This window comes from Heterocephalus glaber, unplaced genomic scaffold (genome assembly GCF_053883595.1).
Source record: "Heterocephalus glaber isolate CG9 unplaced genomic scaffold, H.glaber_assembly_v1.0 deba00001428, whole genome shotgun sequence".
Classification (NCBI taxonomy): Eukaryota; Metazoa; Chordata; class Mammalia; order Rodentia; family Bathyergidae; genus Heterocephalus; species Heterocephalus glaber.
In genome coordinates this window covers 3,132,164-3,204,252 of record NW_028258293.1, presented here as the reverse complement: position 1 = coordinate 3,204,252, position 72,089 = coordinate 3,132,164, and the positions used below count along the sequence as shown (strand labels likewise).

General features: G+C 43.8%; 1 protein-coding gene across 3 annotated transcripts; it reads right to left on the bottom strand.

Moving 5' to 3' along the window:
* Positions 1 to 15,119: 15,119 nt before the first annotated feature.
* Kcna4 (potassium voltage-gated channel subfamily A member 4) lies at positions 15,120 to 50,886 on the bottom strand. Of its 3 annotated transcripts, XM_087211506.1 has the most exons (3): positions 50,658 to 50,886; positions 47,911 to 48,190; positions 15,120 to 47,451 (listed from the first exon to the last, which is right to left on the bottom strand). In XM_087211506.1, exon 3 carries the CDS (start codon positions 47,418 to 47,420, stop codon positions 45,423 to 45,425), a length of 1,998 nt encoding a protein of 665 aa, XP_087067632.1. In that variant the 5' UTR covers positions 47,421 to 47,451; positions 47,911 to 48,190; positions 50,658 to 50,886; the 3' UTR covers positions 15,120 to 45,422. The 3 variants fall into 3 exon arrangements, with proteins under 3 accessions (XP_087067632.1, XP_004851644.2, XP_021119619.2); XM_004851587.4 differs by having other exon boundaries at positions 15,120 to 48,190; XM_021263960.2 differs by lacking the exon at positions 50,658 to 50,886 and adding an exon at positions 48,428 to 49,559 and having other exon boundaries at positions 15,120 to 48,190.
* Positions 50,887 to 72,089: the final 21,203 nt, after the last annotated feature.

Here is a 72,089-nt window from a genome sequence, read left to right as displayed (position 1 = left end):
GGGCTACTAGATGACAGCAATGTTATTTTCCTATTTTTACTTCAAAATTTCTGACTTCTCTTGTACATATGTGTATAGTGAGAGTGACGTTTACTGAACAAACTGTTGACGCAATGAAGATTACAACAAGATGGACGTGCCCACTGGGTACACTCCTGCCTTGACCAGCAGCCAAGGATATGCGTAAGACATGCCAAACAAACCAGCCATATCTTCAGGGTCTTCGGGACCACCTCTGGGCACCAAGCAGGTTAGGATGCTGCTTCTAACCGGCAAGCAGCATTGCAATTACTGCCTCTAGACACAGGGTTCTTGAGTGCGAAGCCTTTATGTTCTGTAACTTCTAATACTCCTGGGTATGAAGAAGGTACTCAGAAATATTTGCTTAATGCATGTTAAATAAAAGAACAAATAGTCACTTACATGGTGGTAAAGGTGGACAGTTTTGCAGACCTTTCTTTGTGCCAAGCATGCTCCTGAGGGCTTCATCAACCAGCTACAAATCTCATGCAGCTCTGGCCCACCACACACCCAGGAAATGTGCCTGTGTCACTCTGTTGGCTTTCGTAGGAAAGCAAGTGAAAGATGTTGACTGCAAGGGCTGGAACAACAAGCAAAGTGAATGCCCCAAAAGTGTTGCTGGCCTTGAACAAATCGCCGTTTCACAGCCTTCCCAGACTGAGTTCTCAGTGCCTAGCACAGTAAAGGCCACTGCTGTCCAGAGGCTGAAGAGCGAGGGAGGTGAGACCACCGAAAACCACCACAGCAGCTTTTCCATCTGTTCACACCATGTTTATTGGCCTTCCTGGCCTCCTATCTTTAGCCATGCAAACATTGTATACAGGAGAATGCGATCCTGGAGAATTAACTAGACTCTTCCCCACACCCAAACTGTAAATCAAGCAACTGGATGGCCTACAGCTAACAAAGCTGTCCAAATGTCCAGCCTTAGCTACAGGCTATAAAGCAAAGAACACTGGTTTCTGCACATACAATAACAGCCAGACCAAAAAAAATAGATTTTTAGGACCACAAGGAGGTGTCTAATTATCCAAGGCCTGTGATGTTCAAGCTGGTTTAGTCATGGAGTCCTTGCTTCAAATAAAAATTGTTCAGACTTTTAAATTAACTAAACAAAACTACTCCTAGAGAAAGACTATGGGAGACAGCGGAAGCAGAGTCTATATGCCTTCAGAATGCAATCATTTTAATACACTGAACATATGCCAAGGGTCTATGAGAAGAAGGTGACTTTACTTCCACTTTGTAGATTAAGATATTAAAGCACAATTTATTTATTTATCTTTTTTTGCCAAGATTATACAGCTAGAACATCAATCAGAGTCCCTTTAGAAAACAGATGGCACTTTCAAATTTGGACAATTTGGATAATTCAGGGAGTACTTAATCAAGAAGGCTATTTACAAAGGCATGGGCAGTTTCCAAACCAAGAAAGGATCATACAGTACCCAGGGATTGATTCTTTAGGAATGAAAAGTAGAGAAGAGGATGCAGTTACATGGACTTGCAAGGAGAGAATCAGGCAGGAGAGAGCACCAAGGATGAGAGCTTGTCCGTAGGTGGAAGACACAACCAAGCCTACAGGACCACACAAAGAGGGAGCTAGAGGAATACTCATGCTATCTTCATTCTTCTCTTTTTCTCTGATGGACCCAGGATTCCACTGCTGAAACAAATGGAAGTCAGACAACAGGTGGGTCTCTCGATGTATTCCACTCAGATCAGCCTGCTGGAGCACAGACTGACGTAGAAATGAGTAGACAGCCAGTCTGAAGTGGAAAATTAAAGTTATCTGCTAGAGTTAGCTCATGCCCGCTCCAGAATCAGCCAGATAACTAATGGCTGTGACTACGTTTTTGATCCCAGTGGTGTTTCGTGCCTCAGGATTATTTTTATTCATCTAACAATGGTAACAAAACTGGTATTAAATATGATTTCCTGTCCATGACTTCACAAAGACATGTCTGACTTGTGACTGTTCCACGAGCTGGAGAATGGTGCCTCAAACTACTTGGTGACATTTCCAGCTTCTCGGATAATTTGTCACACTTTTCTTACTATAAGTGTAAGGCACCATACTTGTCCTAAAGTTATTTGTACAATCAAAATGAGAGTTGTTTTTATAATTGCTCAAGCCTAACACTTTCATTCACATATCTGCTGTGTCAGTTAATTTCCAACGTATGAAATGTTTACTACATTGGGCAAATACGTGCGACTCCACTTGGTCATCCTACACCCCCAGTAGGCACTGAAATGTCTGATCCTAGTTCTCTTTCTTACTGACAACAGACACCAACTTTGAACCCTTCTCATCACAGTCAAAGGTTTCCAAATGATGAGCTAGCGCATGAGAAAAAGCCCTGATTTTATTCCTACAGTGAAGGCACAGAGAACCTCTGTGAGAATCTAAGAACACAAACCCAAAGGCTCCAACAGGTTGAATACCATTTTTAAAGCACTTTCATCAGAAGCAAGTCACTTTTAGAACAGGTGAGAGAAAATAAATATGCATTGAAACAAAATTTACCTCTTAGTTAAATCTGACAATATACAATATTTGGTGGATAGTTTAAAAATGAAACAGATGCAATTTCACAGTAAAAACCATTTATAAAAATCTATTTGATGGACAGTTTAACATTCTCTTTGAGTCACAGAGGGACTTATTCTGTGGAAAATCTGAAAGATGATTTTTGAGCCAAGAAACTCTCTCCCTTCCAGCAAAGAAGAAAGGATTCTAGCAGACAAGAGAGGAGAGGAAGGAAAAGGAAAGATTAGGGACTTCACTCAGTGAACAAAAAATGATGTGAAGGTAATACTGAGCAGAAATTCCCTCCATGGTACATCTCTCTTTCTTTAGATCATGCACAGTGTGTGGACATCATCCAAATCCCTTTGCATGAACTTGCAGGTCATAAAGAAAATTACCATGATCTGTAAGATCCCACTCGTTCTACACAAGCCACATTCCATCCATCTAATTCCTTGCAACTCTCTCCCTCACTCATCCTCTCTCAATTTGAAGTTCCCAGCTCCTAGTCCTTGCTCAGCATGGCTGAGCACTGTCCATGACCTGTGATGTTACCACCTCCATCTACTTCAGGATTAGTCACTAACCCTTCTTCATAAATCAGCATAAATAAAGGCCTTTTCTGAAAACCTTACTATCCTTCTGTTTCTCTCTAGCTGTTACTTCTTTTTCTTTAAATTAGAATTTAGAGTTGCATCTGTTTATTTATACTCCTGTTTGTAGGGGACCATCCTATTGATCATATCCAAAGCAGCCTGTAAGCAGTGCAGGGTGTAAAGAGTTAACTCCACACCTGGCTCTTTTTTTTTTTTTTTTTTTTTTTTTTGGGTACTGGGGATCGAACTTGGGTCCTTGCGCTTGTGTAGCAGGCAGTGAAACCACTGAGCTAAATCCCCAGCCCCACCTGGCTCATTTTAAGAGCAGGAGTGACTGAAGCTAAAGTGACAACCTCCCTGCTAATGGCCACAGCAGAGACCAGAGAAATGGCCTGTGACCTGGGGTCAACACAAGATAACACAGTAGCTGAGGTCAGAGTAAATAGCAACCAAATTCCCTTCCCACAACTAAAACCTTCTTAACTAGAAGGACAAAGTTGTAATTAAAACCCTGTATTTTGTCTATCCTGTTCCTAATTAGAGAATCCTTTGTCTTTTCCTTTATAAGCCTTGCCAGTATAGTATCCATAGCAACTGCATGACTGCACATCCTCACACATAGTTCCCCTTTATCCCAACTGATTACCAATAAAAATGAGTGGCTTGGACTAACCAGGGCTTTTGCTGATTGAGCAATACTGGCCATCCTGGCTCCCTACTTTTCTCTTTAATTCTGTCTTTGAGTCTTTCTTCAGCGTTGCACTGTACACTGGGCAGGAGACTGGAACCGACTGCAGAGGTCCCCAGCATCTATTTACCTGTTCTGTGCTTAGCTACCACAGTGGATATGAGTCCCTTCTCTCAATCTTGCTCACCATTATATCCCCAGAGCCTATTGCAGTGGTAAACACACAGCAAAAATGCTACATGTATTTATGGGATAAATGTATAAACTCTTGAGGAAGTGGCTACTCTTTCTAGCCTATAAATCTTTACAACTCCACCTCCAGAACCCACAACACTGAAATTTTATGGAGACTTGATTTGCAGGTAGCAATCACTAAAGCATCTTGAGCTTCCACTTGTTGTGTCTAGACACAATTCTAAGCACCTGTGTATGTGTGCAATTTTACAAACTCTGAAAGCAATACACCTGACCTCCAGTTCTTTATCTGCCAGAAAGGAAATGGAACTAGCCATATATCTTGGTGTTTCCGGTACCCTAGAGACTTGCCGTCAGAGCTAAGAAATGGTCTCCTATAACAACTATGTCAGAATGATGCTCATTACCAGGACCTGTGTTCTGTGATAACTGTCCCCTCATGAGGCCTATGGATGACAGTACTGTGCTTTGAGTGTAGGAAATTAAAAATTAAGGCTGGCAGGGGCCGGGGATTTAGCTCAGTGGTTTTTACCACCTGCTGTGCAAGCACAAGGACCAGAGTTCTATCCCTGGTACAAAAAAAAAAAAAATTAAGGCTAGCAGGCAAGAAGAATTACTGTCTGGAATGAAATGGTAGTAGTGGAGTTAAGAGGATGCAATGATTTAAAGGTATGTTCAATTCAACAGACAATGGAATGAGAAGTGGATTAAAACTCAATTTAAATGTATACCAGAGATGTACCAAGAGCCCTAACTTATGATACTTACACTTCCAAGTTTTCAACACTATGATGGTATGAAAGTGATAAGCTTTCAGAAGGAACTACAGTTGAAATGGAATTCTAAACTTTCCCAGGCTAGCAATATGTAGTATACTACTCTTTCATGATCCTGGGCAACAACCTTGAATCACAACAGCTGCCTAGCCATGTGGCCATGAGGTTAAACAATGCATACTCCACGGTGCACTATGGTTAAGGTATGGTGTTCAGTAAGTTGGGGGTATAAGGTCTATTTGTGACTTATGATATTTTCAATTTACAATGGCATTATTAGGCATAAATCTACTGCAAATTAAAAAGCATCCACAATTGTTTTGTATCTCAAACCACCTTAACTAACTAAATCATAACATTATATTATCAAAAATAGTTAACTTACTAAGAAAACTAATGCTCACATATTCAACAATACATTGTACATATTTAGAATGGGAGATTTCTCACATTCTCCCTGTAAAACAAAGGGACTGAAGTAGATAGTCTTGTAGACCTCCTCAGGACCTCTACAACCCTATGATTCTGTACTTAATAAGTGCTTTTTTTGAAAATTTCCTAATGATTTAATCCCATCATGGGCAGAGCAAGTCATATAAAATAAGAAAATGTCATCCCTAAAATAGAACTACCACATGATCCAGCAATCCCCTCCACTGCGTATATATCCAAAGGAAAGGAAATTAGTGTACTAAAAATATACATGCACACCATGTTTACATTTACTATTTGATATTTAAAGTGTAAGTATGGGATAAAAATTAAAATTAACTGAATAATCATTTTCATTATGTTGACCTGCAATATAAATGTATTGCTTTTAATAAAGATCAATTTAGAATGCAATCAGAAGGCTACATTTGCAAGAAAATAGAGGTCTGTTGTGATGGGCATAGCGATAAAAACAACAGAAAAATAAATGACTGTGATTTTAGAAAAGGGAGAAAGAGGACTTAAGTGCTGGTTAGGATTAAAGCATCAAACACTAGCTAATCCCAAATTAACATCATTCTTAATGATGCTGTCCAGGGATAAGTATTACTTACAAGAGAAATTTAAAAGATAAATTCCCCCAAATAAAATATACCCAGTTGATGAACAATGATCACAGTTGGTAGGAAATAGTTTAGTCTCATAAATTTCTCTTTCTCCAAACTTGTGTTTATAAAATGTAAAAATTCTACGTAGAATTTGACTTCTAAAAATAATTTCTTTTTGTTAATGGGCTGCCAATAAAACAGATTTTGAAAAATAGTTGAATTAATGAAGATAAAGATAAACATTAAAATTTAAATTATTTCTAGTTTATGTAAATGGCATATATATTTCAAAATTAAATCAAGCTCTTAAAATACCAAATAACTGATGAGGTTAAATAAGATCTAACTTTTAAAATGAGAAAAAACCACTAATATATTGTCATTATATAATGCATATGCTCATATTGTAAATAAAAAATGCTTCTTTTGAGTAACACTTCTTGGGTACTTCAATTTTTATAAAAGACACTTTGCCCACAGGGAAAAAGTGTGAGATTTCAACAAAACAGAGGCAATTTAAATTATATGCATAATAAAAAGAAACAAAATATGAAAAATTATTCATATATTCATTAACAATCAATTACTGAGCATTTCTATGTGTCAGTACTGTGTCCAGTGATGATACAAGATACAAAATAAATACAGCACAGATCCCAATATCCGAAGGAATTGCAATGAGGGCTTGGGGTGAGGAAAATAAGTGTTCAACTAAACATAAATAAGATAATAGGATTGTATCCCATAGTAATAATACATCCAGCAAAAACTATAGGGAATCTAAATTAGTGATCATTTAAGGTGTCTGGCAACAGCTACCAAAGTAATAAATGATGTAAGTGCTAAAGGATAGATGACTTTTCAAAGGTTTTGGAAAATATAAAAATAATAAGAATATTTATATGAGGAACTCACATCAGAGACTTAGGAGGACCACAAGTTGTAGAAGTTGGAAAATCCTGATTTCTGCAATAAATATTTTATGTTCAATTTTATGAGGATGGTGAGCTACTTTTCTTTAGCATAGGCACAACATAAAATCATAGAACCATGACATCATCTGAGAAGCTGGTGGAGGGTTATGAGGCATGGGGCAAATCTGAGGAGAGCGGCAGATGGCCACACCCTCCTCCTGGTCCATGCGCATTTCCTCAACTGACCACCACACCCTCTCCCACTGGTCACAGAAGACTCCAAACACTGTCTCCACACAGCCTTCCAGGACCCACTGCTAGGCGCACTGAGCTGCGCGTGGCGTGTGAATCTCCATCCAGCATTTCATGGCTTTTATTCGTCTACTCTTTCATATTGCAGTGTCAAACATTTGAGCAGAACAAGGTCTTAACCAGAACAGGTTCTGTGCCAGTCACGCATGGCAAAGAAAACAAACCCAGACCTAATACTGTGTTGATGATCGCTGCAAGGGAAGAGCAGTTTCTATTCTCTGACTTGGGGGCAGGTTTTGGAAAAAATGATGTGGGTCATCTTATACGGCAGCAGCTCTGGGGGTGAACTGTGTCAGGGTAAGGTGACAGCCATGGCCTGGAAAGGGAAACACATGAATTTGAATACAGAGCCTAAACCAAATTACTTACTGCAGTTTTACTACTCATTTTCATGGGCCTTAAAATCCAAGTGTCTGAAAACCTTCCCTGTCCATGGTGCTGTTCTCATATGGGCTCCTCTGAAACCCTTTGCCTTTTTTCAAAATTTTATTTTATTGGTACATTTTAGGTATACAATATAATGACATTCATCATTGTAAATCTGCACCTTTACATACTCTCTTGGTTCTTATTTTCTCCCTCTTCCCCTGCCCTCAACTTCAACCCCTCCATCCCTATTTACAAAGACTTTGTTTCCATTTTTCCATTTTCTCATATTAATTCCTTTCCCTTTTTTCCTTTCCCCTACCCCTCCCAGTTCCCCTTCCCCTTTGCCCCTTTTCTTCCTATTTCACATTATCTATTCTACCTTTTAGTCCTTATTTACACTTTCACTCTGGTGTGAGAAACTATTTGGCATTTACACATGTGTGTTCTATTTATTTCACTTAAGAGTACGGCCTCAATGTGCATCCATTCACACACCCTGACCAAGTGGGATTCATCCCAGGGAGGCAGGGCTGGTTCAACATATGCAAATCAATCAATGTAATACACTGTATCAATAGAGCCAAGGACAAAAACCCTCTGCCTTCTCCACTGTCCTCCCCACCCAGCATACTGAAGCCACACACTACCTCTTCCAGGAAGCTTTACCAACAGCGCCTCTGCTCTCTCTCGGTCTCAGTGATTATTTCATACCACGATTTTAGCACTTATTGCTGGTGTTTCTCCATTTGCCTGCTTGTTCTTTGGATCAAGAGTCATTTTCTTCATCTTCACACTGCTGATATTCAGCAGTGTGCCTGCCATGCAAGGAGATCTTCAATAACCCGATTAAATAAACAAGTGCTTCAGCTGGTCTACAAAGCATGTGATGTGGATTTTACCAGGTTTCCTTCTATCGTGTTTCCCAGTGTTCACATCCCGAGGTCAGACACTGAACACATCACTTCATGGGGCCCCTAGAGTACTGTATCTGTTGGGAAGGAATCAGGTCAAAATGACAGATTTCCTGTGTCTAAACACCGAACAAGCCATCCCTACAGGTGACGTGTGAGCTTTGCTGGTGGGTGTGTTTAGCGTGCAGGCTGGTGGCCACTAGAGAAGTAAGTCTCAAATACACAGATTTTACACAGCCTATTATTCTGGATGTCCGTTAGGCCTGAGACTGCCTGCACTTTCTGAGTGTCCTTGGCCATGTCTCCCAGACTCCTGTCTGCACTGGGATGGTGGAGGCCTGGGCCCTGAGCCTCCCTCTCCGCACCCCTGAGACTCCGCTGCTCTCAGCCTGGACCCAGGGAGCCAGGAACCACAGGAGCAAACTGCAGTACCACAGTGAGGCATGGCAGGAAGCCAGTAGGTTCAGCTTCAAACAACTCCAACACCAGCAGCCTTGCCTCCTCTTTGGAGAGAAGCCGTGTGCTCTTCCACCACTCTCGGCACCCTGAGAGAGGCCAGGGCACTGTGTCTACTGCACATATGGGAAACCTTCACTGTGCTCAGCGCCTCTTCCAAGGTTTTCAACCAAGAAATGGCTGAGCTCAGACTTGAACCCAACACCCTAAGAAACTATCAGCCAGTGGCCACTGCTATTACCCAGGGAATTGTCGGTTATCATTACATCACTAACATCACTGCTATTACTACTCAGTTTCCTGGTTGGGCTTATTCCCAAGGGGACAAAAGACAAATCCTAGTAAAAATGAGGATAAAGCCTTATTCCTCATTCCCAGTAGGAAGAACAAAGAGAAAGGAGAAAAATGGCAAATGGAAAAAGTGACTCAAGATAATTAAGCAACATCCACATAAGATTTTTGGTTTCCAAATAGGCCAAAATTTAAACAATTGATATCTAGTTAATGAAGCTATGAAAAAACATACTCGCTTACATTGTTGATACAAGTAACTACTGCTGAAGCACTTTAGGAGGGCGGTTTGGCAGGACTCAGCAAACTCTGAGTGGGCTCAGACTCAGACCCATGCACTCCAGGCTTCAGAGTTCTTTCTTGTAGGAATGTTTGCAAGCAGGACCAGCGGCTCATTGTGGAATGTTTGCTGGGGCCTATTTATTACAATAGAAAAGGAAGACAACCAAAATACACCTCAGTAGATGACTGATGAAATATGTCATGATGTAGTCATGTGAAATATTACGGAACTGTCAAAAATGACGTGGCTATGTATTACGAACATCAAAAGATGAATACATTAATGAATAAAAAAGCCAAGTTGTAGAACACATTTGATATGCTGAATACACACACAGGAATACTCACAAATTGCCTCAAGAACCCACACCAAATTGTTCAAAGTTAATATCATCTCCGGGAAGACTGAACTAGAATTAAATTGGAATACATGAGGAAAAAACTTAGGTTTTGATACATATTTTGTGGACTTTAAAGAAAAATGTTTTAACCCTTAGGAAGGAGACTTGGACAAAAATATATTTGTAATTAAAATTTGAGAAAGCATTGAAGCAATCCCTCCTTACTTCAGTTACAGGTTATAGAACCTATTCCTATGCTCATCTGACTTCAACTTCCAAGTCCCTGTAGGGGACAAAGAGCTGCTGACCCTGTCCCTGTCATGGGTGAGTACAAATCTAAGGAGAGCTGCGATTTGCCCAAGGTCATGCATGTCCAGAAGCAATCACCAGCTGTGCTATTGCCTACTTCTATAACCCGACGCAATAACCCAACTTAGAAGTGACCACGCTGTCAGGGCCCCAGACACCTGCAAGACACCCAACTCCTTCACAAGTGGTCACTGTGGCTCTCAATCAGCGATGATTCCTGTAGGTTCCCAACCAGCCAAAGAGCCCATAGAAGCCAGTGCACACAAGGAACAGAGTGAAAACTACCCTGTCCTGGTCATCCACTCCGCCCACAGCAAGAACAGCTGGCAGTTTTGCCAACCCTCATTCTATGGGCAGTGAAAAAGATTGTGAAATAATTCACAAGAGTGCTACCTTCAGAAGAAATTATAACTGTCTAACAATTAGTAGCCCAGGTAATGATGTGCTTCAAATAGGAGTATTTTAAGATTAAGTGTTCTTGGGGCCTGGGATTTAGCTCAGTGGCACCACACCTAGCCCACAAGCACAAGGTCCTAAATTCAATCCCCGATACTGGAAAACAAAAAAGTACAGAAGACTAGATGTTTTTATTTCTACCATAATTTCCTTCCCCCCTTTTCCTTATACTTTAAAGCCAGCATGCAGGTCACCTGCTCTACAGGCTTCTCTGAAGCATTAATAGCCAACTTATTTTAAAATTCTGGCTCCATTACTTCCAGGCTCCATGGCTGGGCAGAGGTCTCATCTTTGTTCTACAGTTTCTTCAACTCTTTGGGAAGACTCAATAATCCACTTCATGGGGCTGCTGTCTGGAGCACATGGGATAATCATAATAGACAGACAAAGGATCTACAGATTTTACAGTGTTTCAAAGGATTAGGGTGCATTAGAAGACAGTAGTGACAATGGTACTACTCTATACCAGTGTTGATACTACGAACACTCCGAGTTATACTATTTAGAGTTAGTAGTAACAGTTGCTGAGTTGCCATGAAATAAGTCACTGTGGTACACCTTTTGCTTATACATTACTGGACTCCAAACATTGTCCTGGAGATGTTAACTGATGACCCCCATCTTGATATGCTTTGCCAATTTAAACTCAGAAAGTCTGAAAAGAGACTCGGCATCTTCCCTCTCAAATGTTCTTTCTCCTTTTTCCTCTTCCAGTCATGCAACATATATGCTCCTAAAAGTCTAGGCTTCGATATGGAATTATAATGGGCTCTTCATACATCTGTTCCTCTAAACCACATGCAAAGTCTTATCAATTTTGGTACCCGATATCCCTTTCCTATAGCCTACCATTTCTAGGTTCCTGTGTCACTCTTTTATTTCAGAACTTCAATTACTTTTTGTCTAGACTATTGCCATAGTCTTTCTCAGTTCTCCCAATTCTAAATGTCTTCCCCACTGTTTTTATTTCACTGTTCAATTTCTCTTTTAAAGCACAAATACTATAATATCTTTCTTTTTTCTGTTCAGTAACATCCCTGCCACCAACAGTCAACTTTCTTGTTAAAAAAAAGTTAAAATTCCTAATCTGGAACTTGAAGCCTTCAAGTTCAGGCTGACAGTGACATTCCAGAATACACTCTCTCGCAGCTACTCTCCGGCCAAAGAAGAGAACATGATGTTCCCTGTCTTAGTTACTTTCTCCTCACCGAGACACAATACGTGACACCCACAAGCTACAGGAGGAGAGGTTTATTTGATTCACAGTCTGTAGAGGTTTCGTTCCATAGTCAGCTGGCTCCAGAGCAGGGTGAACATCATACGGGCGTCACAAAGGAAAGGAGCTCAGGCATGACAGCGGGAAGCAGAGAGAGATCAAGGGAGGAGGAGGGAGACAGACCCTTCCAGGCCATGCCCCATGACCAGATTACTGACCTGGCTACACCTCCCAACATCACATTTAGCTATGAACTATTCATGGACGAATCCACTGATGAACATCACACTGTCATGATGCAATCACCTCTCAAAGCCCCACCTATGAGGGCAGGAGGCTTTGAGGGACATCCAGATATAAACCACAGCATGCCCCAAGCATGGATGTGCCTTTGTGCCTCTAGATCTTTGTTTATAGCACCCTCAGCCTGGAATTCTTCTCTTTGCCATCTATCTACAACTTGCCTGTCCTTTCTGGCTTGGCTTAGAGTATACCTGATACCTCTTAAATGAGTTACATCATCCCTATCATCAGGGGTAAACTTTTTTTTACTCTGATATTTTGAAATACTTCTCTGAACTTTTCCACAAATATATCGTTTCATCTTATTGTAATTATTTAAATATCTTATTTAAAGGTAGATGCATGGATTTCTCCCCTTTTTGTATCCCTTACAATATTTAAAGCAATGCCTTAAATACAATGATACTCAACAAATGGTTGACTTTCACCTTTGACTAGTCTAAGAAATGACTACTAGTTGGAGTTTGGACTCTCCACTATTTCCCTCCTTTCTTTATAAGGTGGAGAACATTAGCATCCTTCTGGATGGATCATTTCCACATCTCTCCATCCTTCTTAATCGAGCTCCTTTTTGGATACAGCAAACCTAATATACAATATGAGTTGCGACATTTCCATTTCCTACAAATCTGGTCTGTGTACATTCAGTGTTTCCTCTGAGCACCAATGAGGCTTCCTGCCTTGGCTTTAGCTGCTGCAAGGATTTCTTTCAGAGTAGTTGCAGGGGTAAACTCTCCCCCGGTCATCTGGCCTGGCATTCACTTCTGACTTCTATGTCCCTTTCACACAGGGTAACAAGAGCAGAATTCAACTGATAACACTGATGACTAAAATCCCTTTGTGGATTTTATGAATTAGTGATAAAGTGGAACAAATCTGCAAAATAAAGGAAAATGCCTCATCAAATTTATTCATTTGTTTTGACAAGAGCAATTTTGTTTTAATTACTTCTGATAGCATCTCAGTAAATGTGCTGCAGCATGTTTTCTCAAATTAATTAAGCCCCTTTCTCCCTACTAAGCACTCTGCTTACAGAAGGAAAAAGGTAGGGAAAAACATATTTCATTAAGACAGGCACTGGATTCTGCATCCTCTAAAGAGAAAATAAGAAAAATTTTCAAAAGACAGTGTCTGCTTCCTTTTGAATATGTATTCCATATGCTCACCTGGAGAAAAACATCAGACTTAAAAGATAAATATGGATATGAATTATATTTAGAGCTGAATTTAAAAAGGGTATATTGGAAAAGTATTTTGAGCTAAGAGGAAGCAGTCCTAAGAGGAAGTAGTTTCACCTTGACTGTTTCTACAAGTGCACAGACATTTACAACTGAATGCAATTTAAAGATTTTTCTAATATGTAAATAGATATTAATAGATGGGGTATTCTGTATTTTACACACCCCATACATTACATTATGAAAAAACTCAAGCTCGACACAATTGAAATGAAGACTCTTCGTTCTGTGAAGAATATTGAAATCCTCGGCTGGCTCCAAATTCAGTTTGGAGGTGGTGAGGCTCAGTGGTGAGAAGGAATGGACATTGGATCCTTCTGCAAGCACCCTTCCCCACGCAACCTTGGACAGGTGTCATACTGTTTGTAAATTTCCACTTCTGATTTTCTTTAAAATGATGATAATAACAACACAGTCCTCATTATATTCCTCTGATAAGGAAAGGATGTGAGGAGCTTGGAGTGCTTTACACAGCTCCTGGCACTTAAGAAGCACAAACAAATGTTAACTATTTTTAGTAAATTAATAGCAATTGCCAGAAGGAGAGCTCGATCCAAACATCAGATTCAGAATTTAATCGCCACTAACATGAATTCATTCACTAATTTATAGCAAATTAATGATGTCCCCCCAGTACACTGATTTTCATGCCATAAAAATAGGGCTTAGAAGCTAATCAAGAAGCAAAGTCTACACTAGATGAATGTAAGCCCCACACAAGTATCCGGGATTTAATCTTATGGCCATAATCACAGTGTCCATTTTGTAAAAGAGTAAGTGCATAATCCTCACTAACTCATGGTGAGTGATACCATATTTTAATTCATTAAAGCTTTTCTCTGACATTGGAGATAGACATTTAAATGACTAAGTTTTATGTTTCAATTAGTGCAGTGGCACTGGTTCAAGTCTGCAGCAAAGAAAATAAGTAGCATTCTAGCGGGCCCAATTAAGATTCAAGGCTAAAGTTTCACATTCTAATCTTATTTTCCCATCAAAGTCTTAGAACAAACGGAAGAGGACCACATCACAGGCTGACAATAGGCACCAATTAGATATGCTTGATAAATTGCTTGGCTTCAAGTTACGTTGTGAAAATAACTCCTTGTTTGTATAAAATATTACATGGTGCCACTTGAAGCTCAAACACTTTAATTTCCCTTTAAGGCCCAAAACATCCATGTTGTTCACAACTGGTAATGATTCTGGATAACTCAGAGCACAGTGGACATTCCATTTGTCTTCACCCTGAACCTGGTGCTCAGCAGCCAGGCTGAGCCTAGAGAAGTAATTCAAAACAGGAAAAACGTACACAAGGAAAGTATGTGTTGATAGCTATCTGACTAAAAAAGAATGGAATTGTATATATTTTTAGAAATCTGACCCAAACCAAATAAGCAGCATTTTATTACAATAATTGTTTCAGCACATTTTGAAGGAATTGGTGCTTTTGATTCTTTCATGTCTCCCTCCCACACCATAATTGTCTTTGATATTTTGTCTTGAACTGTGTCGTGTTAGACTGCCCTTAGTTGGCTGATTTTAGGCCCCCTTCAGCCCAAACGTGTAGACATCCGGGGATTCCTCCCTCATACATTTGCTTTGGCTGCGCACAGTGCACGTCCTGCAGGGAAGGAGATGCAGGAGATGTGGTCCCTGCTCTCAGCGAGGATTTCCCGTCATGCCAGGCGTGCCTCTCCCATGTATCAGACACCATGGCGGGTATGAAACCGCAGGCAGGCGAATATACAAGGGCTAAGAACGTGCGCTTACACGTAGCTCTGACACAAATTAATGTTTTCTTTTTTCCTGCCTGGTGATCTTCATTCTCATCGTCCCTAATACGAGAATGAGGAAAAAATATTCAGTACACATATTTGAATTAGCTTTTTATTGTCTTCAAATGCAGTGTCTTAATTATATAGCAACAAACGCTGAATTTATGAGTACAAACACAGGTTTTGCTTTCTTACATTACATCACAATGACACACATCCCTTGTTATAACAGTCAGAGCCAGCCATCTAAATTTAAGAAGAGATGGATACAAAGGAAACCCGACAAATTATACTCAAGTCACAAGCAGGGGACTTCACAGTCCAGCTCTCTACCCTGACTTTACTATCATGGCAGAAAAGCTCTTGTGTGACATTATGTGGGGAATCAGAAAACGAAATGCAGCATACAACACCAATAACAAGAACATATTAAAAAAAGTGCAAATGTTCAGCTAACTTCATGTCACTCTAAAATTTACAGTCTATTGTTGAGTGAATCACCTGGTAATTTGAACCTGTAATTTTTTTACACTGGGAATTTATATTATGGCAAAGCTGTTCTATTCTACGGCAGCAAACTGAAGGTAGAAGCATTTTAATCATTGTCACTGTTAATGCTTTGTTATATAATTTTAAGAATATAATTAAATCATTATTTAGACTCACATAATTTGAAATTTCTGATGTGACCAAGATTTAGACCAAAACTTAACTGTGTAAATAGGATGAAGAATGTGTTTGTAATCAAAACAACAGATACTTTTAACGTATTGAAAAGATATTAAATAACTCTATCAACTGTATGCAAATAAGAGTTTTTCATTACAAATAAATCTCAATTAGTTCCCTATAACAGGACTTTGGTTAGGAAAATCTGTCAGCAAAGAATGTGAGAAATAATCCATCTAAGCACCCCAAAGGAGCATTCACTTTTAGCACAACTCAGGTATTTCACCAGAATCTTGGCCCAATTACTCTGTCTATAAATCTAGAATTCAATTTTGGTGCAAAAGACAATAAAATAGCATTTGAAACAGACCACTTTTATAGTAGTTTTAACCAATAGTTAAGCGTTTGACAATGGATGTCAACCGAATCAGACAGTACAAGGCCCACCCATTGCCAATGTCCTGTCAGGACACCTGATTCTTTATCAAGGACGTCAAATGTGTAGCTCAGCTGCTGTGAGACATTTCCTTCCCATGGCCAGGACAGACCTCACAGACTCATGTGTCCCCGCTTTGCGTTAAGTGCAAGCCATGGTCTTGGGCCTTAGACTCTTTCTACGGACATTCCTTTAGATATGAAAGAGCAAATGGGTAGAATTAACACAAGAGCCATACCTCACATTTTACCCTAGCCTTAGACTGAACAATTAAAATATCTTCCTGATCACTACTAAATTTTAATATAGGAAGTCTGTTAAACCTCTGGCCTGTGGATGCATAAGTGTTGAGATACATAAGGAATTAAAGAGGTTTAACTAAGCACTCTGGATGTGTATTTCCCACCCAAAGATATAGTTTACTCAACTCTGCAGCCAGGGACTTTCTCAGAGGCCGTGTAACACTTCAGGCACATGAGCAAACATCGAAGCACATAGCTATTCGCTATCTGATTCTGAATTTCTGAGTATGTGCACGCATGTGTGCGTACATGTGTTTGATGGCTAGGAAAAATTACAAAACAAGTTAAACAGATCATAAGAAACATACAAGGGGATCATCCGACTGACTCAGCTTCAACTTGCGGAGCCCCAGGGAATGGCTCTCGCCAGCTCCCCCCACGCTGCAGGTGCAGGGAGCAACCCTGCATGCTTCCCTGGAAAGCCTAGGGCATCTAGGCGGTTATCACTCACTGTCCAGACACCAGCTCCATCAACATCACCCCCGACTTGGCTGGAGATCAAAACATCCTCTCGCAAGCTCATTGCACACAGTAGCCTGCGGTGGACTCTGAGAAGTACCACCACACAGAAATCAGTTTTACTTCATTTAATTCAAAGCTTCAAAAATGGAAATGGTGTCATTTAACAACTATTAACCACCTATGGGAGCCCTGTGGGAAGACTGCTCTGGATAATTTCCTGCAGCCAACAAGAATATGCAGCAGGCAGAGGCCTCCTACCATCTCCTCCTTGGGATCTTTATTATGCAGGGACAGAGATCCAGTGAAGACTTTTCTGAATATCTGGTTAAAATTTTTTTAAAAAGAAGCAAAACAAAAATCTTGGCTTGGGTCCCAGAGTAACCTGTATAAAAGTAAATTCTGGCACCCGTAGGCTGCATTCACAAGGCCCCTATCTATTTGCTGGGAGTCAAAGCACAGCTAGAGATCTAGAGTTTGAAACTGACCCATTTCAGTACATCACTGCACCCTAAATTACTTTGATATCTTCAGCTCATGCTTTAGACTTTGAAGTTCCCAGAGTGGACCTATTGCTCAAGGTGATTCACAAACACTAAGAACAAAGCTCCCAGCATTTGTGAATATCTTTATAGATTCACAGTAAGATGCCATTCTTACACTCTCTGAAAACCGCAATCAATAAATTAGTCAAATATAGACTGCTACCCAATACTCAGCTAAACTAATCATTCAGTACCACCCCAATGCATACATTCACAGCAAGCAGATAGAGCTTAATTCAGGGCATAGCCACAGCTGAGGGGGAGACAAGGCTGGTAAGAGCACAAGAATATTTCAGATCCTTGCACCAGCCCTCCAGTCCTGCCACTGCCAGGCGTGTCAAAACCTGCCAGGCGTGTCAAGCACACATGCTCCTCCAGTTCTCGGTTTCTCCCTCTTCCAAAAGACATCCCAAGTGGCTTCTAGAATTCTGCAAAGCTCAGTACGTTGTTTACTGCTAGGAAGTTACCCTAAAGGAAACAACATAACTTACTGGTAAGGGTAGCCTGCTGCCTCCCCAACCCTGGCAAGCCCAGTATCTGACCCATGCATCCATCAGTAATCTGCCCACTCACTGCAGCAACAAGGGTCCAGGGACCAAGGAGCAGTCTCTTCTCTGCTCACAGAGCCCAAAAGCAGAGAAAGAAACAGAATAATGTCAGGAGCCCCTTCCTGGGGAGCGCACCAGCTCTGAATCTTAATCTCCAGGACACCGATTTATGGCAGAGGACTGGAAGGCTCCCTTATCTTGGAGAGAAGGGCCAGGGCATGCCTACAGGTATCTGTTTGATCCTAACCTAAAGCAGAGCCCCTGGGTATGTTTTATTAAGAACCAAGAGTAAATAGCCAAATAAGCCACTTGTCTAAACAGACTCCTAAACACACCTTCCTACATCATAGTGTTAAATATAAGAGCATTAATACCTTCTATTCTAATCGGATTTATCCATGTTGGTGCCAAAATGTTAGTGCTGCAATTTAAAGAATACTAAAAATTCTCTTTTCAAGTGAGACCCAAAGTGGAGAAAAAAAGACGATTTAATAGCAATACAGGTACAACCACCAACCCAGTACACACATGTGTATGTATGTCACACAAATACATTTGTTACACCAGGCCCCAAAATCATAGCCTATGACCTAGAGCATGTTCCAAGCTTAATTCAAAAAATATAGTCACTGTAACATTAGAAACAGTGAGGGTATGAGAAGCACTTTAAACAGAATTTGGTGATGCTTGTATGGCTTTAGAAGTAAACAAGGAGAAAATGTCCCATTTGGGATGCTCAGTCCAGAGGGAAGACCATACCCTAAATCTCTGCTATACAGAGAGAGTCCATTTCTACATCAGCTCCGCAGACGTCAACAGAGGCCACCCCACCAGTGCGATGTCAAGTCACACAGCAGGGCCAGCCACGTGGGCAACCCTGGGACACAGGTTCTGAGCTCCACAGAGCCTGGGAGGAGAAAACAAAATCTGACAACTGCTTCTTTCTCAGAAAGAAAATCTTGATTCTATGAGACATGAAAACTTCCTATTGACCCTGTCACCTACAACTAAGTCCATGTGGGACCCTAGCACCTGAGATCAAGGGGGCCTAGCTCACCATCTGGAGCTATTTCTGGGCCCACTGTGGAGACTGCTTTTGTTATTGTTGTTGTTGTTTGTTGCTGTTGTTACTACATGCTTGTGACACACAATGAACACCCTCATTGTGACAGGTTGGTACATGTACATATCACATCTCAATCCTTTTTACTTTCCCTTCCCCTCCTCTTCCTCGCTCTCCCTCCCACCCCAGATACTCTTCCCTTTCTGATCATCTTTTATTTTGCTCTTTAAATGATTTACATTTTGGATTTCTCATACAAGAGAAACCATGCAATATTTAACCTTTTGTGTCGGCTTTATTTCATTTAGTATTATAATCTCAAGATCCATCCGTTTTCCTACACATGCCTCAAATGTATCCTCCCAGCTGAGTAGTACAAACGGTATAAATATCACATTTTCTTTATCCACCCATCTGTCCACGGACCTCTACACTGCACATGTAACTTGGTCTACACTGTATTCTGGGGGTTCAGATGTGAGATAATCCTGCTGCCACCTCTGTCTGCCCTGCCCACCTTCCATGGTATGTGGAGTGCAGACTTTTGGGCTCCCAAAGTCATCTGCCTGCTGTGCCAGCCTGGGCCTCCTGCAGAGTGAGAGTGGGTCCCAAAACCGGAAGGGAGCTCTTGCTCTCGGATATGCCAGCAGACTGCAGCCCCTTGCAGGCAAGACTGCCTAGTGCTGGGCAAGCCCCCTCCAAAGGACATCTTCCTGAGGCAGCATCTGTGTGACTTGATGCAAACTCTGGGAAGCACTCGAATCACAAGAAGTCCTATTCATACTGTTCACAGCCAATTTCAAGGGCTCAAGTTGGATGCAGAATAAGAAGTTTGGGGAGATGAGGCCTGCTAGGTGACATGCAGCATGGAAAATGAGATGAGGGAATTTCCCAGGCTGCACGAGGACTCACGTTTCTGATTGGTTGGCAACAGGGGTTTGTTTGGGGGTTTTTTCTCCTTTTTTCCTCTTTTTAACGTCAAAAGACATTCTGACTTTGGGGAAACTCCACAGCACCTGCTAAGTTTTGCTCTAGATTTTCAGAAGGGGTAGCATTAGAATTTATCAGGCGTATCTCAACAACTTCACGCCAGGTCCACCTGGCCAATTCTTGTTCACACTTTGAGGGTCCTACGTCAGTTGATTCAACTTCATGGTTTTAGCAGCACAACTAACCATAATTTTAGTCAATGGCCTGGAATTACTTGCCTAAATTATAGACAGAGAGTTTTTCATATTTTTCTATCAGAAAATCTCTATACCACCATTAACAAATGCTTTGCTGGCTTCTCACATGGCCAGCTTTGGAGGCATTGTCTTGACATTAATTTTTACTTTGTGCCTTGGTTTTTATGGATGTGAACCATTACCATGTTAATTGCTGCTGGAGGCATTTTCTTTGAATATTCCTTTTATGGGGGGGGTTCCTTCATCTTCATTATCTGCTTCATAAGCACCGTTTTCTGGTATTGTTGTTACTCTAGAAGGCATCTATATGTCTTGTCTTCATCCTTTCTTCAATCTTGTTTTTCCCTTCTGTCTTTCTAGCAGGTCCTGAACCCTGTTTCTGGAGCAGCCCCTCTAGGACTCTCTTCTTAAGGGAATCTTAGGAGGAGAAAGGAGTTACTGGGACAAACTGCAGGCCCTATCTGAGTTGGTCTGGAAATTGCAACTGCTATTCCTCCTCCTCCACTGTCCATCTCAAATTCTAGCCTCCTTCGCTGTCTCTTACAGGGGTCTCAGTGGTCTTACCTGGGTGTAACCCAAACCCTCCTTCCTGATGAAAACTGCATTTACTGGTAATTACATACCGCGCATGCATGCTGGGTGTATTAGTTACTTCTCTCTCATTGCTGAGACAAAATATCTCACATCCAAAGTTAAAGGGGAAGGGGTTGATTTGGCTCAGAGTTCATAGAGGTTTCAGTCCATAATCAGCTGGTTCCGAGGCAAGGATGAAAAACAGGCATCGAAGAGGAGAAACAACATGGTGTGCACAAGGCAGCCAAGGTAACAAGAGGGTGTAACTGCTTCTTTCTGCCCCTTGTATCTTATTCAGACCACGGGATTGGGCGGTACCAAACTAATCACTCACACACAGTGGTTTATTAATCACACACCCTTAGCCCCAGCATCACACATTCCAGATTCAGCCACCTCTGAAAAAGAAAGTCCCACCTCATCAGCATGAGGCTTTGGGGGCCATCTAAACCCAAACCATGACATTGGGATTGCTGCACATGTGCTTCCCCAGTTACAGTGAAGGCTCTAGAACCCCTACGCAGATCACCAATGGGCCACACACATTTTCCCTGCTCACGCTATAAAAGCAGCCTTTTTTCTTCCTATTGATGTGGGTCAGTTACCCCTGTCTACATGGGAACTTCTCTGGCTGGCACATGCCTGGACAGAGTCCCAACTGGCCCAACAGTACCAGCCTTGTCATTAAGGGGCCCTCGGGCTCTGTTCCTTGGACAAAATGCACCCCCTTTAGGGGCAGCAGCTTCTAACCTTCAAAGCCCAGAACTGTGGGAACAGGAAACGCAACGTCTCCAAATGAGTCAGTGGGAGGGATGTTCAGTGGGGCCACTTCTCTTTGCTTTTCTCCTGGACTCGTGCTCTTTCCTCAAGTCAGACTTTTAGCCCTCTGTGGCTTGGCCTTGGCACCTGAGGTCCAGGCTGCTTGGCCCACAGGGAACCTGCAGCTCTGCACACACGACTGTCCCGTTAGTGCCACTGTGCCAAGGGGCGAGCGTGACAAGGCTTTGCTGACATCAACCAGGAGATGGCTCTGGTCTGCTTGTGTCACGTTTTCAGCTTCTCCTTCATGATGCTGCTTTCTGGTTGTGATGAACATGGTATAAAAGTCTTCCCCCTGGTGCCCACTGCTGTGCATTCTTCCTCTACTGCAGACTTTGTGGTCTCCATTCTTCTAGACTTTCCCTTCAGGGTCCCGACCACCTGGCCAAGTCATTGACTTTGTCCAAGAATCTGTACAAATCCTCAGCACAGCTCACTTCTGCCACACAAAGGGAGTGAGCAGGGACACAGTGGGGAGATTGGCAGTCAGGACATCCCGTCCCTCCCCACTGTCCTTCCGGGCCACCTTTGAATGCAGTTTCCTCCAGTAGCCCAAGTCAGCCTATTCATGAATCAAGCATGCTCTCTCCTCCTTCTGTGCCCAGTACAGCCTCAGGACAGGGTGCTGGTGCAACCCTGGTGGGTGATATGAGGCTCTGGAATACAGGTTTGTGCAGCTTACTTCAGCCCTCTGGTCTCAGGGGACTTTGGTTTCTAAGTGCATTGCTCCATATTACAATGAACTGCTTGAAGCCCATCACCTTTAAGGGTGAGAATTTCTAACTCAGTCATGAAGCTCACGATGGACACTTCCAGACCCAAAGCCACTTGGAACCCCACAATCAACCTTTCTGTCTCTTCCAGGGCCTGGTACCCACTGGGGTTGCTTCCTGAAGATAGAAAATCCTTTGCTTCAGATGGCATGGCCTTGCTCCAAAACCCCAGATGCCAATACTGCGGCCTCCCCCTGCCTCTTGCTGAAGTCTTCACACTGCCTGCTGTACAGCCCACTGCGGCTCCTGCTTGAAGGCAGCCTCCCATGACACCCAGGGTGTGAACCAGAGCAGTGCTCCTATGAGTGCGGTATGCTGCTTCTGGGACCCAAGGTGGGCCACTGGTGCTGTGCTTCATCATAGTCTCCACGCACCACTGATGACCTTCACAGCGCTGCCAGATTCCTGCATCTTCACAGGGTTCACCTCCCACCCTGTGGACTTACGAGTCTTGCCAAGCCTTCTCATGCACAAGCTGTTTTTTTCTCATTCTGCCCAAACAGCCTGCTAAAGACACGATACATCACTGAATGCAGACCACACGCATCTCTCCAGACTGCACTACAACAGAAAGTGAAGGGGTCAACCCAGTCTGTGGACAGAATAGGAAACAAACATCGTCTCTTCCAAAAAATGAAATGATTGTATTTGTATTGCATATGCCTCTGAGGAGTATCAAAGCAATAACCCAGCCTGGTCTTTTGGGAAAGGTTAGCCTCTCATGATACACAGGTGCAGCCGGAAGTCAGATTAAAAGAGACCAAAATGGAAAACCAAGGCACTGGACAAAGCACAAGACACAGCATGGAAGGCGAGCTCGCGGGGAGACCAACCAGGAAGCAGGCGCAGAGGCCACAGGGCCCACATCTCCACACGTCTGAGTCCTCCTCCTTCACCCAGCTGAAATGAAACGCTGCACTAGGGCCTCTCTGATCCCCGCAACACAGCTCACCTCTTCATCCCAGCAGCCCCTTCTTGAGACCTCTCCCACTCCACTTACCACTTGTACCTCGTACTACAGTTATTTATAGACATCTCATCTTGTCTCCGAGACTCTGGGCTCTCTGGAGAAGCAAACTAACATTTATGAAACACCTGTTCTGTCTCAGGCACTTATCTAGTGATCTTAGATCCATCACCTCATTTAAATCCCCATTAACACCCCTGTGAACTGGGTCTCATTTTCCCAATTTTGGAGACCAGGAAACAAGCTGAAAAAGGCTAAGTATTTACCATAATCTCACTCTGAGTACAGGCTGAAAAGGAAGACAAGATTGAAAGCTGAATCCAAAGTTGATCGTCTTCCTCCATAAAAGGCTGTCTAATTCCTCTCAGTACACCCGACATGGTCCTTTGGACACAGAGGGTGTTCAATAAACTGCACAAGGGGTTGGATGTTTCAGAAATGAGTGAATATGAATGACAAGGTCAGCTGTCTGGGTTTCAGGTCACCTCCTGAAATGCAGCCCAGAAAATAAAACAGTATCAAAATGACTGAACGGATCCTCCACAGGCTATTTAAAAAAAACATGTATTGTGCACAAGAACATGCTGTCCTAATGGACTACAGCTTTCTGTCATGTTATATAAGTAAATCGGAAGAAATCAAGGGGTGCCACAGGGTTCCCCCACCACCCCTTATGCCAAACAGGCAATGGCACAGTCTTTTGTCTGTAAAAGCCAATTGCTTGCCCTTCTAGAAGGGATGTTTCTTAGCTGAGGTCTGAATGAGAAGGAATCACTAAGTTCATATTTTCCTCTCTAAGAAGGAAAAGTTCTGGGATGCCCAATTTCAACTGGAGCCACATTCCAAATTCGACAGGCTTTTAGGGAGTGCCCTGAGGTATTTTTTCCTTTTTTCAAAATGTCACTGAACTAATTATGAAGTACCTAACTCTTCTGCTAAGTGTGTCAATATTAAAGTCCAAGAGGACAGACTCACTTCAGGTATTAAAGTAGCCCCAATTCTGTCTGAGCACACACTATTTGGAATTTATGATGTGGCCCCTTAATAAAAATTAAATGAGCCAGGGGACACAGTTTTAAGAAATGCTGCATTAAAACAGTGGGAGAGTCATCTGATTATGGATCCAAAGCCTGGGTTTTAGTCTTAAGTAGTACAATCTTTGGATTACTCATTTCCAAAAGGAGTGATCTAAAATACCAAACAAGTAATGGGGACAAGTCTCACCAGACCTGCGTAAGGCACAACCATGGACTCCAAAGATGTCAACCTCCTGAGCCAGCACCCCACATTCTGTGAGAAGGCTCCTGACACAGGAAGACTCTCCTGGAGCATCCAGATGGGCCCCAAACAATCCCAGCACCCCCATAACAGAAGGCAGGAGGGCCAGATCAGAGAAGGAGGTGTACAGGGGAGACTGTGGTGATGTGTTTTCCGGCTGTGAAGAAACCAACAGTCCGGGAAGGTGGCCAGCCTCTAGACAGTGGAAAAGGCAAAGATTCTTCTCAGAGCCCTCACAAGGAATGCAGCCCTGAGAACACCTTGATTGTAAGAATTCTAGCCTCCTTCTCCCTCAGACAACAAACTTGTGTTGTTTTGAGCCACTCAGTTTTTGGTAATCTTTTAAAATAGCTGTAGAAAACTAAGACAGAGCTGATTATACTTCAATACAACGTACACACCGCTACGTCACAAAAAGCAAAATCTGGAAGGAAGCAGTTATCTTTCTTATATTTGTCAATTTGATATATCTGAAGGTGAATACATGCTACTGCTAATCAATATGAGAAATGGTGAGAGATACTTCAACTATTCAATATGACCTAATCATGATACATTCGTGTAGAAGCAAAATGGAGTACGGAGAACACTAATCATGATAACGGATAAATACTGAGTGTGCATTATGTGCTTGGTAGCACTGTAACCCTTTCACATGTACAATATCTGTCACATGCTCTAATTTCACTGACCCTCTCTGCCCTTCTGTCCTCACTTGCTTTATGAAACCAACCTTCTGCACCAGAAGGTGGGAACCTATGGAAAAGGAAGGTAAGATTACTTAGGACAGATAATGTTCTTCACAAAGAAAGACTAAGGTCAGCTTATGTGCTGCAATTCAAAGAACAGCCAAGTTATAACCACGACATATGGGGTGGGACCTTTCATCAGACTTGTGCCAGATAAGAGTCCACAGCGGACCAAACCACAGTTACTTCACTTGAGACTCAAATACTCAGTCACTTGGTTCAAAATCCGTCTCCAGTAATTGAAGATCAGCAACTTAAAAAAAGGTTTCATAGACCTGCTTACCAGGAAATTCCTTTAAGTATCTTATTATTACTTAACCAGATCCATTAAATTTCATTTTTAAGAGCCAGAACACAGCCACAACCTGAGTACTTTCTCATTTAATTCAATTACCTAGGAGAGCAGGATGCCATAAGTGAGCTCTGCTGTTGTTAAGATGTGCGCTTACTTCTTACAAGACCGTTCTGTGTGGCAGAAAGATACTGGTAAGGGACCCAAGAAGTCTCTATAAGCAATGTGTCAATTTGCAAAACACCAAGTTAGTGATAACGTGAAGAAATTCTGGAAATCAACAAAGACATCCTATGCAGTAAACATGCACATCTAATTTTAGAATCATTTGCAAAGAAAACATGCCATCAGTTGTCAGAATATCACTGCTTTCAACTTGATTCTTATCACTTGCTCCCAGTATCTCTCTAAATATGGGTTATCAAATGCTTCGTTGCAATATAAAACATTATTTCAAAGACAAATGGCAAAATGCACTATTTAAAGAATATTAAAATAATATTCTAACTACATATTTGAATTTAAGGCAAAAGTTGCTATAAGATTAAAAGTTGTATATTTTTCCCTAAACAACCCCTCCAAGAGGGGGGACAATGGTGTGGGTTTAGCTGACTGAATCAGCCTCTGTCCCCAAATGAGTTTTATACAAGAGTCCAATACAAAATAAATGCCAAGTAACAATGAATTCAAGATTCCTTTGGCACTAAGTCTGTACTGTATATTTAGCATACGGTACATTAGCATATTTCAGAATAGCACATTAGTATATTTCATAACAGCCTGTCCTTATTTGTTTCCATGTCTGTCTCCCTCAAAGTGTTAAGGTGGGAATGTATGTCCCATTCATTTCTTGCATCTCCATAACATCAAATATTTGTTGACTCATAAGTAAGTACAAGAGTTCTTTAATGATAAATCAAAAAATTAACGCCAAAGACTTCAACCTAAATGTGCACTGACATCAAGAATGTGCCTCATCGATGCTATGGACACAGCTCTGCATTCTGCATATTATAAAGACTCACTAAGTAGTGGTTGAAGAGAATTAATGGATTATACCTTATTCTTGCAGCAGTCTTTTAAAAATTAAAGATCAGAGATACTTTTAAAATGATTACACTTTAAAAGACCCTTCAACATCCATGAATCTGCCTGATAAATTTTCTCCCTGCTGTACATCATCACTCACATGGTAGTAAATAAAGTAACAAACGGCAATTTTCTTGTACTACAACCTATTGACACCTCTTCTCCCTCCTCTCCACCACTCATTCACCTGCCTACTTGGCCAACGGGTTCACTGGGGACCCAGCCTGTATTTGGAAGCACAAGAATTGCCTAATTGCTATACCATCATGACTAAGCTTAAGAATACTGTGATTAGCTTAGCATGAGATGAAATGAGATAGAATCCCAGGGGTCTCGGAGTTTGAGCAGTCAAAGGAACTACAGTAGGAGGAAACAAAATTCTATTTGGTCAGGAGAGGAAGGAGCTTTGGGGGCTATATTAGTTGTGCATGCATGCACGTGTGTGTTACATACACATAAATGTATATGTACACACCCAGATGTTTGTATTTTACATAAGTAATCTTTAAAGTGATTAAGTGGTCAAGTGGTTTGGTAAAACATTTTAAGGAGATGCAATTGGCTGGAGTTGTCCTAGGAAAACATACTGACTGATACTACCAAGATCTTAAGGCAGCTTCTAAAACAGAAATCCCACTGGGACCAGTTCTAGGAACTCTGCCAGGGTATAGGATGTAGAACTTGCTCCAGAAAAATTATAGAGATTTCTGTGTTAGAAAAGCAAAATTTCATAGTCAAGATGGTGGCATCAGAGCTGAAAATAAAGGCTCCATTGGTGTTCAATTCTTCCCTGGCGGATCTCTGAGACTAGAGGTAAAATCAATTAATAAATCACAGAAAAATGTGCATACAGGTGGAAAATAAAGGAGTAAGAACATGAAAGAGAGAGAGAGGGGGGCGGGAAGGAGGGGGAGATGATGCAGACATGATAGGAGGGAACATGGCTCAGGAGAACTTAAAATGTAAATGTACTTACACATGCATTCTAGATTTAGGGGTCTACACCTGATGATTGGCAAGAAAGAGCTAAAGCAACAACTCCACAAACTCACACTGCTCCTGGGTTTGATAACCATGCTAAGTTGGGCAGGGGCAAAAATGGTTTTCATAAATTGACTCAGCAGAAGGAGATGGCTCCATGGTGAATGGAACCTCTCGCTCAGATGATTGCAACTTAAAAAAAAATTAACGAAAATCTCAAAGAGCTTAAATTCCAAATTGAGAACAAAGAAAACCTTTCCTTTCATTTATCAACTTTGTACCTGAACCCCCTACATGGCATGTACTGTTCCTTTAATCCAAGGCGATGCTCTGTGGAAGGACTACTGGTCCACGTAAGGTCAGCATTTATGTCCAAAGAGATCTTTATCATTTCTGCCATCAAGATGACAAAATGTCCCAGAGACAGAAGTAGCCTCTGGGAGGAAAAAACATTAAACATGCTTAATTTGAATTTAGTTGTGTAAATAAATTATTCAGAACTCAAATTTTTTTAAAACTCACACATAATTCTGTTTATATATGTGTGTTCTACATAAACTATTAAATATATTTTGGTTCTCTTGCAATATATAGAAAAACTAAACATCCAAGTAACATGGTAACAAGATATAAATGAAATTTAGATTCAAGAACATAAAACAATTAGCACTACTACCGACAAGATTTAGTGGGAAAAATAACATCGAAACAGGATGGAGGAAATGTCCACCAAGAAGTGAATGGATTAACAAAATGCGTCCTCTCTATGCAATTAAACAGTCCTTAGCAATAAAAAGCCAATGAATGCTCAACAACACGAACAGATCAAAAATTGTTCTGGATGCAAAAGACCTTGCAGTGCATGGTTCCATTTATTCAAACATTTTAAAATAGCAAGTTAATTGATAGTGACAAAATGAAGATCTCACTGGTTTCCAGAGTGAGGATTAGACAGAAGAATGGACGGTAAACGCTGAGTACTACAGAACTCTGCATGCTGACTGCAGTGTTGAATTTATGGGTATACACATTTCTCAAGATTCACTGACTTGTACACATTAAGTGGATGTTGTTTCTCATAAATAACTTATACTTCAATTAAAAAGTTCTGATTTGGCACTGTACAATAGGCTGACTAAAGATAACAATCTTGTACAGTTCCAAAACCCAGAAAAAAAGGATTCTGAAAGGTTTTGCCATCAAGAAATGATATTTCAAGAGACAGGTATGTTTAACCTGATTTACAGCATACCCAACGTACAATACATCCAAACAGCACATGGTACCCCACGAATATGCACAAACTCTGCTTGCACTGATCAGTTAAAATCAATTAAATTTTTAAAAAATAAAAATAAAATGATAAATAAAAATTGGGCTTGGGTATGAACATGGCATATTTGCCAAGATAAATCAGAAAGCCAATTAACAATCACAACCATAGCAAAGTCAGAGTTGAGTTTCCATGGGGGCTGCTTCCTCAGTTACCTTCCATTTGGCTACTTCACAGTCAGAGACTCTGTTGAAGCTTGGGTTACACGAATGGGCTCAGTGGAGGATGGACTGTCGCTGATTCTCACTGGCTGCACGAGGAGATGCAGCCATGAAGAGCTATGGCCTGGATAATCAGAGCAGAAGCGCACACTGCAAACACCGGGTCCAAGAAAGCAATTTCTTGCTCCTCATTTGCTCCTGGAATGTGATTTTTCTCACTTTACAGGGATATGATGCGACTTATCTAAAGATTCCATTGAGTTGCTAAAGGATACGGAGAGAAGTCTAAATCTGGCCAATTATTTTTGACAAGTATTCCGCACTGCAAAGCGATCCAGACCCTCAGTCCTTGCCCCTGTCATTGCTCTCTCTTGGTTCCTTTATTCTTCTCCTCTGACTTTAATATGAGCAACTGTGTGATTGGGCTAGGACTAGGAACGGCTCATACTGAGAGGACGCGTGTCTTTATGGAAAGCTGACAAATGTCCAAGAAGAAGAAAGCCCATGAATGCATGGAGCAAGTCTACTGCTCCTGACCTCCCTGCTTAAACCCAGCCTGCACTGCTCAGCACCTTCCTGAGTCCCTGAAAACCAAGCACTTAATAAAAGGACTCATGCCAAGTAATGGACATGCCTATTTTCTGGATAACAAGTGTTTAGAAAACCATATTTACTGTATTTGCAGTTGTTGCATGCTCTCCACAGAACTCTGGCTCCAAGATTTCCCCCAGGTACGCATATCTGGGGATGCCAAAGTGTCTTACACTAAATACTTAGTATTCCCATATAAACTAGGCAATCCTCCCATCTACTTAAAATATGCGCAGATTACTTATAATATCTGATGCAATGTAAATGCTATGTCAATAATTTTTATGCCATCCTGTTTAGGAAAAATAACAAGGCCTGCACGTGTTCGGTACGGGTACAGTTGTTATGTTCACGTTTTTGACCCACCATCGGCTCAAATCTCAGAAGCGGAGCTCACAGACAGACAAGCAGCGTATCACTCACACTCCGCTCTACCTACACTCAGGGCCAAGCGAATGCCACTGCCTGTGTGCATAAAGAAGTGGGTCTGTGTGGGGCTCAACGGATCCACATACTCACAGGCAAGACTTGTCTTCAGGTATCAGAAATCCGGATGTTGTCCAGAGCACTAACCTTGCCATCCATGGCAACTCAGAAATAAAAATGCAGTTCCCAAGTGTGAAATTCAAACATAAGAAAGGAAGCATTCAAAATGTTTTATGAATAAGAACAAAAAAAATAAGTCTTTTGAGTCATGGGGTAAAAGATACAATCACATCTGTGTCTACACAGCCACAGCAAATGAAATAATTAAGCAACTACTATGGGCAAGGGTGAGAACTTTTCGAAAAAGATCTATCCGCTTCACCAATTACACCTTCCAAAGTCCATTAAAAACTAGTTAATAATTTGCTAGCAAGTAAAACAATCAAATACATTTTAAAAACATTTCAATACCATGGGGAGGGGAAGGAATACAATAATGCTCATTTCCTCACAAGCACATTAAAAAAATTATCAGTCACTTTGTCCAATGTGTGCAGCACATCTATTAAGAACATGGCAAGACAGGTACTGAGTTTGACATAACTATTATGGATGTCAGTAATTTGCCAGCAGGGAGCTCCGAAACCACCCAAAAACCTGTGACAAGATTGATGCTGGGCTTAGTGGATTCCAAATTGAGTACATTTTAATTGGCTAGCAGAGTGTGATACTGCAGTATCAGATGTTTTATTGGCAGCAAACTAAATTGATGAAATTCACATTCTCCACATATAAATGGATAGGTTCAAAGTTGGAATGCTCTTTCTAATTAAATCCCACAAGAGTTAAGTCCCCCCAAAAAACAAATGTTCTTGGTTCAAGGTTCAAGGCATAAGGAAGCAACTGAGATTTACTAATGAAAACATTCTTCAAATAGCTTTAAACAATCACTAAACGGCAGAAAGAGTCCCAAACAAATGTAACAAAACTATATCATCAAGCTTAAAGTGAAATTCTTGCCTATATCTAGCCTGTGTTTTAGCCAATTACACTATGTCTAGGTCCCTAGACTAGAAAAGAATACCAAGACCCTGTAAACCCTTCATTTCTGGAAGGTTATAGCTTGCTGTGGAAAGAAACATATGAAGAAAACCTAACAGAGACATAAAAATAACTCCAAAACACATTTTATGAAATGCAGTAAAAGCACATGTAGGAAAAGTTCATAAATGTCCCAAGATTTGGTCAGGAAAAGAGTTTGAAAACCAAACTAAATTTAAAAAGTATTTGATCAATGCCTACTTTGCCATATGAACTGACAAAGCCAAGGGCAACATATACACACAACATTATGGGTAATGTTTAAATGACTAATGCTGTAAAGCTGCTAAACAGCAGACAAATAATTTTCAGAGGTTATTTCTTGACTAGCTTGGTTCTTTGCTAATGTATTAAATATATTAATGTTATAAAAGAATGCAATACATTGAAAATTGACAACCCTTTATTTAAGTCAAAAACTTCCTCTGGGAAGCAAGTTAGAAATATAGCTAAAATTTCTTAAGTAGGATATTTTTGAAGACATTCATCACAGTTGTATTTATAATAAAAAAGTAAAGCAATCTAGAAAATATCCATAATCCAGGAATGACCAAGAAAACTATGCATATAAATTGAATAGAATATGGTATAAGCAAATAGTCATAGCAAAAAGAAAAGATTTTTTAAAAGAATAAAACTGTGTAGCAGCATAAAGAAAAGAGTACTGGTATCATTTGCAGAGAAAAACACAACTCAGATTATAAATATGACGCAATTACACTGAGGTAGAATTTAGGTGTGTAGGGAAAAATGTGTTGGAGAACATCAGGATAACAAAACATCTGTTTTTTTCTCTTTTCTCTATTTTCCATATTACAAATGCAATACAGTAACATTACTGCAGTAAAAGTTAATTCTAAACAACGCTTTAGGCTCTAATTACAATAACTGATGCTCGTTTTACTGTGATTCCCTGCCATCATGGTGAGATGTGATCTCTGTATTAAAATATACTATATTACTATAAGAAAAACATATTCAATGGCACTTTTTAAAAATATATGAAGCAACTTCACCGCACCCGTAAAAGCATGGAGTGAATAATTTCGTCAGCCCCAAGGGTACAGAGGCACAGACACAGGCCCAGGCTCGGGAGCATCTTACACATTGCTGAAGTGCACGCAGCACAGCACGCACCTGCGTCCCCTTGTCATTGGAGCATGAGCCAGCTTCGCTTCCACCAGCAACAACAGAAGCCAAAATACTTCTCTCTGCTGCTGATGAGTCCCTTACAGCACTTCATGCCGACATGCACACACTAGCTGCTTCACCCAACCCAGGAAAGTGCACGTGTGTCTCAGCGTGGATTTGCACAACCTCGGAAGTCACCATACGGCAGAAACACTCAACTGTTTCTCACGGACGTTCCACTGCCACGTGATCACCACCACAAACACAGCATGGGCGGGGAAAACTGAACACCCCTCTGTTTATCTGAGAAATAATGAAGCAAAAAGACTGTCAGCCCAAATCTGTCCAGAGTACCAGAGAGAGGACGCTGGCGAACTCCAGGACCTCGCCTGTCTACCACGCATTCCGCTCCCAGGCATCCCGAGAAATGAACAAATTATTTAAACGGATGACATTAGCAGGCTAATGAGAGAAATTCTAACCTAATAGGTTTGTGTTACAGTGGCTAGCACAAATAGCAAAAGGCAACTTTGATTCGCTAATGAATAAACGAGCTTTGAACTTCTTGCACTTAGTACCTGTTAGCTAGAAAGCCAAAAACTGCCTGCAATTAAGACTTGTGTTTGAGGGTAGCAACAGTGTCAAAATTAGAACAAAATATTACTCTATTTACTAATAACCCCCCAATATGTTGGTATAATGCATTCCAAAAGTTTCATATGACAATTCATTTATAAAATGTGACAATTTGATTTGAAAGACTGAGGCTATAGCAACATTCAATTTGCTAAAAACCTGGACATTTTAAAAATGAAACAGGCATTTAAGTTGTGGGTACTTCACATGAAATACCCTTAAGCTACCTTAGAACACTGGCCCTCAGCACCTGCCATTGAACCACCTTGTTGGTCAGAGTTTTATTATGAGATGCTTTTAACGCTATTCTGTGGACACCAGCAGGCTAACTTCTCTATGGCGAACAGTCAGGCTTTGATGACTAGCGTGAGCAGGCATAATATAAGGTACTTAGAGAACTAATGTATTTAAAATTATTAAACAGTACTAGAAAAACATGATTATGAAAAACCTACTCTAAATGGCTCATGGACAGAGAAATATTTGTGTGTGTGTGTGTGTGCATGTGTGTGTGTGTGTTAATTTCCCTAAGGTTCAATCTGTACAAATTATTTCCTCTTATTTTAATACAAAGCTTGCTACTTCTAATAGAAGTAAATAATTATTATGTAGAAACCAACTATTTCACTACAGAAGAAGAAAAACCTAGAACCAAATTTTCAGGTCAAGATCTAAACTAAAAATAACAGACAGGGTAATATATATACAGATGTCTACATAAAGAGACATTTTCCTCTAAAAATATAAGTACTCTTCCAAGAAGGCAGGCTTTCAAGTTATCAAACTACTCTGTGAACATTCTTCCAAAGCCTTTTGGGCTATTTAGTATGCTTTTAAGAGTCCCTAAATAGGAAAAATGTTATAGACTATAAATATATTTAATAACTCATCTACATAATATAATGTCATATTTATATATTATACTTTCTGGTTAGGTGAAGAAAACTCTGATAAATTTGTCCTCCTTTAAGGGTTTTCTGAGTGAGCCACACAGAATATTCTGACATCCATGACTGTAAGTTTGTTTCAGAAATTGTAAATAAATACATGGCCTTCCGTCTCCTGTTTTTAGTATGTTAAAAAAGCCCTAGGTTATTTCCTCCACCATAGAGTACTAATGAACAACTCAGCTACTTGTCTAACTAGCTTCAAATATTAGCTATGCACTGGCTCATTGAGGCTAACATACATTTTCAAGCTTGCAAATATTCTTGAGAAAAATTGTATAGGAAAAAATTCTTATTTTTAAGAAATCAGATACAATGGTTTTATCTGCATTTTATGTATAGAATATCTTATTTGTAAGGCACAAAAATAGTTGCACTTTGCTAACATTAAAAAAGGTGCCATAAAATAATGATTTTATAGTTAAAGGTATTTCCCTGGCAGAAAAGATAGAAATTGAGAAATCTCCCAATCTGAAGAGAACCCAAGATGCATCTGATTCTAATGGTTTAATGAGGCAGAGTTGAATCAATAGCTTTGCAGTTCCAGACATTCAACTTGGCTTGCTATTTTCCCCCTTGACTGAACCCACCAATTGTTTTGGGTTCAAGCAAAAGTAACTTCAATTAAAGATACTGTTCTTTTGGCTTGACTGCAGGCCCGACACCGGGGACTGTAACGTAAATCCTGAATCAGACAGAGCACAAACCAGGTAGTTCTAAGATATAGTTCACAGCCTGAGAAGCTCTTACGAAGCTGGTGGAAGTCATCTGAGAATGTTATTACAACTGCATTTCAAACAGGAGAGCTCAAATTCCAAGAGACAGGAAAACAAATGGAGACTTGAGCAAGGATGTTTGAATCAGATCCATGCAAACAGAAAAGTGCCTCAGAAAAAAATCCTAGTTTTCTTCAACTTCTCTCCCTGGGCCATCTAAGGGATACAATCCCATTTGGCTTGCCTAGGTCACAATATCCACAAAAGACCAACTTTTATACTTTTATTCAAGAAGGAAACTCAAGTTTTTATTAAAGCCAGAATGTAGACACACCATCAATAGCACTTCCATCTTTCCAGAGGGAACGATACACTTTTTTTAAAAGTTTTTGTGGGGCAGAAGAAGGATGATCCTAGAAATCCTACTTTGAGATAAAAATGTTTATTGTTTATTATTTTGCAGATGTTTATTATTTCAGTCAAATGTACTTTCCCCTTTCTCTGTGTCTGTCTCTCTCTCTCTACTTCCCTCCTATACCCTAATTTAATCACACACTATTAAACTATTCAATGAAAGAATTATAAATTCTATAGCTAAAAGGAGGAAGTATTTTTTAATTTAATCACTTCTGCTACCTGAAAACACTGGCTATTGTTATTACTCTTGCAAAAAGCACTTAAAAATAACATGTTGAATTCGGGACCACTTACTACACAATTTGTACAGAAGTTATTCCACAGAATAAAGCACATTTTAGAAAACAAGGCAAAATTTATAAAAAATAAGTATTATTTAAGCATGACAGCCTGGCAATTTCCTCTTTAAGGTGAAACTAGGCCTGGTCATTCATATGGATTCTGTGAAGGGGAGGAAGTCGTAATACTAAGTGAGAGGCTTGGTTTTTAGGAGAAAAAAGAAGAATCTTTCCATATCTCAAAAAACCTCATATCTGGACAGTGATTCTCTGAAGTTTTAGAACAGCTTGTGACCAGATATGCAGCACAGCCAGTCATGGCCTGAACTTAACAAACGGCTGTTGAAAAAATAACTGGGTGAAAGGAAACAAGTCTGTGAACCCCTTTTCATTCTAATTTCAGCCTGGGGTATGGAATCTAGACACAGCACCTGAATTAATCGTGTACCTTTCACAATGCCACGCAGACGTATAAACCTGCGCAGCATCGCCCTGAAACACTTCACTGTCTTTGAATTTCAGCCCTTCCAGCAGGGTGAAAGCAGTCACATGGGGCCAACCTAAAAATAGACTGGAGCCAGGGCAAGGACTGCGTGAGGCCGCCTTCAGGATCAGCTGCTCTGTGCCAGCTGTGAGTGGAAATCGGAGGTGCTGCCTCAGGTGTGCAGACATTTCCCTTTAGGCTACAAACAAAAGCTCCTTAATGTAACATCCCAAGTATCACTTTGGCAGCCTAGGAAATACTGCAGGAGGGGCCATTTTAAAAGTTGGAAAATCACCTGCTTTGCCTGGGAACGGGAATGTATCAAACAGCCTGTTTGTAAATCCAACAGGAGTCAAAACTGCCCCTAATTTTCTGGATCTGATTGCTAATAACAACAGTTACATCGGAGCAGATTTTTGCTGTTATGCCCCCAGGCCATTCCACACTGGGGTTGTTTCTACACAGTAATAAAACATCTGGGTGAAAAACGGGAAAAACACAACTAATCATCCAGCTGTTTCTAAAATCCCAGCTGTTCGGTAATGGGCAGAAAATAGCTGGCATAATAACAGAACAGGAGAGAGCCACAGTGCAAGTGACTGGTCCACCCTCTGGGCGGTGCTGCTGTGACCCATTTATAAAGAGGGAGATGTCCACCTGAAACCCCAGGAACCCCCTCCCCGAGAATCTGGGAGCTGAGGCTGGCTGAAGCCTTCCAGAACCGGCTGTGGCTGAAGGAGGGGCAAGTGTAATGAGGTAGTGTGCTGGGAACCAGTGACAGACAAGCATCTTGTTGGTCTCTCTCTGCAGTCTCAAAGAAAACAATACATAGCTTCACAACAGGGTGAAAATACTGAAAAGAAGAGCAAACAGGAGATCGCTCAGCACTTCGAACAAGTGAGTATTCAGTCTAAATTTATATTAGGATCACCTATGCAGAATTTCTGCTCCAAATCTTCTCAGGGAAGCTGGAAAAATTTTAAAAGCCAGGAGTCTTGTCCAATCTCCCCTGCAAAGCTCCTAACATGACTATGGTTTCTCAGAACTGAAATGGGGGTGAGGAAGATGCTTCTTCCAGTGTTCTTTTTAGCTTATTTCAGCACTGAGGGCAGGATTTACCCCTGCAACACTTAGCCAATAGCTAACCGTGGACAAGCCGAAAAGAAACCGCGGTTCCTGAACAGAGATGCTCCCTGCCAGCTTCTACTCACTCCCGAGGTAAAAATAGCTGGTGTCACAGATGATTCACACCTCAGTGTACTGGATGTTGCCTCACCCTTATCTAATCTAACCCTCTCTTTCTCCACCGGTTCTCACACTGCCTTGCAGCCTGTGAAGTCTGTGGATTCTAGTAGTGAAATGACACTCTTTCCCAGTAGATGAGAGGCAGCCACCACCCGCAGCAGCTAAATCAGCAACGTGCGTATGACAGCAGACTTCTAATTAGGCTGCACGAATTTTATGACTTCTCCGTTCCTCTAAGCATTGCACCCCAACAACAACCAACACAAACATGTCGCGTGTGTTCCTGACATGCCTTCTCAGAGCTGCTGTGGGTCTGCTTAATTCTGTCCTAGTTTTAAGGTACCACTGAGCCTGCACTCAACCTCTGAAAGGGGTGAGGGATTCTTCCCTTTGAAATGTTAATGCCCACACAGTAATCCCTTACAGATGGGGTAGAGGCCCTGACTGGAAGGAGAAGGTTTCATCCTCAGTAAGACACATAGTCTTAATTCTCACCAGCAGTTGTACGGTTCTGCTAGATGAGTATCCACAAAGACAAAAAAAGACACAATGGGGACACTGGGACAGGTGCATACTCATGCCTCCTCTGAGAGCTCCGCTCAGCTTCCTGGATTTCCTGGGTTTGCGAAACTGACATCAGCATAAATGCAGCAGTTTTTACACTGACTCAGCCATTTCCAACACCAAAGTAAAGACCAACTTTATCTCTAACTCCTGGCTCCTCCCCACCTACCTTCCAGGTGGCTCAGGACCCTATTACCCCTCCAGGAAAAAACTAAAAATCTGTGTGCTTACTTCTCAGAGGCTGAACCAGTTCTGGAAGAAACAGATCAAGAGCTCTGAGAGCCTTTCTAGGAACTCCAGTGGAAATCCTGCTCCCAATGGGCTTGCCCAGGCCTGTGGATTACGATTCAGCACAAAGCCATCCCTGTGTTGCATTACACATGGGCTGAAATCAGCTTCCCCACTGACCATCAGCAAATGCTGAAAACAAACAAAAATCTATTGAACTGTCTTGTTTTCTGCTTATCGATTTGTAGCCACGCTTTGCACTTAATTTGTTAGAAAATGAAATATTTATAAAAGATTCATCCTTTTAAATATAATGTGGAAAAGACAGTAAAAGAAAAGAAAAACAGATTCTATTATCATCTCAATAAACCTGAGTATCTGAATCATTATTTATGGGATATATCTTTTTCCAAATAAATAACTCTGAATATAGATTGCAATCTCCAAAACTCATATTAATTTCTTCAAATATTTAACTAGATATATGCCTAGAGCTAATAAGACAGTATGATGCTTAGAATCTGTGCTTTTATCAAAAGTCATTTTAATAGTAGGCAAATCACCCTAAAATTAAAAATCTTCTCCCAACAGTAACACCAACAACGACACCAAGCAGGAATGGCACGTGAATGAATAAATACAAATACTAACGCATTCTCTAGAGAGTCTATCATCTCTTGATAGATTTCAGTGCAGTGAGAGCTTCATTATTTCCTGCTCAGTCTGATAGCAAATGAAAGCGTCCCTTGGATCATGATTCTCACCAATTGAAAGGGAGAGGAAAGACTCACTCAGGTGCTATCAACGCAATTAGTGTACTTTGGGGAAATCATCAGTCCGTGCAGGTACAGGTGTGTGCAGCTCATAGACAGAGCAGCGCGTACACTCTGTGTTCACTAATGTGGCCCCCACCACGGAAAAGGCTCACCTCTGTCTCCACAAAAAATGCTGTTTTCCGACTACTTTATGGCTTTGTGTGTGAGTGAGTGCCTGCAGAGGCTCAAAAAGACAGTGGAATGTGTATCAAAAGCAGCACACAACTTTATAAGGCTATAATTAAACCTGAGACAATCAAGGAAGTCACATCACACAAAAGCTGCAACAAGGGACAGAAAGATAAGGGTTTTGGATAAGTCTGTTTCTAGGGAAGACAAAGTAGATCTATGGGTCATATGGTCCAGCTTCCATTCTACATGAATTCTTTATACAGCAGGCAAATAGACATAAAGAACAAAATACAGTGGGCATTTTGAAATATCTCTTAAAGCATACAAATTAACCCTTCCTACTGAGAATGAAATTCTACACACCCTTGTCCCACGGAACATCTAATACCATCTAGTTCTATGACACAAAAATCCAACCAAAAGTGTGAAGAAAGATTTTTTTCAGTCCTCAGGTACAACCATTTCTCCAAAAAGTAACATGCTTTCAGCTACTAATGAAAATCCTAAATTTTCACTTTTCCTCAAGATGGCTTTTTCAATATCTGAGACCAGTCTCGGCAAAGCTATGGCATTCGTGCACAGCCAGCTGTCTGTATCATTGAAAGCCCTAAAAGGTTCACCATCTCTGCCTTACACTATTATTGCTTAGACAAGTCTTTTGCTAGAATAAAGGTAAATAAGAAATATATAATATATGTGAAAATGTAAATATATCATAGCTCTTTTAACAAACATAATTATTTGGCTCAGTACTGACCCATCTCTAGTTGATAGCCACGGGGGCTATCTACTTAACCAATTTGACTAATTTACAAGGTGACTGGCCCTCAGGAGCCCACAGCTTAAGAAATTGTGGGTGAAAATGCCTTCATCCTCTCTGACTTTGAAAATACATCCTTGATCTACAGAATCATGAAAATAGAATCCAAGTGCATTCCTACACAATGCCAGTATCAGAAAGAAGTAATACATATTCTATAGCTCCTAGTGATTTTTAACAAGTAGTATCAAAACTAGGGCTCAGGTGAGTTGCACTCCTATTATTTTTACCGAAAACACTGATTTGTACATTCACCCAGCAGTTCGTTTCTGCTTTTTCACCTCGTGGTCCCTTCTGCTGGTGGCGAGGCACCATGACAAAGGTGACCGTAAATGCTTCACGTTTAGTTCTAGTGACCATGAGGTGTTGACCCCACGGACTTGACTTCCCAGTTAGGTTTTACTTAGTTTCTAATTCTGGAGTTTTTGTGATTTGTATGTTCTACCACATTATGTTTTATGATTTTTGCGTTCTCTCTGCTGGCTATGTAACAGGAGACAACAGAATTCCAAGCATGAGTAACTCCAGACTCAGAAACAAACCAGATACAGGAAATCTCCCCAGTGGATCTTTTGCAGGCGAGAAAGCAAGAATTGCCTGGATCAGCTACCAAGCCACTTCGCTCCTGGGATCATTACCGAGTCTCCTTCCAAGATACCAATGACGACAAGTGAACCACAGGTCAGAACACTATGACCCATGAGTTGAGGGAGATGCTTTCCAAGACTGACAAGATGACTAGCACACCATTTGCCCAAACATCAATTCTGACACCTCAGGCCTACACAGGGATGCCTGGGTCCCAGGGAGAGTTTCCGCTCCTTAACATACGCCATGGTTTTCAAAGCAATCAACTCATGCCACGGGACAACTGATTTACCCGTACATAAGATGACTATGTTTTCTGAACTTCAAATTGGGCCATATGGCCTGATGTGTATTAGCATACTTTGACAAAGAAGACACTGTGAGATTTGGGACTGCTATGGAAACAGAGAACCAAGCCAGAAATAAAACTCAGAGCACAATCCTAATCTTCATTTGCTTTTCAGAAGTACATATTCCCATTTGCTGCACAAACAGCACCACTGCCTTGCTTCTCACAAGAATGCCGATTCCCACACAGAGAGGAGAATGGTCTGCTAACCTGCAGCAGGGGCTACAAGGTTCTGCAAACTCCTGTGCTTAGAGTCAAGTTTCTTTTCAGGCAGGAAAACCAAGAAGTACCTTTCATCCACATCACAGGTCCCTTGAAGAATTCAGAGTGACTTTGGGGTCAAGAAGATTTCGTGGAACAGGGCCTTTTGTCACTGAATGACAGCCCGTAACCATTCTAAACTGTATCGATAAAAAAAAAAACATAAAGAATGATGTTACAGTCTGCATCCTACACATGAGCACATGAGCACAGATTCATTTCAAAACATAAATGACATCTAAGTTTTTACTCTATCCCTTAAGAGCTGCAATGCTACTGTTCCACATACATGAAAGCCCTGAAAATTAACCATGAACACCACCATTTCTGATTCTATTGGGAAGTGGGAATGCTCCTGTTATGAGTCCAGTGCAATTAAAAATAATTTTCTGTGTATTAATGCAGGCTTTTTAAAAATTGGGAAGACACACATCTGAATTCAGAGTACTTTCTTTAAGTATGCCCTCCTCATAGACTGAGTTCTATTTCAATGCATGCTTTCTGAAGAGATTTTCACAAAGCTGCAGTGATCTTGTATAGAGTAAATTTGACAAGGAATGCCCAGGAGTTGTGAAATCTACATGAGTTCAGGCATAGAAGGAGTTCTCCAGCACAGGGCCTGTTTCTCTGATTACTGATAAGATGGCACTGCAACAACATGAGGAATCAAAAGGTTTACTTACCAACTCTCACCAAAAGTATTCAACTGGAGACAGGAGTTAGTTTTCATTAAGTGAACCAATTCTCTTTAGTAGTCTTTGGATAAATAGCTTCAAAATACGTCCCATTCATTCAGCTTAGTTTACATTTTAAAAATCTCAGACTCTTTATTCTGCAGTTAACCAAACAGTGAGATGTTAAAACTGTTATCTTATTACTGAACCAAAAAAAAAAAAAAAAAGAATCCAGGCTGGTATGACTTGAGGGATACTCAGGAAATATCAAGCTAGTATACCTTCTTCAAGTCCACGAGAAAATTTTGGCACTAAAAGGGAGAAAGTAATAATGTAGCCCAATATCCTAAATTCATACAGAAAGAGAGACAGAGACAAGAGAGAGAGAGAGAGGCAGGAGGAAGGCAGTCAGAAAGACCGGAGAAGGGAGGGGAGGGAACGAAGACAAAGCAAAAAGGAAAAAAGAAAAGAGCAAAGAACCCTGAGACTCACGGAGATTACAGGGTTCTCCTGGGGGCTAGTGAGCCAGCCCCTGATTCCCTGGATGAACAGTCATTCTCCTGGAACCTACTATGCCCTTTCCCAGATACCAGAGGATTATTTATTCCTCCTCTCTTCCTCATAACTGTTAGGCCTGTGTCCTCACCAGGCGTCTGTAGGAAAGAACAACACATCCTCCTTCGAAACAGTCGGATGAGGACAGCAGGACAGCCCTCGGATAGGGTGCTGCAGGTAACACTGCCTATCATCAGGCAAGCAAATGTCAAGTCCCTGAGCCCAAGAATTCTGCTCTTCACATGGGGTCATTTCTTCTTTCCACCTATGGCAGCCTCGAAGAAGAAGGTCTAGTTTCCTAAAACAGTTACAGAGTATCTGGAAGCATTTTCCTTGGTATAAAATTCTCACAAATGGTTCTAAAGCACTTTGCCTAGCTTTAACTTGGACAAATGGTCTAAATTCACAGCTGCACTTCACGTCCTGCTTTCACGCCTTCTCTGTAAGAGAAGTGTTGCATGCAGAGTGTCCCTACGCAAGTCTCAAGGGCCTAAGAGCTTTCTCTGGATGTAGAAGCAAGATCCAGGCACCCTAAAATAAATGCTTCTTGCAGGGAGGGGAGAAGCACACTGTCAGTGACAACCTCATAGTATTTAGTTTGAAAGCTCATGATTAGCACGTCTGAACTTCTTAGCCTAAAAAACATGTGAGATTAAGTTCAGCCCTAGGAACCCTAAATAACTCTATTTTCTGAATTCTTGGGAACATCAATATAATATGTATCCACAAATGAATTTCACTTTTCATATTTAAAAAGGAAGTTATATGAACAATGAAATTCAGCCCATTGTTTCCTTCACAACATACCCAAGCCATAGTCACTGCTATTATAGAACATGCAGTAAACACTGTTAACTAGGAAACCCTTATTCTAAAATATAATCTGAGCTAGGTGAGCATGGCATGAGGAACATGCGCTCTTGTCCACAAACATCCCTGAGATTCTACACCAAAAAAAGCAGCTGCAGTAATTAGTCAAGGATTGGCAAGTTTATCTCTGAAAAATCACCTCTTGTGAGGACAACATTCAAGAAATAATCCACACATTTTACAGCCTCCTGACTTCTGACATGAAACCCATGGCTTCTAAGTCTCTTTTTCTCCGAGAAAAAATTATATAATTTAGACCAGACAGTAGACATTTACATGCAATTCAAGCTTTCAGAGTTTTCACCTCTTCTGGTTTGTTTTCCATAATTATGTCCTGTAACATGCTGTATGTGCCTTCCTTCTCACTAATGAGGAAATGTGAGCACAGAAACATTAAGTGACTTGGCCATAGGAATGGCGAGCAACCCAAACAGCCTTGTCCTGAGTGTAACGCTCATTATATTTTTCCTCCAAATCCAAAATACATTAAAATGTCGTCTTAGTTGGGTGACATTTCCTTGTGCTACCATAATCAATTGTCCACTATTGGTCTTGGTTTTCATTTTCAGTCAATCCCACTGCTCACTGCCTTCCACTCTCCGAGTGGTCCCCTGAAAACTGTTTCTCTACAGGTGAAGAGGAAAGGGCAGGAAGAAAGGTGTAATTACCTTTTGACCCTAAAACTCAATTCACTCAAATTTTAAATACCATTAAAGAAGAGGTAAGATTGACCAAATGATGGCCTGGATTGAAAAAGCTTGAGAAAGGCAATCCCAGGTCCTTGTGAATTCTTTCTTCACAGGTGTCAGAGTACACTATGTGTGGAGGCACCCAATCTGGTGTTCGGGGGTTTTACCAAAATCAGGACAACCATCCCATAAAGAATCAAAGTTCTTAAAAAAAAAAATCAAACAGTAAGGTCTCTAATGCATGTAGATTAGTAGTGCAAGGTGATTATCAGTTTCTCCTCACACTGTGAAACACCTTGTAGTGAATCAAATGCTCTTATGTGTGTCATAAGGTCCCTTAATAAAGACGCAATGATGGTGATGTAGAAACCAGGTGTTTTGAAACTGCCTCATTATATCCACTTTAGCAAAGAGAACTGAAATCAGAAGTGACTCCCCACTTTCTGCTGTTCTGTAGCTGGACACAAAAAATAAACTGAATGATTCTGGCATTAATGTTGCACATTTAATAGAAAAAGATCTTAAGCCATAATCACTGTAGCTGCTGAGCATCTTATTTCTTCAAGAATTCTTTCAGTGCATGCATTAACTTTGGTTAAGTTATTCTGGACTTAAAAGGCAGAATATTTAAAATAGTATGGTTTCTGAAGCATCACTGTAACAGACCAATTTCAAAAGATTCAGCTGTTCGATTTTACTTCACAGTCCCTTTGTGTTTCAGTTAAATTTCAAAATAGGAGAGGGTTGTGTGCTGTTACTTGTGTGGTCAGCAGTCTCACACAAAGAAAAGGAGAGAGCAAAGGAAATAAGACTAAGAAGTGACTCGTCCAATGATCGTCACGGAACTGTTACATTAGTAAACATTCACAGTATGAAGTCTCTCTCGACCTTCAGCATATCAAGTAGTGCAAAGGAAAAGATTCCAGTCTTGTCACCTGTTACATCTTCTCCAGTTTCATTTCTTCACAACGTTAGGCATTTGTTGTCATTGCTTCCCACGATTAATAATAAAATATAATCAATTTCTAAAGGGCCCTGTAGCCTTTTTAAAAGTTGATTTCCAGTCAAAAATAAACTTTAATTAAATCCAAGATAAAACTGTGACCTATATTGTTAAATAATTTACTTTCTCTTTTTTTGTACACAATAACTCTTACAACATTTAAAAAACAACTACAGAATTCAAAGACATCGAAGATGCTATTAAAGCACTGGTAAATGACTGCTCAAATTCTTTAGTTCTTACATAGTAAATACTTCAGAATGCCAACTTCTCCCGTCACTGCACAATTACCAACAACGCTGACAGTGTACTTACACATACACACACAGGCACACACGCTCACACATACACTCTCTCTCCATGGAACCATCTTTACTATTAACATCTCTTCCAGTTCATGTGCAAAATTCTTGCATTCTAATAAAAAATATAAAGATAGATTTGCTCCTATTTAAGCCTCCCTCTTCTCCAAGATGTTTCATTTATTTGACATGTGATCCAAGTTTAGCAACAATTATGCCATGTATTACCATTAAATGGCGTACTACCTTATGCATTGGACTCATTTGCATATTTCATTTTCATAACTGCACTGTCTATGCATAAATATATTTGGAGATGCTGGGGGGGCCGTGGCTGGTGGGGGGAGTCATTCACACATCGGTCTCCACAGCCTTCGCGTTGGAACAGTTGTTTTTCTCTGTCTCGTTCTCCTCCCCCCTTCCCTGGCACTTCTCCTCCTTCGCACACAAGGACTCCTTCACTCCTTCCTCCATCTCTAGATACTCTGATTTGTCCCCCAGGGAGGAAGAAGTGGAGCTCCGAAATTTCTTCAGCAAATTGGAAGGGAGGTACGGGCAGCTGACAACGTTCTGTGTGAGCTGCGTCTGCTCCTCGTTTTCAGTCTCTCTGTGGTAGAAATAGTTGAAGTTGGAGACGATCACTGGTACTGGCAAAGCGATGGTTAAGACACCCGCGATGGCACACAGGGACCCCACAATCTTGCCCCCCACGGTGATGGGCTTCATGTCCCCGTAGCCCACAGTTGTCATGGTGACCACGGCCCACCAGAACGCGTCGGGAATGCTTTGGAAATGGGTGGTGGGCTCATCCGCCTCTGCAAAGTACACGGCACTGGAGAAGAGGATGACCCCGATGAAGAGGAAGAAGATGAGCAGCCCCAGCTCACGCATGCTGGCTCGGAGGGTGTGGCCCAGGATCTGCAGGCCCTTGGAGTGCCTGGAGAGCTTGAAGATCCGGAACACACGGACCAGGCGGATGATCCTGAGGATGGCGAAGGACATGGCCTGCTGCTGCTGCCCGTTGCTGCCCTCCTGCTGCTGGGCCAGATCCGTGCCCAGGGTGATGAAGTAAGGCAAGATGGAGACAATGTCAATGATGTTCATGATGTTTTTGAAGAAGAGGGCTTGGCTGGGACAGGCAAAGCAGCGGACCACGAACTCAAAGGAAAACCACACGATGCACACGGTCTCCACGATGAAGAAGGGGTCGTTGAAGATCGTGTGCCCCAAGTTCTCCAGACGGGGTGCCAAGGTGTCATTCAACAACCCACCGTGCCCGCCAGCGCCGGTGCTCAGTGCCATGACCAGGTCCCTGTCGTCCCTGAACTCGGGCAAGGTCTCCAGGCAGAAGATGACGATGGAAATCAAGATGACCAGGACGGACACAATGGCGATGCCCCTGGCGGGACTGGAGCTCTCTGGATACTCGAAGAGCAGCCAGATCTGCTTTTTGAACTCACTCTCAGGCAGGACCCTGTCCTCCTCCTCCCTCACGAACCCCTCGTCCTCCCGGAACTTGAGCAGGGCCTCCTCGCCCAGCTGGTAAAACTTCACCTCCTCAGTGAAAATGTCGAAGGGGACGTTGACGGGCCTCTTCAGGCGTCCTCCCGACTGGTAATAGTACAAGATGGCATCAAAGCTGGGCCTGTTCCTGTCAAAAAAATACTCATTGCGCAGAGGGTCAAAGTACTGAGTCCTCTTCTCAGGGTCTCCCAGCAGAGTCTCTGGAAACTGGGCCAGGGTTTTCATCTGGGTCTCGAAGCGCAGGCCGGACACGTTGATCACCACACGTTCGCAGCAGTCACTGTAGCGCACGGAGCTGTACCCGCCTCCGCCGCCTTCGTCCTGGGGCAGCAGGTCTGTGTAGGAGCACTGGTCACCTCGGTCCTGCTCGCTGTAGTAGAACCTGGCCTCCTCCTCCCCCTCCCCCTCCTCCTCCTCCTCCTCCTCGTCCTCCTCCTCCTCCTCCTCCTCCTCCTCGCTCAGCTCCCTCAGGATCTTCTCCTCAGAGCCGCTGGGCATGAGATCCGAGCAGTGAGGGAAGCTGCTCTGCCTGTGGTGGGCTTTCTTCTTCTCAGGCCGCTGTCGCCGCCGCCTCCTCCGACTGCCGCGAATGCCCTGGGGGTCACGGGGGGTGCAGGCCGCGCGGGCCTGGTGGTGGTGGGGGGGCCCCCCTCCGGAGCCCCCGCTGCCTTCCACAGCCGCGGTGGCTGCCGCCACGGCTGCAGCGGCAGCGGCCCTGGAGTGGGCCAGCCGCTCACGCTCCCGGGCCCGGGCCTGGGCCGCATACCCATAAGGCAGATGACTGTTGCACCCTGAGCTCTCCGCACTCACCATGGCGACCTCCATGGTGGTGGCCTTGGGAAACGGCTGGTTCCAGCTGTAAAAGAGGAAGGAAGGAGGAGAGAAAATAGGGCAGCTCCTTCGCTCACCAAACGAAGGTAAGTTTGGAACTCTTAAGCAGATTGCTTGGAAGACTAAGGATATTTTCAGTCCAACTTTGCATTTTCTGTTTTTAAATCAGCACACCCCTGTGTTCTCTCTGCTCGGGGGCTCAGCACTGCTCTCCAGAGCTCCGCTGGTCTAGACAGCCTCACGATTCTCAGACTTCAGTCAGAAAACGCGGGGTCTCCCACACACTGGCATGGGGGGCTCCACCGTGGAGACCTGTCTGGGCTGCGCTCAGTGATGCGGCTGTCCCCTGCCAGGGCAGCGAGCACCTGACTGCCAGCCGTCGTGCCTAGAAAATGAAATCTATTTTTCTGCTATGGAAACTGTCCAAAGCCCAGTCGGTCACATATAAATAAAGTGCAAATCAGCCGTGCGTCTCAGCACTTGCCTTCTAGTGATGGTCTGAGCCTCGTAAAGGTGGGGCCGAGGGGTTGCCCGGCCATGGCTGCTCAGGCCAGGAGGATGAGTCCCCGGGCTCTCTCCGCACCTTCATCACAGGCCCCCTGGGCCCAGGGTGACCCCGAGCTGCGGGAGGAGGTGAAGATGGGAGGGAGAGACGATGCAGGACGCAGTGTCCACAGAAGCCACACAGGCTGGCCGGTCTCCATAGGAATCAAGGCAGGGCAGAGCATCCTTTGGCTAAAAACACGGCGGAAGAAGCGCTTCACCTGAAGGGGGTGGGAAACAAGCACAGGATCAAAATAAAAAGAGCAATGGAACTATGCAGCACCAACCGAGCCTTTCCCTGGCGCGCACCGCACCTCCTCCTCCTGCCCTCAGGCAAGCTGCACGGCCCAAGCCAAGAGACCACAGAGGTTCAGGAGTGTGGGGCAAGCGACTCTCAAGTCTCCCTCTCACTCCACACCCCTCCTCCCTCTTCCTCGGCTGATTTCAGCTCAGCCCACCTTCTCGTCAGCGCAGCCACTCCGCTGCTGTCCACGCTCGAGCCACTTGCTTTCTGCTGGCCTCCTCTCTTCTCCGGAGCCACCTGCGCACGCTCACTACCACTCTCCCCACCCCGCAATAGCAACGCTGCTCTTCACAGGCATCCCCAGCATTCAGGTGCCCCAGTGCATTTCCTAAATTTCCACTCATAAGGTGTTTTTGAATTAAGCAACTTTCCATTTCTCTCTATCTTGACTCAGGAATGAAGAAGTCTGAAAAATCGGTTTCCTTCAAGGCAGACTCTGCTACTTGAATGAGATCCAATCTGCTCCTCTCCAATTTGTAAATAACGTAACACAACCTCCCTCAGCCCACCTGGGAAAGGGACAAATGAGACAATGACACGGGTTTGTGCACAGTGAGTGCCAATAAAAGCAGCAGCACATTCAGGAAAGACACCACCATGACCCGTTCTTTCACTGGCAGCTGTCCAAGGGGACCATCCTCTGCCGCAGGCCGGTGAGGACTCAGGCGGTCCCACACTCTGTGGGTCCTGTGTTCCCGGCATCCCTCACTCCCCGAAGCGAAGCGTGGCTCTGCTGTGTTTCTCTTCCTCAGATTCCTGAACACTTCCTCGCTCCTTCCACCCACAGCCTAGAAGTTCGCACAGCTGTAATAATCATCCCTCCTTACAGCTCTGCCCGTTCACCTCAGCATCGTTTCCTCCCACACTCGTCCAAGGAACTATCTCGTTTCTTAAACGCCGGTCTGTACGGCCTCAGTTCTGGGTCTGTCTCACTCTTGCCCTCATCCTTGTGTCCGCCCCATCCCTGAACAGCACCCCACTGCACTTCCCAGCTCCCACTTCCTGATGGGTCACCTGTTGCCTGACCCCTGTGGTGCCCACTGTCACCTGCTACGCCTGGCCCTTCTTCTTCCATAGTTTGCCCCCACCTGGAACTCCACCCCCCACCCTGTATCTCGTCTCCTCCGGCTTCTCCCCTTTACACTCCAACGGGCCTCTGAGAACGCAGCCAGGGAGTGGCCCGCAGAATCAGAGGACGCTGGCACTCAAAATCCAGGGCATCTCCAGCTTCTATTACTGGAAGCACTCAGGAAGCAGAAGAGAAAGGGCCTTCTGAAGCCATCAGCAGGACTGGGCTCCGGGCCACCTGCTGCTCCCCGCCCAGCAGCAGGCCTCCTCACCTAAGCACACTGGGGTTTGGGGAAATGTCGGGGGGGGGGGGCGCTGTGGCAAACACACAGCCGCCTGGTCAACCCTAAACACCTCCCAAGGGAGAGGGAGCTCCAGATGCCAAACCCGGAAACCCACCTGAGCACAGGTGGTCAGCTCCTCCCTCTGCCCACCCCTACCTACCCTCCTGTGGTAACCACCTCAGAGTCAGCCCGGCCAACCTGCCCAGGGAGGCCCCATCACTGTGCCTGGCAGGCCAGCAGCACGGAGGGGATGCTCAGGCCAGAGCCTGAGAGTTTCCCCAGTCTCCCAACTTCCACAGGCAGCTGCAAGGACTGCTTAAATGAAGCCCTGTGGCATCTGCAGGGCTTCCCACCCCAGGGGCTCCTGAAAGCCAGGAAGGAGTCTTCAAGCTCTCCCTCAACTCTGGGAGTTCCAGCTGCCCTCCTCCAGCTCCACACCAGTTTCCTTCCTAGGGCTCTGGGTTTGTTAATTTTCATCTAACTCCCCATTCACCCTACAAAAAGCAAATCACCTCCCTTTTAATTGGCTGCCAGTTACCTCACTGTTCCTGATCAGAAAGAAAGGAAATAAAGGAGGGAAGGGAGGAAAGAGGAAGGAAAGAAGAAAGGAGGAAGAAAGAAGGAAGGAAGGAAGGAAGGGGAGAGGTAGAAGGGAAAGAAAGGAAACAACACACCAGACTGGCTTCAAATCGCTCTTCCCTCCGAGGCTTCCCTGCAGGGAGAAGCTGCAGCCGGCAGCACCGCGGGAGAGGCTCCGGGGACCCCTTCCCGGCCCAGCAGACAGCCGCTCCAGCACCGGCCCTCCTCCCGCACCCCACACCCGGCTGCTTTCCTCGCAGCGCTGACCCGGGCGGACCGAGCTTGCTGAGGAGTCAGCAGGCGAGCGAGGGAAGGGAGCGGGCGGAGGGGCCGGGCAGCCGGACCGCGGGGCCGGGCTGGAAATGCGCGCACCCCGCCACGGGCCGGGCGCCCCCCGCGCTCCACCCCCGGGGTTATTTTTAGCTCGGGCCTCGCATCCCGAGCCCAGCCCACCTTCTGGGATCGTCCCGCGACGTCCGCGGGGCAGGCGCGGGTGGGCGGGGGTCGCTCCCCGGTCAGGGGGCGCCGAGGACGCGAATGGGTCCCCGCCTGTGCCGCCGCCGCCGGCCACAGGGGACCCGGCCGCGGAGACCGCCCTGCCTCGGCGGCCGGCCGGGTCGCTCCCTGAGACCCCGCTCCGCTCCACGTCCCGCAGGCGACAGATCCTAGACAGCAGCTCCACGCTCCTCCCTCCGCGACGCGGAGGCAGGACACGCCTCCCGGGGCGGGCCGCGCGCGGGGTGTGGCCGGGCCGTCGGCGCAGTCACGACGCGGCTCCGCCCCGCTCCTCAGGACGGCCGAGGAGCCCCGGTAGGCGGGTGGAGGCTGCGCCGGTCCGGCCGAGCCTGACCCGCACCCCCGCCTGGGTCCGCGCCCGGCCTCGAACCCGCCTCGCACCCAGGAAGATGGCCCGGGAGCGGGTGCGGGGCGCAGAGTTTGGGGCGCGGTGCGGGAGCGGGGTGTGGGGTGCGGGCAGGGCGCAGGCGCTGAACAGCTGGGGCCCGGGGAACCTGTTGCTGCAGGAAGAAATCAACTCCTGCTTCGGGCCGCGGCTTGGAGGTCGGGGTCACGCTGCCGGCTTCCCCACGCTCAGACCCAGCAAATCCCCAGCAGTGACAGTGTCCCGCACTCGGACCCCGACCCGACCCGACCCGACCCGACCCCGACCACGGCGGACGGACGCCCAGGCCCCGCACTGCACGGGCAGCTCGGCAAAGGCCTCCGAGCAAGCGCGGTGCGGGGCGCAGTTCCCACGGGTCCACCCGCGGCTGCCCGCACCCGATGCCCGCGGACCGGGGCGCCTCCTGTCCGGGCCGAGGTCGCTCGGGTGGTGGAGCGAATCCGCCCTGGGCTGCAACCTGGCGGTGGGGTGATCGCTGTGTTCTCGCCGCCGGCAGCTTTGTTGGGGACCCTCCTGGGCCTCCTGCTTTGTGGAGCTCGATTAATTATTAAGGGAAATATTCCCGGGCTGAATTATAGATACGCCCCGCGCACGCTCCTTACCCCGCACCTGGACAACTGCTCTTGGCTGATGTTTACTCTGGTTAAATATCGGAAGGAGAAAGGAAGTTCAAATTGCAATCAGAAAAGAGGAGAAGGAGGACACAAAAACCTGGCATGGGGCCTGGAGGGCCTAACTCTGCAGGGAGCGCATCCTCTGCTGTTGGCCAGAATCCTTTTACCTGGGGTAGAGGCCAGAAGGGAAGGAGCCGGGGTCTCTCCGGAGAAGCGCCTGGCCTCCCTGCACCCCAGTGCAGTGCTGTCCAGAGGGCTGGGTGCACCTGCTGCCGCCCTGCCGGACCTCGCAGATGGCTCGCACCGAAGGGCCCACCTCGCTCTGGGGTTGATGGAAGGCGGAGATGAAGGCACAGGATCCGGGGACCCATTTCCCAAAAGCAATTCGTGAGATCAATCCAGAGCAGCTCTGGATTGCTTTCAGGGAGATGAAAAATGAGATTAAGTGATGCACTGAAGAGAACAGTTGTCCTGGAGCTTGGATGCTTTCATTGGATCAAGTTAAACGTTTATGAATTACGCTCTGGCTGCCATTGACTTTTGCTTCCTACTGTGGCCCAGATAATTTTAAAGTTTCAATGCCCGAGCCTATAAATATTTGGGCTTCTTAAGCAGCAGGAATAAGAGTTGCTAAACCACAGCATGAATGCAGCTGGGGGAAAAACAGTCATGTAGTTATTCATCAAGGACGCTGGATAAATTTGTACCTGGGACTTCACAGAGGCCACTGAGAGCCATTGGATGTCCACCTAGTGACTGGCTCTCAGCTCGGTGCATAGACACTCTCTTATTTTATCTGCATAACTAAGCACTTTATGTAACGGGTAATATTATTATCACTTTTATAGAGAAGGAAATTGAGGCGTACATTGTCAGGTAACTTGCCAGAAATTGTATAGCTAGTTAGGTAGCAAAACCAGGCCTTTCGCATCTGAGACTGCAGTGTGGACAGAGCCTGTGCTGGTAGCACTCACACTGCGTGTCCATCCCCATGTGTGCATCCACACTCGTGGCTGTCAGAGATGCGTGGAGATTATGAAGCAAGGAATTCCTGCTATGAAGGAAGTATGAGAATAGCCTTGTCTAAGGCGAAAGAAACAAGCCAAGATGATCAAGGAAAGGGTAGATACAGTGGAGAATGCTAACAACTCACTGGCTACAGTGGAGACAAGGTGGGCCCATGTTGCTATGGGTCAGGGTGGTGTAGACACATCAGTTAGTGCTGGAGGGATGGCTTTGGTCCAGCTGGGAAGAATATATCCCCTCCCACCCTTCCCTCATCACACACACACCCATGCACACACACATGCACGCACGCACAACTCTTAGCCTACTTAAATAATTTTGTTGTAACAAATCATTCCATTTCTCTCCTTCAGATTCTCTTAGGGATTTTTAGAAACACACAAACAGGGAGTAGAAAGAGTCTTTGTTTCTGACCAACAAAATATACCTCAACTTAGTCCTCAAACTCAGTTTTCTTTGGAGAGGAAAAATTAATTGTATTTTTACTTTTCTTCAGCATCAGCTCATCAAAATTCCCCAAGCTCTCCAACTCTGATATACCTGTTACCACAAATAATTTATCCTTGTCTTTGAATCCTCTGGTTGGTGATACAAGCATCCTGCTTACTCTAGGAAGCCTTTGTTTATGGAGACTGGAGAGAAGGGCAGCAGATTTTCCTTTGTGCAAAGTCAGACAGGAGGCCTTGTGGGATACACGCTAAGTTCATTATAAATGTTTTGGTTCTCTTTGAGGAGTGCGGTCCACAGTGAATTTCTGTGTTCTGTCTCCCCCTCCTCTCTGTCCTCAACAAGTCAGGACACCTCTCTGAAAGTCGCTGTGATCCCCAAGCAACCCATGCCTGCACTTGACCCAGGCAGAATGCAGATGAATAAGGGAGGAAGCGTCCCTTTGCCCAGAAAGTCCAGTGGCTGCATTGGGGTAGAGCAAGATCATTTCTTCTTCACTGCTTACCCCAGCCTCTCAGGTGTCTAACTTGAGCAGTTGTGAAGAGATGGATGATGAAAACACACTGGGGAACTTATTTCCATTCCTGCCATCCTAAATTTATGGATGGAAATATCCTGAGCAGCCCATTATGCCTTGACCAGTGTGAGTCACCCAGCTAGTTCGTCTTATAAATGAGTTTTCCACTCACTAGTGCTTCCCATTCTGTCTTATAAGTGCAAAGCTCAGCTCTCAAGAGATCAGAAAGGCATATTTGTTTTTGATTACTGTGAGTGTCTTAGTCATCTGAGCTTCTAAGTAAAATACTATAAGCTGGGCAGCGTGTAAACAGCACAGAGGTATTTCTCACTATCCTGGAGACTGGGAAATCTGAGACCAAGATGGCGGCCAGTTCCATGTCCGGTGAGAGCCTGTTCCCTGCTTTGCAGACATCCCCTCCTTGCTGGTCCTCACAGGGTGGCAGTGGCAACGCAGCTCTACGGGGCTTCTTGGACAGGGACATTGTTCCCTTGGGAGCTCATCATCTCCTTACAACATCAGATTAGGGGTTAGAATTTTAATATGAAAATGGGGCTGACTCAGACATTTGGGCCACAGCACGGAACCCTGGAGAGAGAGACCCGGACACTCAATTGCTGTGACTCTGATGGCAGAATATGCCATGGGCGCAGGGGCGGGGCTACTGGCAACCGGAGGGTAGAAGCCCAGAGTCCACACACCTAGGTGGTGTGGCTCTGGTTGAAGGAGCAGGAGAAAGAGGCAGCTGATGGGGGCTACAAAGACCCAGGGCAGGAGTGCCATGGTGGAAGTGTGCAGAGAAGATGGGTACTGGTGAGAAAAAACAAGACCAGCGCAGGGTGTGACGTGGGATGCGAAAGGCTTGGCTCTTCCCCTAGAACTCCTGCAGCTTCTTCACACGAGGTCAGGGGCATCAGGGTGGACTTGCTGCGCTGTGCTAAACTAAGGTCCCTGAAAAGACCGGACGTGGCAGGCTTCTCAGCGCTCTCCCTTCTACACACATCGATGCGGTGCCCAGCTGAACCACAGTCCCCAGGGGACCCCCAGGACGGCAGCTGCCCACCACAAAACAGCCCAGCCTGCAGGTGCGGCTTCTGACCACCTGTCTACCAAGATAGTGCTTTCGCCTCCACCTGTGCATATTTCTCAGAAGCCAAGTAGATGAACTTGAATTGGCATGACCTTAAATCATCTCAGATTTAGTTTTCTCAATGGAAATCAATCACAGAGTGCCCCTGCTTGATGGGAGGAACTCGTTGTGTGTAACAAAATCCACCTTGGACAACGGCACACCCATGTGCCTCGGCACTGTGGTTGGGATCCGCTCTGTTAGACACATTCTGAAAAGGTGAAGTGGAATCATCCTTTTATCTTTTTGTTCTGTCTTCCCTTTGTGTGACGGGGAAACAGGGCAGTGGTGGAGACTCATTTGAAATGAGGAATCAGCTTTCGTGCAGATGGAAATCATACCCAGGCCTTGTCTGCCAGCACCCATCGGCACAAACTAGGGCCTGGGAAATCAAGGCCGGACTGCAGCATGGGACGGCCTTTGGACTTCCACCAGCACAGGCCTTCTGTGGGGACATCACATGCCAGAGTTTTCCCCAGATACCTACATGCGAGCATTTTTAATAAAAACGAGGTCTTGGGATACTTCTGTCGAAAGTGAGTCTCCCAAATCTCTGAAGGCCCCTTGAAATAATGACACTAGGACAGGCTGGATTCTATTCTCTTGGGAATTGACTTCCTCCCTCCCTTCTCCAGTTCATTGTATTTTCATTTTATTGGGGCATTTGCCGGATAGGACAGTGAAGGGGGTTTGGGAGTTCGGATTGACATCACTCAGCCCCCAGGGGAAGCACCAGAAAGCTTGGTGTGGCCTTTTCGGGACGCACAGGAATTTCTGTGCCAACTCTAGAGTTCTAGACCCCATGTAACCCCAGCTGCTTCTTCTTCAGTTTGTAAGACCAGCATTCCTTCTTGATCAGGTTAAGCATCTAAAGAGATCATAGCTCGCACATACCTTTCAAACTCAAGGACCACAGTTATATAAAGGACGTTCTCAGGTGGAAGAAATGTCCACTGGGTACAGACCTGTTAGGAAATTTATCCAAAATTGTTTCTGCTATTTGCTCACCTTTCTCCTGCCCTGGTTGGAGATAGAAACACAACTCTGGGAACTAGCCAGCTGCTGTATCTTAAAGAGTCAAAACAAAGCTGAAAATGTGATGAGAATAGTAACTTGAGTTTCATGGCTGCAGAGCACAGAGGGTCACACATACACATCAGGTTTTGTGGACCTGTGAGCTCCTCGGAGCTATTCCCAGGCAGCCTCAGAGACCAGATCTCGTTCGGAGTTAGCACTAGATCACAGGCTGCCCCTCTACTTTCAGTGGTTTTGAGCAAATAGCCCTTATCTGAATCCATGCATAAGTTTGAACCTGAAGATATGTTTATAAATTTATAGTGAAATTTGAATGACACAACAGTCCTTGGAAGGAAAACAATCATCTGACAGAAGCAATTACTCTCACATTGCTTGAGGTGCTAGAGCAGAGATCAGATTCTGGAGCTGTGGGATTTCTCTCTGGCCTCCTGGCTGAAGATCATCCAGCAACACACTTAACCTTCCTGAGCCTCATATGTCATTTTGGAAGGTACAGCATCAATCCTATTTGAAAAGATTGTGAGTGTGGATCACATCAGAAAATGGATGACAAAGTGTTTTGCATCAGAAGTCCAGCATAAATACAGGACATTATTACTTTAAAGCAATGATCATCTGTCACAGAGTACAGAGAATGGAAATTTGCAGCCTCCCAACTCGTCCATGGAAGGCTGAACTCACAACATACGGGTCTGGGAGATGGGGCTTTGGGAAGTGTTAGGGTTAGAAGATTGGGATGGTGGAGTCCAAGTTCGCTCATAAAAGAAACCAAAACCACTGCAGAAGACACAGAAAGAAGAGTCGATCGTGCGAACACAGCCAAACAGGACTGCGGAGAATCCCCAGAGTCAGATTCACGGTGCTGGCACCTGGACCTTGGACTCCCTGACCCCTGAGATGTGAGATAATAAATATCTGCCAGGTCAGCATCTGCCTTGGGTGTTCTATCATGGCGGCTCAAGTTAAGACACCATGAAAACTAGACAACCTGACTGTTTTCCCTTAGTAAAGTTTGCTGTGGTACCCGCAATTGAGCAACTCCTTGACTGGGAAGGGGTCTCACAGATTCTGCACAGAGGAATTGCTAGAAAGGTTGATCCACCTTCCAGTTGGTCGCATGGCAGCTAAATCTCATTCTAAACCAATCTGAGATTTTTCTTGTTAAATGGCTACAGATGAAATTAACTCAATTGCTCAGAATGTTTTTCATGGTATTAGTGTCTGTTCACTTAACAAAGCTTTTTGAGCGTCTACATTGTCTGCAGTAATAGTTTAGGAACTAACCAGTGGTGATCAATGAAGACTAGGTCCTTCCTCTCAAGAATGAAATAATTTCATGAATCTGTAACTGTGAGGAAGAGGATTGTGTAGGGTCATGGATGTCAGGGAAGAGGGTTTTAAATTTAGGTAGATAACTGCAAGTAGCTTCACTGCAGTTGTTACCAGATGGGGCCCCTGGGGGCTTCTCTCCAAGTCCTTTTTGTTCCCAGGAAAGAATCAGACAAGACGCATGGTGAAGGAAGTGAGGGTGTAGTTTTATTGAAGTCAGAAAAAGAATAAACTCTCTGGGGAGAGCAGGCTGGTGAAGAGGCTCACAGCAACCCTGAGGCGAAAAGGAAAGAGGTCTTTCGTATCCAAAATACCTGGACTGGGCTCCACTTCATGCAAATATGGGATTTGGACCGTTGTCCTATCCATTGGCCAACTCACTTGGCCTCTTGCCAGAGGTAATTGAAGGATCAGAAACAGTTTCTTTTGATTGGTTGTGCTGCCCATATGTAAATGAAGGGTTGGAAATAGTGGCTTCTGATTGGTCTTGTCAGTAGTGCCAGATTCAGATGAGGAATTGAGAATAAGGCTTTCTGATTGGTCCTCAGCACAGTGCTCAGGAGCCTTAAGCCTGCAGTTGTTTTGGGCCCAGTGTTCATTGTGTGCCTTTTTTGGAGAAACGTCTTTTTACGATTTTTGACATATCCACTGATTTTTGACACTGGTTGGTTGCCTGGTTTATCCCAGCCCTCAAGATAATGTTTGAGCTGAGGACTCACCATGTGAAAATCTGGAGCAGAGAACAGAAAAATCTGTTAGTACAAACAGATGTGTTCCCGTAGTTGAAAATTTGGTTGTTACATTGCAAAACTTTCCCCAAAGAACCCTCATGAAAATCACATCTAATTCACCAGGGCTCTCATGCAGTTTTGTAGCAGACATTTCTGCCCCATGCCAGCAGGTTATAAGTGGTAGAGGCTTCTTGCCCCTCCGTAGTTCAGCTATACTACATTAAAAGTAACAGGGTCCTGCTGAGTTCACTTCCAGCCACGGTTGACTTGAATCCCAGATAGATCCTTCCTCTCTAAATCACCATTTGTTCACTTTAGTAGAGATGTGCTAGTGCCCCTGCCTCTAGTAACCAAGGCCTTCCCAGCTCCCCCTTCCCACGCCTGCAGTGAGTAAACACTGGATGTCCCTGGTGTCTTTGTCTTTGCTGCCCAGAGCAGCTTAGATCGGCCCAAGACCCAGCTGTCTCTAGTCCTGACTATGTGTCTTTTGTTCTCTCTTTCCTATCTCAAAGACGTCATATTGTCTCGCAGGAGACTGAGACCCATGGTTGGGGTTTTCAGTAACATCTCATACAATTTGATTGGACACCGTATTTGATTCATTCCACATTTGAACAGGGGAGGGGCACTTATTTCTCTCCCTCCGTCCATCTCTCCTTCCTAAGCCTCTTCTAAGTGCCTGGGAAAGGATAAGAAATGGCCCTAGAGAGGAAGTCCTGAGAGGAAAGTGGAGTTCACGGAGCTACATCTGAATATCCCTGCATTTGCCTAAGAGATGTGGAGATTAGCAGTCTCAGGTGTCCCAATTCCTGAAGGTAGTTGACAGATTCCTCCCTGGTCTGACACTGTCAGTTCTCAGAAAGGCAGGATGTACTGTTTTTCTTTCTCTCTCCTCTCCTTCTATCCCCCCATCTCTCCATCTCCATTTCTACCCTTCCCTTCTCTCTCAGATGAGTTTCACATTTTCTCGGTGTGTAATTTCATAATGGCTAACTTTTTCCCAAGTTTCATGACAATCTTTCATTGACAAGGTGATATTTTTTCAAATAGGGACCAATACAAGTCCAGCATATGAATTCAGACAGCAACATGCCCTCTTGTTTTAATATCTAGAGAGACCCTTCATGCTGTTAATTAGGGAACACCCTCTAATGTCACGTGTAGAGTACTTAAAATGCTTGCATAAAGAGTTGCAGTAGGCTAAGTAATCCACAGTGAAACACTGAAATTTTGCAGTATTTGTGTATAGTGTGTGTGTATTTTGGAGCTCATTTCATTTGCAGAGCACAAATATTTTATAGCTCCATTAAAACTTAGACACTGAAAGCCCAGCCCAGAACCAACCACAATGCCGATGAAAGAAAAGCTCCTTGATTACCATCAAGTACTTAAAATATTCTTGGCTTTTAAAGAATCCTTGGGCCATCTCACCACCTGAAAAACTCTGGAGGAAACGTACCCTTGCTCACCTGTTTATGTTGTGTGACTCCGTACAGACATATGTGAATGCATCCTGTGTTTATGTTGTCTGCTATGTTGTGTGTAATCTATACTGGGAAAGATAATTATTAAACTCTGCAAATGCACCCAGAGGCTACCGTGAGTGATGCATCTGAAAAAAGGATCTAAAAATAACCAAGTAATAAATAACCATTTGCAGATGGGAATTGTTCATGCAATCGTGTCAGCAACAGCAGGTTTCTTTAAGTCATTATGGTATCTTTTACCGATATTTTACTAAGTGCACTAAATCTTCTCCATTTAAAGGCAAATCATTTGAATAAGAGCATGATAAAATTGACTGGATCCAAATTAAAGTTATTTTTAAGACAATATTGAATGAACTGTGGCTGTCATCTTAGAATAGCTTCACACATGCATGTTCTTCTACATCCTCAAAGACACCAATCGAGGCATTTCTGACAGGCAGAGCACTCTAGCAATGATTTTAGAATATTATATTGCCAAAAATGGAAGGACCATTCCTCAATGTAGTGTCTTGATTGCTCAGTATTTTATTTGTTCAGTTTCACTCAGAAGAAAAAAAGAAAAACAAACTCAATCTAAAAACTTCACGGTGGCCTGAGAATATGCTGCAGAAATATTGGGCAAGGAAGCTGGAGTTTCCAGAAGGAGGCCTACTTAAAAACAGAAAACTAAGATTCCTACCAGAGGCGACATACCAAGCTTTGCAGACAATAAAATAATATAGTGACCAAGATTGAAGACCGACATGCATAGGACAGGGCCTCCTTTGTAATCTTACTTGAGGGTTTCTTCCATCCAGGATCCAAGCAGAGTAGGTGGTGCACCTTTGAAAGAAGCTCCAGTTTATAAATGGTCTTCAGCCATCACTAATGTATACATAGTTAGTGGTTTGGCCATCTGTGGCAAACCTAGCTCAACAGGGTCCCTGCACTAATAATATGTTTAGTAAAACAATTAACTTTCCTGCTCAGGACCATGCTTATCCATCAAGTGAGAGACTTTAGCTCTAGTTTTAAACTAAAAGAAAAATACAATGTACTCTTCTTCTCAACTTAGGGCAAGTTACTGAATATTTCATTCCTCAGTTGAATGTGATAGTGAAAAGAATAATAGGACTCCTTTATGTCCTTTACGGTGACATACAGATTTTGGGGTGAGAGGACAGACTTTCAAAATCAGAAAATTTCCATCCACCACTGGCAGTATGACCTTTATTAAATTTATCAAAAAATGTTGAAGGTAGTTTTTGAAGGTAATGGTGATACTTGCTTTATAAAGTTGTTTTGACAATTGGATGACTACATTATGAGAAAGACAAAAGATACAGGACAAAGAGTTGATTTTTCTGTTCTTGAATTACAGAAGATTCATTAATAAGGAAAGTCTCAAAGCAAAGGAGAGGTCTGGGTTTTGACGCCTTGGGATTCTGTGGGTGCAATAGGAAGGGAAAGAGGAAGGATGGGGGGTGTCATTTAGGGTACCCAAGGACTGGATGGTCTCTGGTGGTTTTTCCCCTCTGGCTCTTTTCTGGGGATACAGGGCTCAGACAAAATCCAACACTGTAAATCTCTCCCTTTTGTACAACACAATAGAGTACTATCTGTCACTGAAAAATCCAAAGGCATAAACCTCCTGAGTTGGGGGAAGCAGGGTTGTTGAAACTGCCTGGGTGACTCTTGGTGGCCTTTGAAAGGAGGAGAGACTTCTGTTAAAAGGCCATGACAAAGGTCATTCATTTTAGGACTCTGGAGTTGGACATGGGAAGAGAGGGTTGCTCAGTAGCAAAGAAAAAGAGAAATATTTACGTAACAACTTGCATTAAAGAGTCAGTGGTTCAACCGCAAGTGTGGCTGGTCTGGTGGATTCTGAGAGATTGGTGGAGGAAATCTTGTGCACAACTCCACCTGGTAAATACCTTTCGGCTCTCCAGCTGAGACGTGGACATTCTCCGTGATGACGTCCACAGTTATGCCTCCCTCCCACATCCGGGGCAGTCCTTAAAGGTGGGAGGATCTCTTCACCATCGTTACCGTCCAGGAGCAAAGAGCTCCAATCAAGCTCAAGATTGCTGCATTGTTAGTTATAAGAAGGGTTGCTCATAAATGGGCCAGAGATTTAGCTTGGTGGTGCTGCCACCGGCCTCACAAGCACAAGATCCTGAGTTTGATCCCCGATACCAAGAAAAAAAAAAGCTTGCTCATAAATGACCAAGTGTTGGCCATTGTCCTTGGAAAAGGGGATGCACTTTGAAGTATTCTTTCTATACTTTCACTGCCTAGGGTCAAACCTCGCTCTGTCCTTTACTAAGTGCATGACACTGGGAAAGTATGTGATTTCTTTCATTTTAAATTTTTTAAAATCAATTCATTGGACATTAAAACAATCACTCCAGTGCCAGAATTATAGATGTACCCCCAGCAACGTGGGAAATCGCAGCAAGGATTACAAGTTCTATTCCTGCCTAGGCAACTTAGGAGAACCTGTCTCAATATTTTTTTAAAAAAAGGGCTAGGAATTTAGCTCAGTGGTTTCACTGCCTGCCTCACAAGTGCAAGGTCCCGAGTTCGATCTCTGGTACCAAAAAAAAAGAAAAAAACACCCCGCCCCCTTGAAAAAATGAAAAGAACCTGGGAATGTAGTAGATTATACCTGAGTGTAATCTGTAGTACTGAAAGAAATAGTTGCTTCATCATGAAGCTTTTTTGACATTCAAATAATATAAAGCTACAAAATTCCTCCACCACATTCTGGCCCTGAGTGCGCTGTCATAAAACATGGTAACTATTGTTACTCTCCGCATCTCCGCAGTTAGGACTAAGTAAATGTTGTAGGGCAACAAGTAGTTGTTTCTCTGTAAAAGCCATTTGACAAAGTAAATATTTTTATAACCCAACAACTCCTTTTCTTATTTATAGGTTACTTTGATGATTGTAATGCAAACATTTCATAGTTTTAAACACAATAACTAAACATTTTCCTCACTTCATTATGACGAATTTTTAAAGTATTTCTAAAGAACAAATCTTTTGTGAAGAAATGGGAAGTAAGTTATCCCTAAATAATCAATTGAATATTAAGAAATTAAAGCAAAATCAAAGTCAGAGAAAACTAAATGATACTTTTATATTGTATTGAAATGCATAATTCTATTTTCCATCCCAGCTGATGTAAACTACCTAGAAACTTGTCTGAGGAGGGCTTGGGAAAAATATTGTTCATCAGTCTTGCCATTTTCTTTTTCTTTGGAAGAATGAAGTGAAGAGTCAGGAGTTTCATCCTGTCATCATTCAGGAAGACATGCTCCTAGAGGTGGTGAGATCGCACTACGAAAGATCAGCAGGCTCTGGAGTCTACACATTCTTGGGCTGCTCTGTGAGTCTGTCCTTCACCTGGAGCTGAGGACGCCTCCTCAAAGCAACCTCTCTCACTTCTCAGTACCTGACTGATGCTACCTAATTGAAGGATCTTTAAAATTTCAAGAAAGAAAATCATTTACGCTCTTTTCCTTGGCTCCCTACCTGTGGTGTGAACAGGTTGTCGGGAGGGCAGTAAGATGAGAGAGCTGCCTTTTGTCATTTTGAGTTGGGTCTCTGGATCATTAATGTCACTGTTGCAAAGGGCGCTAGGGATACTTGCTGGTTCCTAAGAAGATCAGAGCAATAGCCATTGGCAGAAGAATCATTTAGACCATTCAGTACATCTGAAAATAAAATGAAACTTTCATTCACTCCAAAGAGTCACCAAAATAACAGGCAATTGTGGAAGGCAGAAGTGTAGCCACAAAAGTCTTTAAATCTGCTTAAGAGCTTCAGAAAGCAAGGTCAACAAGGCACTGGTAGAGTCGAAAATATACAAGGTCACACTTAAGTTACTGTGGCCTCTAGAGATAGGCAACCTTGGCTCATTCTGACCTCCCCACTCACAGCTCAGCTCATATGCAAATCACAACTCCAAATTTCAGTTTACTCATCTGAAAGTGAGCACAGTGGTAGCACACATATTGCAGAATTGGTTTCAGGACTGAAAGGGAAAATTTAAGGATTCAGCTCAGTTCTGGGCCCACGGTAAGTACTGCAATGAAAGCTACCAATAGTAGTCATTTAAACAATGTGATACATGAAGTAGTAAGTATTATAAAGAATGTATACCCAGGCTGCATGTATAGCTACAATTAGTATGGATGACAGTGTGTCATTAAATACACTTATGGATTGGAGGGGAATCACTGAGTGGGAATGAGCAGGACACAGTCCCCTGAAGTAGAGACACTGATCTACAGAGAACAAGTACAGGTACATCCTGGTTTCCCTATCAACAAGGTGTGATCTTTCTCCTTCTCAGCAATATCTGTTCCTTGTGGTGCACTCGGTACTACATGGAGTGGGCAGCACGATGGCCGCAAAGAAAAATGTCCTTGCTTTAACCTCCTGAACCTGTCTGTATTACCTTAGTTGGAAAGTGGTCTTTGAAGTTGTAATCAAGGGTCTCTGGATGAGGAAATTATCACAGGTTATCCACTGGGATGCTAAACCCCATGCCAAGTGTTACAAAGGGAACATGCAGAGACCTTCGGAGAAGAGGAAGTGAAATATGGCCCCTAAGGTGGAACTGAGTGAAACCATCACTAGCTGAGGAGTGAAGTCAGACACCAGAAGCTCGGGAGAGGCAACAAAGTTCTTTCTCCAAAGAGTGTTCTGAGGGAGAAAGGCACGGACGCCACTGTGATCACAAACTTGTGCCTCCAGAACTGTGAGAGAAAGAATCTCTGCTTATCCGTGTGACCAAGTGTTACAACAGGAAACAATGACACTGTGCCAAATCTGTTCCTTCTTCAACCCCAAGCCTCTGTCCTCTCGCCTCACAGGGATGATTGCCAGGGCCAGCACCGGTCCTATGGGAATATGTGGCAGCCCCATGCAGCCCAGTCTAAGGAAAGCGCTGGAGGGCTCCTTAAAGGAGGACAGTTTGGTGACAGATGTACAAAGCAGCACGGACACAGGGCCAGGGCCGCCAAGGCTGAGGACTTAGAGCCCAGGACTGGGTCCCCAGAACACAGGGTCTAAGGAGACCAGCCAAGCAAGGCCACTCCTAGGAGACACTGACCACAGGCAAAGCTCAGAATCCTTGGTTTTGTCACCCTGCTATGGACTGAATGTTGTGCCCACTAAAATCCCTGTGTTGAGCCCAACCCAGGGTGCTTGCCAGAGCTTGGGGAAGTTATCAGGTCCCGAGGGCAGAGCCATCATAAATGGTGTTAGTGTCCCATGACCAGAGGTCCCCTCACCCCCCGCCTATGGGGTGCAGCCTGAATACCGCAGCCACGGTGCAAACAAGAAGAGACTGTCGCCAGAGCCGCCCAAGCCCAGGTCCCAGCCTCTGGAACCATGAAAAATCATCTCTGTTGTTTGTAAGCCACCCTGCTTGTGTTTTGTTACAGCAGCCTCAGCGGAGACACAGCCAATCCACCAGCCTTTCTATAAATAATAGATAAGCCTGGATTATTTTAGACCCACGGAGGCATGGGAGGGGCAGAGGCAGAGAAGAAGAGGCAAAACACGCATGGAAACTGGCATGTGCTCTCCAGGGTTTTGCAGTAACCAGGTGGTAAACCCCAAAAGAAAATCAATAACCACCGCTTCTATTTGTGGCTCTGTTTCCAGAGAAACGTGTTTGTGGGTGCATTTGGGAGGCAGATTTACAATGCCAAAACACAACCAGTTCTGAGGGGGAAAAAAAAGAAAGAAAAGAAAATTGCACTCAAACTTTTTTTAAAAACTGTAGTAACATGTTGGATTTTACTAACATTCTTGAAGGGGGATGGTTATCAAATACACCCAGCCTTGCTCTTTAAGTACAACTGAGATCGGAGGGAAATATTATCTTCAGTGATGCAGAATATGTGAAAATTGGTAGGAAATGTTGATCTACCCTTTCAAGTTGGGCCTCTTTGCAAGGATAATTAATATAGGAAAAACTTAACATTAGGAAATTATGGTAGCAAGGGTAACTAACATTGAATAAAAGAAAAAGAAACCTCATTTTTGCTTTGTGCCTTCCTAAATTTTAAATGTCGTGACAAATATGTTGCAGGCACTGTGGAAAAATGCTCTGCAAATTATCTGCCAGAAAGGGTTTTCATATGTGCCCCTCTACCTCAAAGAAAAAGCTCCCTAATTCCATTCTTTAGTAAAATAAATAACAGTATCAAAGCTTTGATATAATGTTTAGAATTTTTACCATTAAAAATATAAATGTTATAGCTCATTTATAGCAATGACCTATGCCATTCTCTAAAGGAAACAGGAGGCTCTTCTATCAAAAGTGTGCTTTCGCACTGAGCCTGATCTTCATGCATTTTTGTGACTTCTGTACTGTCCTAGACCCCCGGGTAGGGGGAAGGCAGGAGGAGGAAAGTAAGGTCATTGGCCCTGCTGTGACATCTGTGAGGGGCTTGAAGGAAAATGAAAAAGGGATCCAGGTAGGGCCGGGGCTTTAGCTCAGTGGTTCCGCTGCCTGCCTTGCAAGGACAAGGTCCTGAGTTCAATCCCCGGTACCAGAGAAAGAAAAAAAGGATCCAGGTGGATTGATCCCTGACGTAAGACCCCAGGCTCCAGATCAGATCTTCCTCCTTCCCTAATCTTCTACCGTTTGTGGCACTGGGCATTGTTGGTCGGTTTCCTCCCATCCTTTATCTCCTTCCCTCTTGGGGCCAGCACCTCATGCTGTGGGACCTTTGACCTGGCCCTCACCACTTCTGCTCCAGGTCACTCTAAGAGCTGCCAATGCACCTCTGCTTCTCCTCTTGCCCCTCAGCTCCTTCTCCTGCCCTGACGGCGGATTTATCTTGTTAGACTTAATGCCTAGTGCACCGTCACTGCCGTGGAAACAGCTTGCCCTGGTACTGGGAGTAAGGCCCCAAAGGCTCTCAGGGCCCAGGCGCTGTCTGCATCCTTGACTTGTGCGCTGGTTCATCGCGGTTGCTGGTCTGCCTGGCTTGAGGGGCGCCCAGGAGATAGCAAAGCGGGGCTGGCTGGCTGGGCGTGGGGCCTGACATCGGGGCCCAGATCTGGCTTCCCAGTGCTCCACTTCCGCCGCGGTGGGTGCAGTGAGCAGCTCTCTCCCCTGCCCCTTCCACCATGCTCCGCCCACCTTCAGCCAACCGATTGTCAGTGGCAACTTCCAAGACCAAAAGCCAGATTGACCCATCCTCCTTTCAGCTGTGGCGGTCTGGGGCTTTGTCGCAACACCAGGAACGCTGACTGGCAATCCCCGGCAATCTTTGCTGTTCTCTCTTCATCGGCCTCGGGTTTCTGACACACGCTGACCGTTTTCCGCCTGGAGGACCGCGGGCCTAGGTGTTGCGCCCTTTGCGTGGCTGGTTCCTCTGTGTCAGTCGTGCCCAGTGCCTCTCCTGCCTGCTTACTCAGGTCACTGCCGCCCCTGCCACGGTACCATCACAGGAGCGCACTGCACCATCTTCTGAAAGACGTGCAGTTATTTACTATTCTTAAATTTTTCTAGAATAAAAACTTTTGAAGTGGAGGAAGCTTTTCATTACTCCCCAGAGCTTAATAAGCACTCACAGAGCTCTAAATGGAAGGAAAGAAGGGAGGGAGGGAGGGAAGAAGAGGAGAAAGGAGAAGAGAGAGAAGGAAGAGAGAGAAACGGAGGGAATGGAGGGGAGGGAGGAGAGGGAACGGACGGCGGGAGGGACAGATGGGACCTGGAGCTCAGCCGCACTGCATCAGTCTGCGTTCTCAGATTTACGAGGACTGCTAGGTAAAGAACACGAACCTAGACTGGCATCTTAAAAAATAACCAAATAAACACCACAAATAATTTTAAACATATAATTTAACAATCTCACAAACGACGTGACTTATTTCTAACGATGGCATTGCTTCCTTCAGTATGTGTCCCTTAAGCGCTCCTTAGGGACAGAATTGTTCATGAGTAGAGCAATTGGGTGGTTAAAAAGTAGGGCTAGGCAGGAGATGCTGTGTTACTTATCAGTTCTTATGCAAACTAAGGATCTGGCAAATCTCAACGATCATAGATGCAGGTTTTTCCAAAGAGGCGCTTGACTCTGCAATTCGCAGTGGCCCCATCTGAATGAGCTGCTCAGCACCAGTCCCTGTGGAGCACCTGAGATGCTCTGTCCCTCAGCTGTGGCTGAATATTCACTTCCCCTTAATGAGAACAGGAGCGTTTTCTTCAGCCCCAGCCAGCCATTTGGGCCGCCTCTCTTTCCCTTCTGTACCACTCTTTTACCGCAGCTCTGCACGAGCATCCGACTTGGTCCCTGCTCCGTGTGGTTGCCAATGTGTGGAATCCATTTGATCTCGGTGGAATCATACAGGGAGGGATGGAAATTTAACAGGATCTCGCAGACATTATGCTTTTTCTCCTTCAGTCGGATCAGGTATCTTGGAGATAGAGATAAAGGTATTATCTTCAGACTGATTCCCAGAGAAAGCTTCATGCAAACACAACAACTAATAAAAGGCACAAAACAGACTACAAAATCCTTCAACTTCACATTTGCATTTAATTTTAAAAAGTAGGAAAATGTAACAAAAAAGCAGCCACTGTGAGGTCCAGAGTCTATGTTACCTAAGCATTTATTATCTCTTGCAATAAGCGACCAGTCTTCTCCATGCAGCTCAAAATCCATGGTGCAAAGATATAAAAGCTCACATTGGACTAAAGTTCTGGATTGGATTGAACCTAAGTTGTGCAATTACATGTTTTTTGTGATATTTTTGTGGTCCGTGCTTATAAGCTCATGACAACTTTTGAAATGAGGCATAAACAAGAAAAATTGTTTCCTATGATATAGTAAGACCAAAGGGAAAAGGTAACAAGGTATAAGGAAAAGAAATTTAGAGGAAAGTTAACTCTCTTGGAATACAAAAAGCATACATTTTCATGGTGATAAATAGCTCTTCTTCAGTAATTGTGGTACAATTATGAATCTTTCAGCTGTAGGCAAAAGTTACAAATGAATCATGCCACCACAGAGTGGCCTATCTGGCAATTCATACTTGGATTCAAAGAACATTTACTACATGCCAAGTGCTGTGTTGGACACTACCTCGTGTTGTCTTGTTTATTCTCACAATCACTCCATGGCAATAAGGATCCCCATTGGCTTTTGTCATATACGAGAACGAATGCCCTGGGAACTGAAATCACGCTTAGTTGCAGGGCATGCGGCGGCAGCTTTGGAGTAGCCCCAGAGTCCTGGGATTGCAAGAGATTTCACAGACAGGTGCAGCATCACGGGGCTGAGGGACGAAGCCTGGAAGCTGGTGGTCAGGACGCCTGCCTCAAAAGTGCAAGGCCCTGAGTTCAATCCCCAGTACCAAAACCAAAAGAAAACTTCTCAGAGGTGAGAGAGGGATAAAAGAGTTCCTACTGACACAAACTAATGAGCACCTTGTGAACGGTCTTGCTTCCCTGCCTCAGCCTGGGTTCCCCTTTCACAGCATTCACCCCTCCACAGGTCTCTCCTCTACAGACATCTAGCAGATCAGTGCTGCCAGGTTGGACTTGCATGAGGGCTGCAGCCACACCTTCCCAAGTACAAAACAGCAACTATGTAGGATGAACAAGTCAAAAGATCTCATCTGCAGCAGGCGGTCTGTGGTTAGAAATATGAATTCAGAGGGCTTTTGTCCTAAGTGAGAAGATTATAGCTGCTGTTGTGAAAAAGAGATGATCGTGAAATGACAGTCCTGTTAATTTGTTCCACTGTAGTACCATCTTACAGTGCATGTGTGCACATTCTACAGCATCCCGATGTATATCTTCACCATATAAAACAAAACTTTTATTACTTTTAAAAGGGTTTCTAGATACTTTCACTGAATGTCAAAACCTTCTCTTAAAATCGGCATTTGTAGAAGAGTGACTCTCTTCCCTCTACAACACCAAGCCTTTTCTCCATCCTACATCCTCTGTTTCTGTTCATGATAAATCAGCCATCCAAATGCCCTGGCAAAACAATTCAGCGGCATCATCATCTCCTTCCCCTCTTTTAACCTCCACATTTGTCACTGGGTCACATTCATTCTGCCTTTCCAACCTCTTACATGCATACCTTCTGCTCTGTTTTAGGTATTAAAAGGTAATTTTCAAAAGGTAGAATCAAGGGTCATGTAAATATACAGCAAACATGTATCAAATACTACAACTCTTTAATTAATAAAGAACCAGTATGATGTTCCACAAAGCACTACAAAGTATAAACAACAAGCAAAGCTGAAATGAATATACAAACAGATATAAATATTTTATAAGCACATAAAACTGGTTCACTACATGAGGTGAATGGAGAAGGAAAATGAATTATCTCTACCAGACAGATCCCATTTGCATGTCTACAAAAAAAGATTAATTTGTATTGCAGTCCATTAACTACAGCTTTCATCATAAAACTTTGTAAAATGACTCAGACATGGAAAACACAAACTCCATAGATGCAGATAGCTAGGGAGGGTGCACGCTGGAAAACACATGTTTTTCCAACTCTTAAGCATCTAATAATTGATCTTTTTGACCCATTTCAAAGTCTTTCAAAAACTCTCATGGCCCAGGTGTTGGTCTTTCATTTGAAATTTAGAATCTCACAGGAAGACTGTCATAGTAGCTTTTCGCTCATCTCCAAAATTTTACCCTCCAATGAGACCTCCACAGTCCACTCAGCTGGACCAAACCTTAGGCAACTTTCTTCCTAACTTTTGACTCCTGATTTCCCCTTTGCTAAAGTATTTGCTTTGTGAACCTTCCAGGTGTAAATGCTTTCTCTGGTTCTTTGAGATGTAGTCTTCTACAAGGGAGGCATGCCCGCAGGGCCTGGGAGACAGGAGCCCTGACCTGCAGTCTCTGTTGGGGTGTGGAAGTCCAACTTCCAGAAGGACCCGAGAAAGACCCAAGAGCAATGAGGGAGACCTCCTCTCATTCACCAGCCCTGCCCCACGTCCTGCAGGGCTTGGCTGCTAGCTCGATCCAGCACGTAGATGCTCCTGGCTTTGGGTTTAGCAGGCTTGAGTTCAGCCTTCTCCCTTATGGCAGTCACTTTGAGTAAGGTCTTTCTTTCCTGTTTAATTAGCCTGGTACACTCTTCTTTTTCTTTTTTTTTTTTTACACATCTACCTTGTTCTGTCTACCAAAAACACTGATTCTTCCTAAAACACAGTTCAGTTGCATTCTCTTGAGTGACAAACCCAAAGGATAAATAAGAAGCAAAATGGAAGCCAGATATTACAAAGTAGGAAGAGCTTGTTCAAATGGGAAGGGGAATAAGAGGGGAAGGGAGGTGGGAGAGAAGGAGAAATGGTATTTAAATGGAAAGAAAGACTTGAAGGATGAAATGGGAATAGAGTATTTGGAAATGGGGAGGGAAGAACGGAGAAAGGAGAGGAAACAAAAAAGAAAAAGGATGTATTATCTAAGTGTACAAATCCCCGTGATGAATGTGATCATCATGTACTGCAAACACAGGCTCATAAAAATGTGTTTTCTTCACCCACTGTATTAATCAGGGTTCTCCAGAGGAGAAGAGCCAATAGGATATATATGTTTATAAGAGGGGATTTTTCTTAGGTTGGTTTATAGAATCAGAAGTTGGACAGTCCCAGGGGTTCTCAGTTTGAGAAGCTGGAAGCCTCACCACATGAGGAAGCAAGGACAGATGCCATCCAGGGCTGCAGGCCTGGAAGCTGCCTGAGGAGGCTGGTGTGAGTCTTGTCTGTCAGCAACAGAAGCGCCATAAACACAGACAAAAGGAAACCAGCACCCAATCTGGCCAAGTCCCGCTTTGTGCTCCTGCAGGCTGCTCCTGCTGTTTTGCTGTCTGGATCCCTGGCCCGAGAGCCATGGGTGCCCACGTTCAGGTGCTCTCGTGCCCGTCTGCTGGCTCAGGCGCCAAGGGTCTCTGCAGCACCCATGTGGAGGCCCCAGCAGTGTGCATGAGCAATGCCAAGGCCGCTCGCGGTCCTGTGCAAACAACAACCACGATTAACCATCACACCCACGTAGCAATAAACAAGCCCCGTATTTAAAAGCAATCGACTTGACATAAAGCCTACATTATTGTTTCTTGAGCAATGGCAAGTCGAGAAACCCTACCAAGCTCCCTGTCAAGCATGGCCACAGCCAGCCTTCTCGGGGCAGGGGACTCAATGCCAGCGGAGGTTGGTTTCCAGGTGCCCCCACATGCAGCTGGCCCTGTCCTGACTCCAGTTGTCCCCCTGGCCTCTGCTGCTTGAACCAAGGCCACTGAGGTAAAAGCCACACCCTCCAGACTCCCCGAAGCTATGATTACTTCATTTGCTGGCGGATTTGCCTCTTACTCTGCTTTTTAATTCAGACTCTTCTCTGACCCATTGGGAGGGACGTTTTGTTGCTTCACACTCTCCTCTCTGTGGAGAATACACTTATCTCTCTCCTTTTCTTACTCTTATCTCTAGCCATTGCATCTTACTTGCGATTCAGGCCCCAGCTTGGGCTCTGTCTGCTTCAGAGTCTTTCCCAAACATTCTGGCTGCACTTATGTTTCCGCTTGGTAATAACTGCCTTGTCAGCATGCTCGTCCCTCTAGTCCTGTCCCAACAATAAACATTCATCTAAACTATGGTACTCTTTGCTTCTCATGGTGCAGA

Bases quoted from the DNA above. Each gene is read 5' to 3' on its own strand.
- Kcna4 (XM_004851587.4), bottom strand. From the start codon at position 47,420: ATGGAGGTCGCCATGGTGAGTGCGGAGAGCTCAGGGTGCAACAGTCAT.